The sequence below is a fragment of the Sus scrofa genome, chromosome 2 (assembly GCF_000003025.6).
Source record: "Sus scrofa isolate TJ Tabasco breed Duroc chromosome 2, Sscrofa11.1, whole genome shotgun sequence".
Taxonomy (NCBI): domain Eukaryota; kingdom Metazoa; phylum Chordata; class Mammalia; order Artiodactyla; family Suidae; genus Sus; species Sus scrofa.
This window is the reverse complement of record NC_010444.4, coordinates 75,688,921-75,760,694: the sequence shown is the minus strand read 5'-3', so window position 1 is coordinate 75,760,694 and position 71,774 is coordinate 75,688,921. Positions and strand designations below refer to the sequence as shown.

General features: G+C 42.9%; 2 protein-coding genes across 11 annotated transcripts in view; both read left to right on the top strand.

Moving 5' to 3' along the window:
* The window catches only part of LOC100516355 (zinc finger protein 77), a 25,188-nt gene extending 7,031 nt beyond the window's left edge, over window positions 1–18,157 (top strand). Inside the window, exons 2-4 of one of the 3 annotated variants that reach the window (XM_021084161.1) lie at window positions 9,702–9,828; window positions 11,184–11,361; window positions 11,768–18,157. In XM_021084161.1, the coding sequence (XP_020939820.1) occupies window positions 9,702–9,828; window positions 11,184–11,361; window positions 11,768–12,971 (1,509 nt within the window). In that variant the 3' untranslated portion in view covers window positions 12,972–18,157. Of the gene's footprint in view, window positions 1–9,654; window positions 9,829–11,183; window positions 11,362–11,767 lie in introns of those variants that run through there. The other 2 variants (XM_021084159.1, XM_021084160.1) reach the window with 2 other exon arrangements.
* LOC110259370 (zinc finger protein 77-like) lies at window positions 30,112–51,372 on the top strand. Of its 8 annotated transcripts, none has more exons than XM_021084165.1 (5): window positions 30,114–30,298; window positions 31,926–32,111; window positions 46,404–46,530; window positions 49,030–49,210; window positions 49,912–51,370. In XM_021084165.1, the coding sequence occupies exons 3-5, from the start codon at window positions 46,497–46,499 to the stop codon at window positions 51,017–51,019; spliced, it is 1,323 nt and encodes a 440-aa protein (XP_020939824.1). In that variant the 5' UTR covers window positions 30,114–30,298; window positions 31,926–32,111; window positions 46,404–46,496; the 3' UTR covers window positions 51,020–51,370. The 8 variants fall into 8 exon arrangements, with proteins under 8 accessions (XP_020939829.1, XP_020939828.1, XP_020939824.1 ...); XM_021084162.1 differs by having other exon boundaries at window positions 30,115–30,298; window positions 31,926–32,847; window positions 49,912–51,372; XM_021084170.1 differs by lacking the exon at window positions 49,030–49,210 and having other exon boundaries at window positions 30,112–30,298.

Genomic DNA, 71,774 nt, shown 5'->3' with positions numbered 1-71,774 from the left:
ATTTGTAACTATCTTCTCCCACTCGATAGGTTCCCTTTTTGTTTTATCAGTGGTTTCTTTCACTGGCAAAAACTTTTCAGTTTGATGTAGTCCCATTTGTTTATTGGCTTTTGTTTCCTTTGCTTGATGAGACATATGCAAAAAATTATTGCTAAGACAGATGTCCAAGAGCATACTGCCTGTGTTTTCTTCTAGGAATTTTATGGCTTCAGGTCTTACGTTTAAGACTTTAATCCATTTTGGAGTTCCCATCATAGCTCAGCGGAAATGAATCTGATTAGTATCCATGAGGACACAGGTTCCATCCCTGGCCTTGCTCAGTGGGTTAAGGAGCCAGCATTGCTGTGGCTGTGAAGTAGGCCAGCAGCTACTGCTCCAATTCAACTCCTAACCTGGGAACCTCCGTATGCCGAGGGTGGGGCCCTAAAAAAAAAAAGGTGTTGCCGTGATCTGTGATGTAGGTGGTAGACATGGCTTGGATGCCCCCGGTGCTGTGGCTGTGGCTGGCAGCTACAGCTCCGTTTTGACCCCTAGCCTGGGAACTTTCACATGCTGCAGTTGCAGCCCTAAAAAGCAAAAAAAAAAAAAAAAAGAAAGGAAAGAGAGAAATACAAATTGGAATGGAAGAAGTAAAACTGTCACTCTTTGCAGATGATATGATCCTATACAAAGAAAATCCTAAAGATGCCACCAAAAATCTATCAGAATAAATGAATTCAGTAAAGTTGAAGAATACAAAATGAGCATACAGGAGTTCCTGTTGTGGTGCAGCAGAAATGAATCCCACTAGGAACCATTAGGTTGTGGGTTCGATCCCTGGCCTCACTCAGTGGGTTAAGGATCCAGCATTGCCATGAGCTGTGGTGTAGGTCACAGACACAGCTCGGATACCGAGTTGCTGTGGTTCTGGCATAGGCCACCAGCTATAGCTCCAATTAGACCCCTAGCCTGGGAACCTCCATATGCCATGGGTGCAGCCCTAAAAAGACAAAACAAAAACAAAAACAAAAGCAAAAACACCAAAATGAGCATACAGAAATGTTGTTTCTAACAGCAAACTATCAGAAAGAGAAATTAAGAAAATAATTCGGAGTTCCCATCATGGCGCGGTGGTTAATGAATCCAACTAGGGACCATGAGGTTGTGGGTTCGTCCCTGCCCTTGCTTAGTGGGTTAAGGATCTGGCGTTGCCATGAGCTGTGGTGTAGGTTGCAGACGAGGCTTGGATCCTGTGTTGCTGTGGCTCTGGGGTAGGCTGGCAGCTACAGCTGCAATTAGACCCCTAGCCTGGGAACCTCCATGTGCTGCGGGAGCGGCCTAAGAAATAGCAAAAAGACAAAAAAAAAAGAAGAAAAGAAAAGAAAAGAATTCATTTACAACTGCATCAAAAAATAAAACACATAGGAGTAAATCTAACTAAGGAGGTAAAAGACCTGTACATGGAAAACTATTTAGACACTGATGAAACTGAAGACGACACAAACAAATGAAAAGATTTATGATTCTCATGTATTAAAAGAATTAATATTGTTAAAAAGACCATGCTACTGAAGGGAACCTGTAGATTCAATATGATCCCTAAATTACCAATGGCATTTTCCACAGAACTAGAACACACACTTCAAGAATTTGTACGGAAATACAAAAAACCTAAAATACTCAAAATAATTTTCCAAATGAAGAACAAAGCTGGAGGTAACATCCTCCCTGATTTCAAACTACACAACAAAACCACAGGAATCAAAACAGTATAGTACTGGCACAAAAACAGACTCATAGGTCAATGGAACAGAATAGAAAGCCCAGAAAAAAGGCTTTAGTCCATTTTGAGTTTATTTTTGTGTATGATGTAAGAAAGTAGTCCAGTTTTACTTTTTTTTTTTTTTTTGTCTTTTTGCCATTTCTTGGGCCACTCCCGCGGCATATGGAGATTCCCAGGCTAGGGGTCGAATTGGAGCTGTAGCCACCGGCCTATGCCAGAGCCACAGCAACGCCAGATCTGAGCCACGTCTGCAACCTACGCTACAGCTCACGGCAACACCGGATCATTAACCCACTGAGCAAGGCCAGGAATTGAACCCGCAACCTCATGGTTCTTAGTCGGATTCGTTAACCACTGTGCCACGACGGGAACTCCTACTTATTTTTTTGCATGTAGCTGTCCAGTTTTCCATTTATTGAAGAGGTTATCTTTTTCCCATTATATATTCTTGCCTCCTTTGTCATAGATTAATTGACCAAATAGTGTGATGTCTACCACCTACATCACAGCTCACGGCAACACCAGATCCTTAACCCTCTGAGTGAGGCCAGGGATCGAACCCACATCCTCATTGATACTAGTTGGGTTTGTTACCCACTGAGCCATGATGGGAACTCCCCAATTTGGATTTCTTAATTCCTTTTTCTTGTCTGATGGCTCTGGCTAGGACTTCCAATATATACTCTGTTGATTTAAAGTGGCAAGAGTGGACATCTTTTTCTTCTTCCTAATCTCATCATTGAGTATGATATTGGCTCTAGGTTTGTAGTATTGTATTTTGTTTGTTTGTTTGTTTTTGTTTTTTAGGGCTGCACCCGTGGCATATGGAGGTTCCCAGGCTAGGGGTCCAATCAGAGCTACAGCTGCTGGCCTGCACCACAGCCACAGCAACATCAGATCCAAGCCACATCTGCGACCTACACCACAGTTCATGGCAACGCCAGATCCTTAACCCACTGAATGAGGCCTGGGATCGAACCCACAACCTCATGGTTCCTAGTTGGATTTGTTTCCACTGCGCCATGACAGGAACTCCTGTCATGTTGTTTTTATCATATATGGATGCTGAATTTTGTCAAAAGCTTTTTCTGTGTCTGTTGAGATGATCATATGATTTTTATACTTCAGTTTGTTATGTGTTGTATCACATTGACTGTTTTACAGATGCACAACCATCCTTGTATCCCTGAGATAAATCATAGTGTGTGTATGATCCTTTTAATGTATTGTTGATTTAGATTTGCCACCGTTTTGTTGAGGATTTTTGCATCTGTGTTCATCAGTGATATTGGCGTGTGATTTTCTTTGTATATATGGTGTCATTGTCTGGTTTTGGTATCAGAGTGATGCTGGCCTCATCGAATGAACTAGGAAACATTCCTTCCTCCTCAATGTTTTGGAATAGTTTGGAAAAGATAGGCATTAACTCTTCTGTAAATGTTTGGTAGAATTATCTGTAAGGCTCTCTGGTCCTGGACTTTTGTTTGTTGAGAGTTTTCTTTTTGTTTTTTAGAATTACTGATACAATATCATTACTGGCAGCTGATTTGTTCATAATTTGTATTTCTTTCCTTTCTTTTCTTTTTTTTTCTTGGTATTTTTGTCTTTTTAGGGTTGCACTCACGGCATATAGAGGTTCCCAAGTTAGGGATCCAATCGGAGCTGTAGCCACCAGCCTATGCCACAGCCACAGCAACATGAGCTTAACCCACTGAGCAAGGCCAAGGATCAAACCCACATCCTCATGGATACTAGTCGGGTTCACTAACTGCTGAGCCACAATGGGAACTCCTGTATTTCTTTCTATTTTGCCCACACCTGTGACCTATGGAAGTTCCCAGGGCAGGGATCAAATCTGTAGCTTTGTAAGAGACTCTTATACTACCTTTATTTTTGACTTTACCGATAAGATTTTTCCAATTTATAAAAATATATAAAGTTAGGAGTTCTTATTATGGCTCAGTGGTAACGAACCTGACTGGTAACCATGAGGATGCAGGTTCAATCCTTAGCCTCGATCAGTGGGTTAAATATCCATCATTGCCATGAGCTGTGGTGTAGGTTACAGATACAGCTCGGATCCTGTGTTGTTGTGGTTATGGCATGGGCTGGCGACTACAGCTCTGATTAAACCCCTGCCTGGGAACATCCATATGCCACATGTGTGGCCCTAAAAAGCTATATATAGGAGTTCCTGTCGTGGCTCAATGGTTAACAAAATCCGACTAGTAACCATGAGGTTGTGGGTTCGATCCCTGGCCTTGCTCAGTGGGTTAAGAATCCGGCGTTGCCATGAACTGTGGTGTAGGTTACAGACGCTGCTCAGATCCCGTGTTGCTGTGGCTCTGGCGTAGGCCGGCAGCTACAGCTCCGATTTGACCCCTAGCCTGGGAACCTCCATATGCAGCGGGAGCGGCCCTAGAAATGGCAAAAAAAAAAAAAAAAAAAGCTATATATGTATATATATAATTTAATATTTATATTAAATTAATTATAATTAATAATGATGATTTTAATAATTATAATTACATTAATAGAAATTTCTAGTTATGGTTTTTTTTTCCCCCACTTAGAGAATTCCCTTTTACATGCTTTTTTTTTTTTTTTTTTTTTTTGGTCTTTTTAGGGCCACACTTGTGGCATATAGAGATTCTTAGGCTAAGGGTCCTCATGGATGCTAGTCAGATTTGTTTCTGCTGGTCTACAATGCGAACTTCCCCTTTAACATTTCTTACAAAGCCAGTTGAATGGTTTTGAACTATTTTAGATTTTGCTTATTCATAAAACTCTTTACTGTGCTTTCAAATCTGAATTATAGCCTTGCTAGATAGAGTATTCTTCATCGTGGGTTTTTCCCATTCAACACTCCCTTCTGGCCTGAAAAGTTTCTGATGAATGTTGTTGTTTTTAATATTTTGAATTGTCCCTTTCTGGGTTTTGTAATGCTGTGAAATTTCTTTCTAAGGTTTGGAATTGCTGATTTTTTTTATGGCCACACCCACAGCATATGGAATTTCCCAGGCCAGGGATCGAAGCCATGCCACAGCTGTGGCAACACCAGATCCTTAACCTACTTCACCAGGCCTGGGATCAAACCTTCACCACCACAGCGACAACAGCAGATCCTTAATCTACCATGCCATAGTGGAAACTTCTGGTATTTTAATATTTTGTACTTGGCCTGTGAACCATTTGAGATTTATATTTAGCATGTGGGAGCATTTGCATCTACTAATTTTGTTTCTTTTATAACCATGGACCCTCTCAGATGTTCTCTTTGCTTACATCATCTCAGATATGTTTAACAGGTTCTAAAAACCATCCCATTACATCTAATTAAAAAAACTTTTTCCGGAGTTCCCGTCGTGGCGCAGTGGTTAACGAATCCGACTAGGAACCATGAGGTTGCGGGTTCGGTCCCTGCCCTTGCTCAGTGGGTTAAGGATCTGGCGTTGCTGTGAGCTGTGGTGTAGGTTGCAGACGCAGCTCAGATCTGGTGTTGCTGTGGCTCTGGTGTAGGCCGGTGGCTACAGCTCCGATTAGATCCCTAGCCTGGGAACCTCCACATGCTGCGGGAGTGGCCCAAGAAATAGCAAAAAGACCAAAAAAAAAAAACTTTTTCCCGCAAGTGTTTTGTAATTTCTCCTAATTCCACTTAATCTCAGAAAAACCTGTAATTTTGTTCCTTTTCTACACTTTTTTTTATTTGCTGGAGTTCTGTTATTTTTTAATTAAATTGCCATTGTTTTAAGAAGAATATGTTTTGGAGTTCCTGCTGTGGCGCAGTGGGATCAGTGGTGTCTCTGGAGCACTGGGAAGCAGGTTTGATTGCTGGCCTGGCACAGTGGGTTAAAGGATCAAGTGTTGCCGCAGCTATTGGTGTAAGTCGCAACTGTAGCTCAGATCTGATCCCTGACCTGGGAGCTCCATGTTCTATGGGGCAGCCAAAAAAGGGGGGAAAAAAGGATATGTTTTTTTTCTAATTTATTTTTTTATTTTTTGCTTTTTAGGGCTGTACCCACAGCACATGGAGGTTTCCAAGGCAAGGTCGAATCAGAGCTGTAGCTGCCAGTCTACACCACAGCCACAGCAATGCCAGATCCAAGCCTGTCTGTGACCTACATCACAGCTCACAGCAATGTGAGGCCAGGGGTCAAACCCACAACCTCATGGGTACTAATTGGATTCGTTTCCATTGTGCCACAGTGGGATCTCCAAGAAGGGTATCTTTTTAGCTCATTTGAATTTATGCTTTAAACAGTTTTATTTGACCCATAATTTACATATCATAAAGTTTACCTTTTTAAAGTATAAAATTCAGTGGTATTTAGTATATTTATAGAATTGTGCAACCATCCCCATATTCTAATTTTAGAACATTTTGATCACCCCAGAGAGTACTATTTTGCATTCTGTTTGGCAGTGTTTGAGAGTTCCCACTGCCTCACATCCTCCCCAGCATTTGTTTATACCTCTTCTACCCATCGTAGTGGGTGTGAAGTATCAGCTTGTAGTTTTTTGGTTTTTTTTTTTTTTTTGTCTTTTTATGGCCACACTTGCAGCATATAGAAGGTCAAATGTGAGCTGGGCCAATATTCCACCCCAAGGCTAGGGGTTGAATCAAAGCTACAGCTGCAGGCCTATACCACAGCCACAGCAATGCCAGATCCGAGCCTCATCTGCGACCTATGCCACAGCTCATGGCAACACTGTATCTTTAACCCACTGATCAAGGCCAGGGATTGAACCTGCATCCTCATGGATCCTAGTCGTGTTCATTACCACTGAGCCATGATGGAAACGCCATCAGCTTGTGGTTTTGATTTGCATTTCCCTAATGACTAATGTCTAGCATCTTTTCGTGAGCTTATTGGCCATTTGTGTTTCTTTGGAGAAGGGTCTGTTCAGATGTTAGGTGTGAGCTTCTCTAGTTCCTTCTGTCACTAGTTTGCTGAATTGTTTTCTTTTTTGGCCTCCTCACAGCATATGGAGTTACTGGGCCAGGGATCAGATCTCAGCTACAGTCGTGACTCATGCTGTAGCGATCCCCCAATGCATTGTGCCAGGCTGGGGATTGAACCTATATGCTCAGGCACTGCAGAGACACTGCTGATCCCATTGTGCCATATCGGGAATTCCTGCTAAGTATTTTACCATGAAAAGATAATTGTGTTTGAACAGATGCTTTTTATGTGTCTATTGAGGTGATCAGGTGATTTGTACTTTGTTAATAAGGTATATAATAAAATGCTTTGTGGGTTTTTTGTTTTGGTTTTTTTTTTTTTTTTTTTTTGCCTTTAGGGGCCGCAGCCATGGCATCTGGAAGTTCCCAGACTAGGGGTCAAATTGGAGCCACAGCTGCCAGCCTACACCACAGCCACAGCAATGCCAGATCTGAGCCAAGTCTGTGACCTTCACCACAGCTCACAGCAACACTGGACCCCTGACCCACTGAGCAAGGACAGGGATTGAACCCACATCCTCATGGATACTAGTTGGATTAGTTTCCACTGTGTCACAATGGGAACTCCCAATGCTTTGTTTTTTTGAACCAGATTTTTAAATAAATCTCACTTGGTCATGGTGTTGAACCCTTTTTATGTTTCTCTGGATTTTTTGTGTGTGTGTGTCTTTTTAGAGCTCCACCGTGGCATATGGAAGTTCCCAGGCTAGAGGCCCAATCAGAGCTGCAGTTGCTGGCCTATACCACATCCACAGCAATGCCAGATCCAAGACTCATCTGCGACCTATACCACAGCTCATGGCAATGCCCGATCAATGCCACTGAGTGAGGCCAGGGATCAAACCTGCGTCCTTAAGGATACTAGTCGGATTTGTTACTGCTGAGCCATGACAGAAACACCTATTTCTCTGGATATTGATTGCTAATATTTGAGGAATATTTTTGTCTGTGTGTATCAAGGATACTGGTCTGTGGATTTCTTTACATGCCATGGGATGTCTTTTTCTGGTTTTGGTATCAGGATAATACTGGCCTCATAGAATGGGTTGGGAAGTGCATCCACAATTCAAGTCTGTATGTGGATCCCCAGTTACTAATGGTGTTCGTGATCTTTTCATGTGGTCATTGGCCATTTGTGTATCTTTGAAGAATTGTCTATTCACGTTTATTCCCCCATTATTTAATTATATTATTTGTCTTTAATTTTTTTATCTTTTATTTTTTATTGTTGTCCTATGAGTTTTTATTTTTATTTTTGTCTTTTTAGGGCCACACCCATGGCATATGGAGGTTCCCAGGCTAGGGATCAAATCAGAGCTATAGCTCCTGGCCTACACCACAGCCACAGCAAGGTGGGATCTGAGCTGCATGTGTGGCCTGGATCCTTAACCCACTGAGCAAGGCCAGGGATCAAACCTTCATACTCATGGATGCTAGTCAGATTCATTTCTGCTGAGACACAATGGGAACTCAGTCCTGTGAGTTTTTAAAATGTATTCCTAATACAGATCTCTCATCAGGTGTGTGATTAGCAAACCACATTTGAAGTAGCATTGGCCTCTTTGTAGATGATGATGTAGGGATTTTTTTTTTCTCCTGTTGGCTTTTGCAACCATATTTTTTGTTTAAAAATCTCTGATTTTGGAGTTTCTGCTGTGACACAATGGGATCAGCGGCATCTCTGCAGCACTGGGATGCAGGATTGATCCCCATCCCGTCACAATGGGTTGAGGATCCAGCATTGTTGCAACTGGAATGTAGGTCACAACTGCAGCTCAGATCTGATCCCTGGCCCAGGAACTCCATATGTTTTAGGGTAGCCAAAAAAGAAAAAAAAAATCTCTAATTTTTAATTTCATAGTTGTTTTCTTTTGATATCATTAGTGCAGTATGGTCCCATATTTCACTAAAGATAAAAATTAGGTGTTTTTTTCCTCCCCATTAAAGTCACCTTCATCTCTGTTACCATCAGAACCTTCTGTGACTCTGTGTAGCATCTTCCTTGATTTCTGGGCATGTGGTTATTCATTTGAGAGACTCTGGTGCTTGACACATTCCTCAGGAACCAGGCCTCCTCTTACCCCATAGCTGTGCTAGGCCCTGGGCCCTGGCCTGTTTGTATCCTTGCTGTCCACTTCATCATGACAGGGGGACATGTTTGTGCTTCTTTTGGATATGAGGGGACAAAACTGGCTCCCTGATGCCATTGCCTTCAAGTTATAAGTTGAAGTTGTAACTGAGTTGTACAGGAATTCCTGCTATGGCACAATGGAATCAGCAATGTCTCTGTAGCACCAGGATGTGGATTAAATCCCCGGCCTGGTATGGTGGGTTAAAGGATCTGGAATTGCCACAGCTATGGCTCAAACTTGATCCCTGGCCTGGGAACTCCATATACCGTAGGGCAGCCAAAAAAAAAGGGAAAAAAAGAATTGTTCAGATTCAGCAGCTCTAGAAAATCCATGTTCATTGCATCCTGACAATCTGCTCCTATTCTTGGACCTTCAAGGAAATAACTTATGAGCAAACCTGGGGCCCATTTCCATGTCATATGGGTGATAATTTGATTTTCTGTCTTTATGGTACCTCAGGATCTGCTCTCTCAGTTTTCCCCCCTTTTTGGCTACACCTTTGGCATGTGGAAGTTTGTGGGCCAGGGATTGAATCCGAGCCACAGCTGCAGCTATGCCAGATCTTTAACCCAATACACCGAAGTGGGAATTCCAAAAGCAATTCTTTTTAATCTTGTGTCTATAAATCTACTTCCATTGTTGTTGTCACACTTTTCTTGAATTTCTAGCACTTAACATCACTGAATAATTGGCACTTGATCTGCTTGTCTATTGTCATTTCTCATGAGACTATAAGCTCGAGAGTCCTAGGGATTGATCCAGTTCCCTGACCATTAGCCTCCTCTTCTTCCCACACAGGCAGGTGAAAAGGGACTTTGCTGAATAGAGTATGTGGCTGTTTCAGGAATCACTGGTCTTTGAAGACGTGGCCATAAACTTCACCCCAGAGGAGTGGGCTTTGCTGGACCCTGCTCAGAGGAGGCTCTACAGAGATGTGATGCTGGAGACCTTCAAGAACCTGGCCTTCGTGGGTGAGGATGGCTTCACTCCTGCACTTAGTCTTTAGGAAACAAATATTTCTTACAAATCTCCTTTCTTACTAGAACCAAAGAATGGGAATATGTTGAAAAAAAGACAGACACGGTCTAAGTTTTCATGAAACCTACCTAGGGTCAGAGAACTTTTCCATGAAAACAAATTTCATCTATTTATTTACTTTTTTTTTTTTTTAAATCTTTTTAGGGCCACAATCATGGCATATGGAGATTCCCAGGCTAGGGGTCAAATCGGAGGTATAGTTGCCAGCGTACAACACAGCCATAGCAACACAGGATCCAAGCTGTGTCTGTGACCTACACCACAGCTCACAGCAATGGTGAATCCTTAACCCAGTGAGCGAGGCCAGGGTTTATACCTGTGTCCTCATGGATGCTAGTCAGATTCAGTTCTGCTGAGCCATGACGGAAGCTCCTATTGATTTACTTTTTTTTTTTTTTTTTTTTTTGGCATAGCTGGCAGGATACGAACTATTGATTTACTTTTTATTACTCTTGATCATAAGCCCAAATTCCTAATTTTATAAATGTTAGCATGGTCTCCAGTGTCACCTTGGGCAGTAAGAACGGTGTGATGGGTTTCACCCTGTGAAAGTTACACAGTGGTCAGTTCACATTTGTTGTCATAACCTTGTTGCAGTTAAACCCACTCTTGCCTGTCATCAGTGACATAAGGACCAAAGAATCAGTCCATGTCATGGAGTGCTTTTGGTCCTCCTTCCTCCCTCATGATGAGCTTCCTCCATGAGCAGGACAGCAGCTCATACCACCCCACACCCCATCTCCCAGTGGCAGCTGGGTCAGTGGAGACAGGCTCCATCTAGGACCTCTGTGCCTGTGATCCCCAGGAGAGCACATCTCCCTGGATAAGGGGGAGGTATTTGGACACACCATTAGGAACATGACTTAATCTTTGTTTAAGAAGGTGATGTTTATCATTAACCTGGCTTCCCTGTTGGAGTTTTCATCCATCCTTGCCCACTTGGGAAGTCTTTCTGTAGCTCATCTTATAAAGTGAGCATTTGGGAATGTGCATGTTGCCCAGTTCCTTTCTGCTTTGCCTCTCTGGTAATATTGACTCAGTCTCTATTCTTTTTGAAGTATCTCTTACTGAACAAGCTGCCCTGTTGACTCATTTCCCCTGTGATGGCCAAAGTTCCAAATTTCTCGGAGGTCCTTGGAGTTTTTCTTTGTTCCCATGTCTGTTTTTCCTAAAAAATTTGATTACATTTTTGAATCAGTATATGGAGAGAAATATCTATGTTCTCTTTTGCTTTACTTATATCACCATTTTTTCCCCAAGCATTTAGTTACGCTACTGATTGTTGCAGGTTTTTGCCCTCGAGTTAAAACCACTGGATCAAGTCCTCAATGGAATATTTTGGAGAACAAACTATGCAGTGATGAGAAAATACTAAGATTCATAAGAAATGGTTCTTGGTCTGTTTTTGGAGCAAATTGGATGTTTCATAACATTGGAGATCACCAAACCCAGGAGAGAGATTTGAGGTGAGTGCCACTGCCTCAGGGGAAGGGGAATCTTGGCAGAGTGTTAGACTAACTTGAAACTAAACGAAAGGTATAAGCCCAGGTAAACAATTTTGTACTTGAAAAATTTTCACAAGAAAAAACTTTGGTAAATGTGATATAGGGTATCTTAAACGTAATTCAGTTGGACACAGTGACCAGGAAACCCTATCTCTAAGACAGGGTCTCTAAGTGTATTTGAGCCATAATTAAGCCAGAGCATTAAGCTTGTTGCCCTTTGTTGCAGTGTGGGGAGTGCCTGTAACATACCCATTCATTGAAAATGGCAAATACAGATTCAAAATAATGAAAAACCATCAATACATCATTAATGAAGAAATCACTTTAAATCATTAATCCCTAACACTGTGCTTCCCATTTTTAACAGAAATCATTTGGCAGAGTGTCATCAATGCAAAGGTAATGACAATCATCAATGTGGAGAAACCCTGAACCGGATTACAGATTTTACTGTCCAAAAGGGATATCTGAGATATCCGACTGCAGTTCAGCCCTCTAAATATACTAAGTGTGGAGAAGACTTCAGCGACCATTCTTTCCAGAAGCATCACCAAAGGTCTCACACTGGACATAAATCTTATCCATGTGAGGAATGTGGGCAGGTATGCAGCTCTGTCTCCCACCTAAGCCCTCCTGGAGGAACAGACATTGTAAAGAAACCCTATAACTGTCAGGATTCTGGGATAGCATCTAAGAGATTTGTGAAGAGTCATAGTAGTAAACAGTCTTTAGAGTGTAAGAAATGTGGACAAGTTTTCACTTGTCCCTCTTCCTTTCGAGAACATATGAGAAGCCACCATGGACAGAAAATCCACGTGTGTAGAGTATGTGGGAAATCCTTTATGTATTATTCCTACCTTTTAAGACATGTGAGAACTCACACTGGAGAGAAACCCTATGAATGTAAGGAATATGAGAAAGCCTTCCAATATCCCACATTCCTGGGAGGACATGTGACAATACATACTGGAGAGAAACCTTATGTTTGTGCAGAATGTGGGAAAGCCTTCAGTTGTCCCAAATATTTCAGAAGACACCTGAAAACCCACAGTGGAGTGAAACCCTATGAATGTACAGAATGTGGGAAAGCCTACAGTTGTTCCTCATCCCTTCGAGAACATGTGAGGACACACAGCGAAGAGAAACCCTATGAATGTCAGCACTGTGGCAAAGCCTTCAGGCATCAGCGATATTTTAAAAAGCATGTAAGAATGCACAGTGGAGTGAAACCCTATGAATGCACAGAATGTGGTAAAGCCTACAGCTGTTCCACATCCCTCCGAGAGCATGAGAGAATACACACTGGGGAGAGACCCTTCGAATGTCAGCACTGTGGGAAAGCCTTTACTCGTCACGCCTCTCTTCGAGGACACATGAGAACACACAGTGGGGAGAGAGCCTATGAATGTACCCAGTGTGGGAAAGCCTTCTGTTGGCCCTCATCTTTAAGAAAACATGTAAGAATGCACAGTGAGGAGAAACCCTATGGGTGTCAGCAGTGTGGAAAAGCCTTCTGGTATCCTGCCAATCTGCGAGGACACATGAGGACACACACTGGGGAGAAGCACTGACTGCAGGGACTGTAGGAGAGACCTCATTCTCTCTTGTGACTTATAATGTGAGCAACACACTGTAGAAAAGCCTTATGAATGGGAAAAATGTGGAAATGTCTTCAGCACTTCACTTATTTTGTACATGAAGACTCAGGGCATGACAGAAATCTTTCAATGGGTATAAATATGGTTTTTCCTTTGTAAGTGGCTTGGCTTTAATAGAATCCCAGTGTATTAATTTCTAGTTCATGTTGCTGATCTGAATGTTTATGATAATAGCTATCTTTCTATGTACTCTTCATCTGCACTACCTGCATTTTGTTATCTCAGACTTTGAATAATCATGCAGTCTTATAAAGCTTGTCTCATTTCCATTACAATGTCCTTGGAACCCAGGGTGTTAAGTGGTTTTCAGTTTTTGACATTTTTCATGTGCAACTTTTTTTTTTTTTTTTTTTTTTTTTGGTTTTTGTCTTTTTAGGGCTGCACCTGCAGCATGTGGAGGTTTCCAGGCTAGGGGTCTAATCGGAGGTACAGCTGTTGTCTTTCACCAGAGCCACAGCAATGCTGGATGCAAGCCTCGACTGTGACCTACACCACAGCTCACAGCAATGCTGGATCCTCAACCCACTGAGCAAAGCCAGGAATTAAACCCACAACCTCATGGTTCCTAGTCGGGTTCATTTCTGCTGCACCATGGCAGGAACTCCTTCATGTGCAACTTGGTCTAATTTTTAGATGAAAAGTGTTTTTTTTGTTTGTTTGGGGGGTTTTTTAGCTGTGCCCATGGCATATGAAAGTTCCTGGGTCAGGGATCAAACTTGTGCTACAGCAGCAACCCAAGCTGCTGCAATGACAATGCCAGATCCTTAAACCACTGTACCAAAAAAGAACTGGAGATGAAAAGTTTTTTTATTCCTACTTTGCATTATGTTCCCATTGTGATCATGATATGAGACCTGTGTTGTTGCAGTGTCTTTTCTGGTCATGTTATAGATAACTGGAATTTTCTGACTCAGTATTTACACTCCCCTTGATTCTATATTAGTGAAAGTTGTATCTTCCAAGTTGATCGTTGCTAGTGGGTACCATGTCTCTGTTCCTCACAGAAATCAGTAATTGCGGAAAGTCTTGGAAGATAATAGTCTTGTCTGATTAATGTTCATAATTTGGTCTCTTGCTCATTGTCCTTGGTTTTGGTCAGAAATTGGACACAATACATTGAGTTAAGGGTGACCTGGGAGTTCCCTGGTGGTCTAGTGGTTAGGACTCAATGCTTTCGCTGCTGCATCCCAGGTTCAATACCTGGTCTAGAAACTGAGATCCCATACCAAGCTGCAACATGCTACAGCCCCCCTGCCCCACCAAAGGAAGCGCAACCTGGTGGTGGCATGAAAGTGAAAGCTACTGTCCTGATGGTTCTGTTGAATTGTGTTGTCGGCTTGGAGAAGGTGGAAAACTATATATCCCTGAATACTTAATATTACTGGTTCTGAGTTAGCATTCATGGGAGGGAAAAGATGCATGAGGTCTAGAAAGCAGAAGCAAAGAAGCCATCATTCTCGGGTCTTCTGTACCATCAGGAGACAGATGTGTGGCAATTTAGTGGGCCCAAGTTCCAGCCCAGTTTTCTGACTCCTGGCTTTGTCCATGTGGAACAGCCCCAACCAGACACATGAGTGATTTTAGTTCCCTCTTGGTCAGAATCCACACTTCTCCCCAAGCTCCCTCAGGATGGATCCTCTTTGGTTTTCAGGTTCACACATGTCCTTGCATGTTCCTGTAGCCCTTCAGGGCCCATCAAGCCTCTTCAGACATTTGCACTTGGTGATCCTCTCCTATTGTGTGACCCCCTTCATGTCCAGCAATTTTCCTAATCACATGATTTATGTAGGAAGCATCTTATTCCTCTAACAGCATATTTCCTTCCTCCACCCGTGGTAGATTTAATATGACAGCTACAGATGCAGGAAACCTACTGCCCTGGTTGCATGGTCGAAAGTCTGCACTAACCCTGCATTTGTTTCTTGATGTTTCTATGATTAAATACTGGCGAATGTATCTGGCAGTGTATTTCATTTTCTCTTACAGCTGACTGCTCTCTAAATGATAAGCCCAGTATGTTTAATTACTTTCCATTTTTATATGTGATTACCCAGTGTTTTTTACAGGTAACCACCTAGTATGTGGTCTTAAAATGGTGTGCATTTTTCAATCAAATTCAGGTTTCTGCATTATTTCTTAGAGCTCTTATTGCCTAGGTTTTCAAATCTTTGTGTACTCACAAGTGTTGCCGTGCTTTACGTGCATTAGCTGAAAGGATAGGTTGAAAATATCCCATTTTGGAGGATTAACTCATTCTTGTAGTTGGGTCAGTTTTTCTACAAACATTCCGGGCAATATTACTAAATACATAGACCTTTTGACATTCTTCTTTCAGGTGGTGTTTTCTGTTAATTTCTATGCAGCTACCATCTTTTTTCATTAAATGACTTATTCATTCCTAATATCAGAAATCTAAATACCGCTTCCAGCTTCCAGCCAGAGATGACCAGGAGTCAGGCTTCTACAAGTCAACAGTGTGGGAGGGAGAATCAAACATATGTCTTCCCAAGTTGTCTTTGCACAAATGATACTCTTGGTGCGGTGAGCACTTCAGGTGTGGTGGGGATTAAGTTAGGAGATATTGCTCTAGTTTATAGGCATAACCTCACTGAATAAACTGCTCATCTTGGGAGATCCTGCTTCTAATGTTTGTTTTCCAAATAGCTCTTTGAAGTTTAATGGAAAATCAATACTGAAATGGAAACATCTCTCTGTCTTACTTTTTCTTGCTAGTAATTTTGTGCCATATCCACAGGGTTTTTCTTTTCTTTTTTAAAGCATAGTTGATTTATGGGAACCTCCATATGCTGAGGGCATGGCCCTAAAAAGACAACCCCCCCCAAAACATAAAATAAGGTATAGTTGATTTATGATGTTGTGACAATTTCTGCTGTACAGCCAAGTGACCCAGTCATACATTTATATATATTCCTTTTCTTTATACTATCTTCCAACATGGTCTGTCCCAGGAGATAGATATGGTTCCCTGTGTTGTACAGTAGAACCCCATTCCATATCCATTCTAAATGTAATAGCTTGCACCTACTAACCCCAAACTCCCAGTCGCTCCTACTCCCTCCCTCTCTCCCTTGCCATCCACAAGTCTCTTCTCTATGTCTCCACAGGATTTTTCTTCCTGTGGTGGCTGGATATTTGACTGACGGACTACTTACTTCCCAGTGGGTTCCCTTGTATTTTTCTGATGGATGACAAATGGCTCCTGCTCATTTCTCTTTTAATCAGACCTCTCATGTAAAAGCACGGGAGGTGTGGCTATAAACACACAGCGAATTTCACCACTAGCAGAAAGAGAGTTCACACTCAATATTCCAACCTAGGGGGATGTGTGGATCAACCCATGATGTCATTTAAGCTACAACCCAAGTCTTTGAAGAACTGAGAGAAACTTGTCCTTATCTGACATATCTTTGCAACCAAAGCCCTATATTTCATTGTAAGGAAGGGGATGTAAAAGAAATAAAGAAATGTAAAGAGAAGGAGGGTGGAGTTTCCTGGTAGCACAGTGGGTTAAGGATCTGGCATTATCACTGCTGTAGCTCAGGTTACTTGTGTGGCGTGGGTTCATTCCTTGGCCTGGGAACTACTGCATGCTGTGGGTGTGGCCAGAAAAAAACCATGCCTGTGTTTCTTGTCTCTAAATACTGTTGGAAAGTCCTTTGATCCCACTGCTGCCCCCAAATCTGTCAAACAACAAAAATTTTACTGAGTAAATTTAAAAATCAAATTGGGGAGTTCCCATTGTGGCTCAGCAGTTAATGAACTTGACGAATATCCATGAGGCTTCGGGTTCAATCCCTGGCCTTGGTCAGTGGATTAAGGATCTGGCATTGCTGCAAGCTGAGGTGTAGGTCACAGACGCAGCTCAGATCCCATGTTGATGTGGCTGTGGGTGGCAGCTACAGCTCCAGTTCGACCCCTAGCCTGGGAACCTCCATGTGCCACGGGTGCAGCCCTAAAAAGAAAAGACAAAAATAGGAGTTCCCGCCGTGGCGCAGTGGTTAACGAATCAGACTAGGAACCATGAGGTTGCGGGTTCGGTCACTGCCCTTTCTCAGTGGGTCAACGATCCGGCGTTGCCGTGAGCTGTGGTGTAGGTTGCAGACGCGGCTCGGATCCTGCGTTGCTGTGGCTCTGGCGTAGGCCAGTGGCTACAGCTCTGATTTGACCCATAGCCTGCGGTAGCGGCCCAAGAAATAGCAAAAAAAAAAAAAAACAAACAAAAAACAAAAAAAAAAGAAAAGACAAAAAAACTAAATGAAATAATCAAATTAGCATATTAAACAATTTATGAATGAGGCAGCACCACATCTAGCAAGTAGAGAGAAGCACCATTGAGCTGCAGAGAAGGAAAGATTCTTAAATATGGAAAGGAAATTATTAGCAAAGAATGCATTGTTTCAGGCAAGGCCACCCTCCTAAAGGGAATGGAAGTGGCCTATCAAGAAGATTATCTCATGAGTGCTGAGCAGGAAAATCCATATTGACTGCAGGTCACATTCCTGGGGAAGACTGAAACCATAATTTGGCTAGGTATTAAGTTTTGGTTTGCTGATGGGATTTAGCACAACTGACTATACATTTTGGGCCTGATAGCTCTTTTTTTAAAACACATGATATCAAGGAGTTTCTGCTGTGGCACAGTGGGTTAATAATCTGACTGCAGCAGCTCCATTTAATGCAGAGGCTTGGGTTCCATCCCTGGCCCAGTACAGTGGGTTAAAGGAGCCAGTGTTGCTGCAGCTGGGCTTGAATTCCTGGCCTGGGAACTTCCGTATGCTGCGGGTGCAGCCATAAAAAAAAAAAAAAAAACAAAATAAAACATGATATCATGATTCATATAAGACAGAGGTGTTGCTGTTATACCCGCCACATCCCACTTGGGATTATGTCCTATCAGAAGCCCATCTTGCCCTCTTGCAGTTACCAACATCCTAAACTTTTAAAAGATAGTTTCCATTCATTTCTTTTTGGTTTCTTCATCTGTGTATGCAATAATTTTTCCTATTTTACATTGCATGTAAATAGGTATGTACCATTTTATATGAAGTATCTTTTATTAAAAAATGTTTAGCTTTCCATAGCTTAGTACTTTATGCACTTTTATTAACCTGTTTTCACCCTTGTAGGACTATACCTTTTTTTTTTTTTCAATCTTTTTATGGCTGCACCCATGGCATATGGAAGTTCCCAGTCTAAGGGGTCAAATCAGAGTTGTAGCTACCAGCCAATGCCACAGCCACATGAACACCAGATCTAAGCCACATCTGCAGTCTATGCTGCAGCTCATAGCAACACTGGATTCGTAACCCACTGGGTGAGGCCAGGGATCTAACCTGAGTCCTCGTGGATAGTAGTCATGTTCTCATTCTCTCTCTCTCTCTCGGTTTTTGTTTTTTTTTTTTAGGGCCTCACTCTCAGCTTACGGAAGTTTCCAGGCTAGGAGTCAAATCTGAGCTGTATCTGCTGGCCTATACCACAGCTCACAGCAATGCTGAACCTTTAACTGAATGAGGCCAGGGACTGAACCCCCATCCTCATGGATACTAGGTATATTTGTTACCACTGAGCCACAACAGAAATGCCAAAATGAAAGTATTTTTATTTATTTTTTGTCTTTTGTTGTTGTTGTTGCTATTTCTTGGGCCGCTCCCGCAGCATATGGAGGTTCCCAGGCTAGGGGTCCAATCGGAGCTGTAGCCACCAGCCTACACCAGAGCCACAGCAATGCGGGATCCAAGCCGAGTCTGCAACCTACACCACAGCTCACGGCAACGCCGGATCATTAACCCACTGAGCAAGGGCAGGGACCAAACCCGCAACCTCATGGTTCCTAGTCGGATTCGTTAACCATTGCGCCACGACTGGAACTCCCAGTATTTTTATTTTAAAGTGAAGAATGGGAAAAGAAAACACAGAACAAAATTTGAAGGCAAAAAAGTTGTAGAGAGTTCCCGGGTGGCTCAGTGGGTTAAAGATCCAGCATTGCTAGTTCTGTGGCAAGGATTTCATTCCTCTCCCAGAAACTTCTGCATGCCACAGGCGTGGCCAAAAAAAAAAAAAAAAGTTAACTGTAAATTTACCACATGACCTATCAATGCTACTCTTAGCTATCTTCCCAAGAGAAATGAAAACACATATCCACACAAAAGTTTGTGTATTGTGTAGCAAAATCTATAATAATAGCCAAATATTGACAGAAACATAAATGTTCATCAACCAGTGAATGGATAAATAAAATGTGGTATATTCACATGAGGAAATACTATTCAACAATTAAAAGAAACAGACTACTGATCCATAATATGATATGGGTTAAACGGAAAAAAAATCACGTTACAATAAAGAAACCAGATATGAGAGTACACGTTCATTTTATATGAAATTTCCAGAAACTGCAAATCTACAAAGACTGAAAGCACTTCAGACTGTGTGGGGTGGGTAGTGAAGAAAATTAAAACTAAATAGGCATCAGCGGTCTTACTAAGGTAATAGAGATATTTTAAAATTGACTTATCATAGTGGTTGCACACCTTGACACATTTCTTTTTAAAAATCATTGAAAAGTAACACTTGAGAAGTTCCCGTCGTGGCTCAGTGGTTAATGAATCCAACTAGAAACCATGAGGTTGTAGGTTTGATCCCTGACCTCGCTCAGTGGGTTAAGGTTCTGGTGTCGCTGTGAGCTGTGGTGTAAGTCGCGATGAGGCTTGGATCCCTAGCCTGGGAACCTCCGTATGCCGCAGGTGGGGCCCTAGAAGAGACAAAATAAGAAAAAAAAAGAAAAGTAACACTTGAAATAGATGATTTACATGATATACGAAATTTGGCTCAATTGGTTGCAACAATTAATTCTAGAATGATAAAATTGAAAAAAGAACTTATGGAGTTCCCATTGTGGCTTAACAGGTTAAGGACCTGTCATTGCCTCTGTGAGGATGTGGGTTCAATTTCTGGCCTTGCTTAGTGGGTTAAGGATTCAGAACTGCTGCAAGCTGTGGTGTAGGCTGCAGATGTGGCTTGGATCTGGTGTTGCTGTGGCTGTGACATAGGCCTGCAGCTGCAGCTCCAATTCAGCCCCTAGCCTGGAAACTTTATTATGCTGCAAGTGCAGCCATAAAAAGAAAGAAGAAATGAACTTATATGGTCAATTGCTATTATTGGACTTACGTAAATAATCAGGTGAAGTTTGATGTGAACAAATTACTTTTACTATTGTTATATTTGGTTAAAAATGGAGGTAATTGTAGAGAGACAAATTTTGTTTGCACCTTTGTAAATATTAGATTCTATTCCTGGAGTTCCCCATCGTGGCCCAGCAGTTAACTAATCCGACTAGCATCCATGAGGACTTGGGTTTGATCCCTGACCTCTCTCAGTGGGTTGAGGATCTGGCATTGTCGTGAGCTGTGGTGTAGGTTGAACACGTGGCTCGGATCTTGAGTTACTGTGGTTGTGGCAGAGGCTGGCAGCTGCATCTCTGATTTGACTCCTAGCCTGGGAACCTCCATATGCCATGGAGGTTTTTTTTAAAAAAACAAAAAAGACCAAAAAAAAAAAATCAGATTCTATTCCTGTTAATTGTCTTTGAGGTTTTGTTTGTTTGTTTTGCTTTTTAGGGCTGCACCCAAGGCATACGGAAGTTCCCAGGCTAGGGGCCGAATTGGAGCTATAGCTGCTTGCCTACGCCACAGCCACAGCAATGCAGGATCCGAGAAAGAGGGTCTTACTCTGGTATTGGCCTTTAATGATGATGCCATCATCTGTATCTCTCAGACTTTTGCTAAAAGGAGTGACTTCTGGAATTTATTTACTTGTCCTGTGAAATGTCCTGGGCCAGGCATTGAATCCCAGCTGCAGGTGTGACCTATGCTACAGCTGCAGCAACTCCAGATCCTTAACCCACCGTGCCACAGCAGGAACCCCACTTCTGGAATTTTTTGGGGGGGGGCTGCAAATAGCTTTATCCTTTTGGCTGGCAAAGGGGGCCACAGCAGGCTAACGCCCTAAAGATTGTGCTCTCCCTTGGGAGAGAATATGAAATGGTTTTATAGTTTGGGAGTGGAAAATAGGGCCACAGATAAGTTATCAGGGTAGATTTAAGCTTCCATTCTTCTTCAGAGTTGGTGTTTAGTGGCCCCAGGACTGGTTCTGGTGGTCCTCCTCTCTGGCTTTCATTGTGGGGGATTTAGTTCTACAGAAGAACTCAAAGATACGTATATTCCTTGAGGAGAAACCAGGAGTCTCTCCCAAGGCTGCACTGTTTTTTCTTTCTTTTTTTCCTTTTTTTGTCTTTTGTCCTTTTAGGGCCACACCGGCAGCATATGGAGGTTCCCAGGCCAGGGGTCTAATCAGAGCTGTAGCCGCCGGCGTACACCACAGCCACGCAATGCCAGATCTGCAACCTACACTGCAGCTCATGGCAAGGCCGGATCTTTAACCCACTGAGCAAGGCGAGGGATCGAATCCGAAACCTCATAGTTCCTAGTCGGATTCGTTTCTGCTGCGCCACATTGGGAACTCCCTGCACTGTTGTTTCTTGACTGTTTCTCCTTCTCTCTGAATCCCCTTCCTTTCTTTGATTAGCAACTGTTTAAACCTGCCCTTTGGACCTAAGGGAAGGTCATGGAGGCTCACTTCTGCAGTTTAGAACAACTTACTTCAGGTAGGAAAAAACCTGATTTGAAAGGGCAAATGTAACAGTCATTGCAAATGAATCCATTCACGGTGCTGCCTTAGTGGAAGTGCCTTTGTGGAAGTGCCTGTGCACAACAAAATTTGTCTTTGTCTCTGCTGGTGATCATTCTCCTCAGGCTTATAAATGCCTAGATGGCTGCCTCTTAAGTCATCTAACTCTGCCCCTAACTTTTTACATAGTACAAGACACCTCATTGGTCAACTCCCTTAAAATTTTGCATTGCCAAGTTAGAAAGGACCTACCAGGAGGTGACTGTGATTCAAATGTAGCTTCCTCAGATAGATCACTGCTCCCCTGGCCTCCCTGGTACAAGAGAAAGTCCAAATGAGGCTATGATCAGAAAGCTCTCTTTTCCTCTTGAAGTTCAGAATCTGCTGCTAAAGCAATGCTGCCCAACAAAGATTCTTAGACTCTCTGGAATTCCCGTCGTGGCCTCGCTCAGAGGGTAAGGATCTGGTGTTGCCCTGAGCTGCGATGTAGGTTGCAGACGTGGCTAGGATCCTGCGTTGCTATGGCTGTGGCGTAGGCCAGCAGCTGTAGCTCTTATTAGACCCCTAGCCTGGGAACCTCCATATGCTGCAAGTGTGGCCCTAAAAAGCAAAAAAAAAAAAAGATTCTTAGACTCTCTGACTAATGTTCCTGATAAAAGGATAGCCCTTAGTTTTCTTTTTTTCTTTTTAGGGTAGCACCTGAGGCATATGGAGGTTCCCAGGCTATGGGTTGAATCAGAGCTGCAGCAGCTGGCCTGCACCACAGCCACAGCAATGCCAGATTCGAGCCGCATCGGTAGCCTATGCTGAAGCTCATGGGAGCACCAGATCCCTAACCTACTGAGTGATGAATATCTTCATTTAGGATGAACTAGTCAGGTTCTTAACCCGATGAGCCACAGTGGGAGCTCCACCCTTGGTTATCTTTTAGGTGAGCAAGAAGATGTCTGTGCTGTGGCCAACACCACCTGCTGCACCTAAATTAACACTTCTGGGCAAACTGAAACTCAGGTAAGGTCACTAAGCAAGCCACTTGGCTCAAAAGAGTGACTTCTTTGGAGTCAAGGATCAGAGCGTCAAGGATCTGGCGTTGTCACTGCTGTGGCTCTGGTTACTGCTGTGGCACAGGTTCGAACTCCCACATGCTTCAGGTGAGGCAAAAACAAAACAAAGCAAAACAAACCACAAACCCACCAAAATGGGAGAGTTCATGGATTATCCTTAGGAGAAATCTTATCAGAGTGATCAATTACCTCCAGAAGTCAATAGTACATAGTACATAGTACTTCCTCCTCATAGTACAGCAGGAAGAGATACAAAGCATAAGCAGTATTAAAACAGAACAAATTAGAACAATGATTAGTACTACTAGTGGCAACTCAGATGACAGTAAGGCACCAGAAATGAGCCAGCTAAAGATGATACCGGAATCCGGGTTCTTGTTCATGGCAGTCGAAGGAAGAACTCCACGAACACACAGGCGGGAAGCAAGCAAAGTCTTTATTAAGAAAAGCAACTAGCTTCCAGGGCTCCCGGGAAGGGGGAGAAGAGCCCCCTTCTTTATTGTCCTATAGGGGCTTTTATTCCTTAAAGATGGGGGTACCAACATGGGGTCCAAAAAGATGCGGTTTTCTCCCATTGGCCTTGCTCAGTTACCTCTATCAGTCCTTGTCCAATAGGGTTTTAGGGCTGGAAATGTCCCCATAGGTTTGATGACTTCTTTGTCCTTCTCTTCCCTTGGACCAGGTTACCATTCCTCTCATTCCTTTTCTATCAGTTGAAGAGTGGGTTAGAGATTATGGTCTATGTTGGGGAAGGCACATTTTCTATAGTAAACAAGGCCTGTGAGGAATTACTCTCTGGGGCCCCTAAACCATAAATATTCGTCAACAGCCATATCAAAGAATGCATCGAAGCCCATGCTCCTACACTGACTACCTGAGTTAATATTCTGCCTCAAAACATCTTTTGCAGTTTGAAATGTCTTTGATGAGGTCATCAAGTATTTAGGTAAACTTTCTGAGTGGTTCATATGGCAACAGGCACAAAAATGTTCTATTCAGAACTGTTAGGATGATTTCTCTAAAATCATTATCTCAAGTTTTCCAATTTTTAGCTTGCCTGGCTTTGGGAAGAGAGCAGTTTGGTTCTCAATGATTCCAAGTCAAAAGGATGGAAGAAAAAGTAGACATGTTAGTTTGGAGAGTCATAGCCATATGTTGGAGGAAATGAAAAGAATTCAGGATTTAGTCTAATTTACAGGTCAATGCCAAAGATGATTAACATTCCTAGGACCTAATATCCAAATGGTATATTACAGAAACATAATTTTTCTCTCTAAAATCACCTCTACCACATTGAATAATTAATTTGCAAAATAAGTCTGGTTTCAATAAACTTGGCGGGATTATTTACATAAATGTAACAAGAATAACAATTGGTCATGTGCTGAGACCAGCTCAGCAGGTGAGGGCTGAAGAACGGTTGCTGTGAAACTTAAGAAAAGGTTAGTATAGGGAGTTCCCATCATGGCTCAGTGGTTAAAGAATCTGACTAGGAACCATGAGGTTTCGGGTTTGATCCCTGGTCTTGCTCAGTGGGTTACAGATCCGGTGTTGCTGTAAGCTGTGGTGTAGGCCGGTGGCTACAGCTCCGATTAGACCCCTAGCCTGGGAACCGCCATATGCTGCGGGTTCAGCCCTAGAAAAGGCAAAAAGACAAAAAAAAAAAAAAAAAAAAAAAAAAAAGAAAACGTTAACATAAAACAAGACACAGAGACATTTGTCTTAATCAAATGTGGGAACCAGGGGACTCAAGATCTCAGGACCCAAGAGCGCTGCCTCAAAAAACCACACTGTTTTTATTGTGCTCTTTAGGATTTTGTCAAGTGAGGTGGGGGTTGTAGGTGCAGGATATGGTTCTTTTATTATCTTTTATTATTTTAAAAGTTACATAGCTGGTAGTTGGTTAAGCTTTTACTCTGAAATTTAGGCATTTAACGGTCATTAGCACTGAGGAAGCCTGGCGTCAGCTGTCTATGCATAGTTGTCTAAGCATAGCCTCTAGAGAATCATCGTTGTTCTTCCGCAGATGACAGGGTGACTATCTGTGACAACCCTGCGTGCCTAAGTTTGCACCTCCTCCTCCCTGCTGATGCATATCCCACTAACTACCCCTCATAAACCCCCTGGGGCCTTGAGGCTCCTCTTCCTCTTATTCTAACAGGACATATCATGCTGTGCAAAGGGCATGCCTATCTGCACAGGTCCGGCATGCCTAGATCAATGCATTATGTCCTTATTCAGCTGACCACACGAATAACCTATGCCTTTTGGTCTTTGGTCTTAAGCTTAAGTTATTTACCAGCACTGCGACTGTTTTTCAAGCAGGAATTTAGAGTAAACATAAAGCAGGACAAGATAGAGTTTTCAGCATAGAAAATATAAGCAGAGAGGATAAGAAATGATTGTAGAAACATATCTCCCGACAGTCATGTAGGCCCTTTTAAATCTGCTTTGCTGGAACTTTTCACAAGGACGAACTTAAAGTCCTCTTGAGGAGTTCCCATCGTGGCTCAGTGGAAATGAACTGGACTAGTATCCATGAGGATTCCTGGCCTGGCTCAGTGGGTTAAGAATCCTGTGCTGCCACAAGCTGCGGCATAGGTCAAGGATGCGACTTGGATCTGGTGTGGCTGTGGTGTAGACCAGCAGTTGCAGCTCTGATTTGACCCCTAGCCTGGGAACTTCCATATATCAGAGGTGGAGCCCTAAAAAAGAAAAAGAAGTCCTCTTGAGCCCAGGACAGCCAACCCAAGGACTTGCTATTAGACTTTTTCTGCAGTACCTATAGATTGGTGTGAATTCCTATCTTACTGAGTTTACTAAATATCTTGAGGTTCCTGCACCTGCCAGGAAATGACCTTCCTTACTTACCTAGTAAGGCTGCTGCAAAGCCCTAAAAGCAAGGTATCAACCTGTTTTTCCAAGGATCTTTATTAATTCCATAAATTCAACCTTCATTACTTAAAGCTCTCTGGTCACATCTGAGTCTATACATGTCTCTTTCAAATATGACATTCCAGTCAAAGACTTTGTAATGTAACTGATGTTTCCAATTATGCCCTGTTATACAGGGCATAATTGGAACAGATTCTCATTGAACTCATCCAAATAACTATACTGCCATGAAAATAGGACTCACTAAGAGTTTCTGAGTTCTAGAGGGATCAAGTAGGGAAAAAAATATAAATGTTTCATCATTTGTTTACAGTGGTGTACATTATCAAATTGTTGTCAATCATAGATAGCTTGAGTTGTTTCTTTAAATCTGGAAAAGCAAAATGTAAAAGAACCAGAAATATTTAAAATAAAGAGTAATAAAAATTGTAATTATCCTCATGAGTTTATTCAGTTCCTTGGAATTAATTCTTTTTTAAAATTAAGGTGTAGTTGATTTACAATGTTGTGCCAGTTTCTGGTGTACAGCAAAGTGACCCAGTCGTGTGTGTGTGTGTGTGTGTGTGTGTGTGTGTGTGGGTGTGTGTATTCTTTTTCTTATACTTTTTTCCACCATGTTCTATCCCAAGAGATTAGATATAGTTTCCTATGCTATAAGTAGGACCTCATTGCTTATCCATTCTAACATAATAGTTTGCATCTACTAACTCCAAACTCCCAGTCCATCCCACTGCCTCCTCCTTCCCCCTTGGCAACCACAAGTCTGTTCTCTATGTCTGTGAGTCTCTTTCTGTTCTGTAGGCAGGTTCATTTGTGCCATATTTTAGATTCCACACATAAGTGATATCGTATGGTATTTGTCTTTATCTTTCTGAATTACTTCACTTAATATGAGGAATTAATTTTTTTTTTGGCAAGAAATAGATTTCTTAAGATAGGACGCTTGTGAGAGATGCAAGCAGGCAGCAACGGAAGCTCTGCCCCTGTGGAATTAATTCTTGATCCTGATTTTTTTTTGTTTTTGTTTTTGTGCCTTTTCTAGGGCCGCTCCCGTGGCATATGGAGGTTCCCAGGCTAGGGGTCTAGTTGGAGCTGTAGCCACCAGCCTACACCAGAGCCACAGCAACAGGGGATCCGAGCCACGTCTGCAACCTACACCACAGCTCATGGCAATGCTGGATCCTCAACCCACTGAGCAAGGCCAGGGCTCGAACCTGCAACCTCATGGTTCCTAGTCGGATTCGTTAACCACTGTGCCATGAGAGGAACTCCCTGATATTTTGTTAATAGTTTATGAAGCCATGCATTTCATTGTCAGAGTTCTATAAACTCTTACCCAGTTCAATGGTGTGCTCTGAAAGTTTTTATCAGAAACTTGTACTTTAGAGTAAGGGTCAGAGTGGTTTCTGTGAATCTCTGTGAAGATGACATATATGTGTAAGATCATCAAAATAAAAAGATAACTCTTTGTGAATGACAAAAGACTTTAAATGGCATGGATAAATATCTAATTACAATGAGTTGACAAGGAAATTAGATTATTTCTTTGACATACATTTTGAGATAATAACTAGAATTCTGATCAATAGCATTATACCAGAACATATCAGTTTCCAGAAATTTCACATAGTTTCTGAAACAAGTAGAACATATACAGACTCAACATAAAGAAGGCTTAGTAGGAGTTCCCACTGCATCCCAGTGGGTTAAGGACCTGACTGCAGCAGCTTAGGTCGCTGCAAAGGCACAGATTCATTCCCCCACCTGGTGCAGTGGGTTCAAGGATCCAGCCTTGCTGGATGTCACAGCTGTGCCTTGAGTCAGTCCCTGGCCCAGGAACTTCCATATACCTCAGGTGTGGCAAAAAAAAAAAAAAAAAAAGGCTTAGTATTAATTCTTTGACAAGGTTTCCCATGTGACTTTATATATATATATATATATATATATATATATATGTATTTTTTTTTTGTCTTTTGTCCACTTTTAGGGCCGCACCTGCGGCATATGGAAGTTCTCAGGCTAGGGGTCCTATCTGAGCTGTAGCTATCAGCCTACACCAAAGCCACAGCAACACCTGATCCAAGCCGTGTCTGTGACCTACACCACAGCTCATGGCAACGCCGGATCCTTAACCCACTGAGCAAGGCCAGAGGTTGAACCTGTAACCTCATGGTTCCTAGTCCGATTCGTTTCCACTGCACCACGACGGAAACTCCCCACAATATGTTTTTAATAGGCCAAAATATCTTTAGTTTTCTATAAGACAAAAGTAGATAGACCTGTTTAGTATTTAACCTTTCAGTATTTTATCTTATTTGGAAATGATATATACTTTCAATGAATTACCATCATTTAATTTAACTTAGCAACCTCTAAGGGTTTAAAGTACCAGAAAAAAATTGGGGACTTATTCTAAATATATATAAAATGATTATCACTTAAAAGTTCATGGAGTTCCTGTTGTGGCACAGTGGTTAATGAATCTGACTAGGAACCATGAGGTTGCGGGTTCAGTCCCTGGCCTTGCTCAGTGGGTTAAGGATCGGGTGTTGCTGTGAGCTGTGGTGTAGGCTGCAGACGCCATTGGGATCCCGCGTTGCTGTTGCTGTGGCTCTGGCATAGGCCAGCAGCTACAGCTCCGATTAGACCCCTAGCCTGGGAACCTCCATATGCCACAGGAGCGGCCCTAGAAAAGGCAAAAAAAGACAAAAAAAAAAAAAAGTTCACATAAAACCTCTTCTCTCACTTAAGTTTATTCAGTTTTTTGTTTTTTTGTTTGTTTGTTTGTCTTTTTAGGGCCACACCCTCAGCATATGGAAGTTCCCAGGCTAGGGGTTGAATTGTAGTTGCCGGCCTATGTCACGGATCACAGCCATGTCTATAACCTACACCACAGCTCATGGCAACACCAGATCCTTGACCCACTGAGCAAGTTTAGGAATTGAACCCGAATCCTCATGGACACTAGTCAGATTCGTTACCGCTGAGCCACAATGGGAACTCCCTATGTTAAGTCTTTTAAGAAACCTCCATAGAGCTGCACCCATTTGCATTCTTACCAACAGTGTAGGAAGTTTTCCTTTTCTCTACACCCTCTCCAGCATATTGTTTGTAGACCTTTTGATGGTGACCGTTCTGTGTGGTTTGAGGTGATACCTCATTGTAGTTTGGATCTGCATTTCTCTAGTAATTAGTAACATTGAGCATCTTTTCATGAGTTTTTTGGCCATCCATAATGATTTCTTTTTCTTTCTAAGTTAGGGCCTCACCCACATCATTATGGAAGTTCCCAGGCTAGCTGTCAAACCACAGCTGCAGCTGCCGGCCCACACCACAGTCATGGCAATGAGGGATCCGAGCCGCATATGTGACCCATAACTCAGCTTATGCCAAGGCCGGATCCTTTAACCCAATGAGCAAGGCCAGGGATCAAACATTGTCCTTATGGATACCAGTCCAGATGGTTACTGCTGAGCCACAATGGGAACTCCTAAATTTGTTAATCGTATATATGGTAAGGTTTATTATCCAGAACACATTTAAAAGCCTTACATGTCAATCACAAAATGCATACAACCCAGTGTAAAAAGTGGACAAAGCACTTGAATAAACATTTCTCCCAGGGTTATAAATAAATGGCCAATAGGAAGTTCCTGTGTGGCATAGTGGGTTAAGCATCTGGCTTTGCTACAACTGTGGTACAAGCCTCAACTGTGGTTCAGTCCCTGGCCAGGGGGAAGTTCCACATGACCGCGGGAGCACTCCAAGGAAGGAAAAAAAAAAAAAGATTAGATGCTTCCCTTCCTGGGACACCAATGCTGGTACTTCTTCAGACACCAAGGTACTAAGGTACCAAGGCCATACTGACTCCCTGTACATGATTGGTTTGCTCTTGAAACCTTGAAGGAATGTATCCCTCATTTGTTTAATGTTCGTCACATGATATAAAACTGTTCTGAATACCACGTTCCTCCTGAGCAGTTCCTCAAGAGTTATCTAAGAGGCTGTCAGTTTGACTCAAATAAAGGTCATTTCTATCTCCTATTATAGATTATTTATTTTTTACTTCCATCAACAAAGCCCTATGACTCAACTTTTCTAGTCCACACTGAGATATGGAGAAATCGGAAGGGAAACCGAGTCTGCACCTCCAGATGCCACCGGGTCCACAAAGCCGGGGGCCCCAATCCCAGATGCCAGGATGTGTCGAGAGTTTCGAGGGTCTTTTTGGTCTGTCACTCAGGAGCTGGGGCGAGGTCTTGTTGAACTGTCCAATCAGCGGAGACCGGGCGGAGTCCGAATTATCCTGCAAGGAGGGTAGGGAGGGACCAGGAGGATGGTCCACGGGGGGGTGGGGCGGGGCGGGGCGGGGCGGGGGCGGGGCAAGGATTACGGTCCAATCAGGACCGGCGGCGGGCGCCTTCCCAGCTGGTGGATGTTGCTTTCAGGGGCCGCGGAGTCCCGTGAGAACTTGTCCCGCGAGGCCTCAAGGGTCCCATTCCCATCGCTCTCACCTGCCCTGGTTGCAGAGCCACGAGGAGGAAGTCTTGGAGAACCCGGAAGGAGGCGGAGATGGTGAGTAAGCGGCCTGGGATCGAATAGGGAAAAGGCTGATAACAGCTAACCCGAACCTGACGAAAGCGGCCACGGGTCAGGGTCTCCCCGTGCCCCATCCACTCCAGGGTCCGGACCGGATTCTACCCCTCGGCCAAGTGGTCATGACCCGGTGTGTTGTCTGGTCACTGCGCGGGGTCCGGGGCGTCCGGACCGAGTCTTTGGCCCCGTGGAGTGGCAGGGAGGACGCGAAAACTCCCTACCCGGACGGTTAGGCGCCGGAGGAAGGGATCTGCCCTGGACCTGACAGATAAAGTCCAGCCCGGACTTGTCAAGGAGTCTGAATTGCAAATGCCGTTGCGATAGGACCGAGGCTCGGATTTCTGAGATGTGCCAGCGTCTCCAATCGCACAGAAAAGGACTTTTCTGGGTGAGGCTGAGCAGAAGGGCAGTTGGGCGAGTGAGGGCAGTTCGCTGACTGCGGACTAGAGTTTCTGGAAAGGACAGGCCTCCCTGGGTCTGCCTGTTCTCAGGAGAAGCTAATCAGGGGAATGTTATTCAGACGTGGCGGCGATCCAATGTTCAGAGGCCTGCAGGGAGGGAGCCTGATGGTGTGGGTTAAGAAATGGGACACAGAGAATTTGGTTAAGCCCAAATGTGGGGGCAGGACAGGAGAGTGGGCCTTCCTGGTGTCAAAGGTAAAACGTCAAACTGGGGCTGGCTCCTGCCTTACATGCAGGGAGGGTCACGGAGCATTAAATAGAGGGAACAAATGCACAAGGTCCTTGCTGAAGAGCTGACTCAGAACTTGGGAGGTCCCCAGGCCCCTCCTCATATAGAAGAATAAAGTATTGAGGCTGAAGAGAAGAAAGAGCTTTACTGGGGGGGTGCTTCTTAAGAATTGCAATTTGTGGGACACATATTTGAGTTGATGGAATACAATTTATATTTTTGAGGCATGATAAGAAAATTTAAGCATAACATACTCCTTGTCCTTATTGGACCCTCCCTAATGTACATTGTGTATCTGCATTATACATTAACCAGACCTTTTCAAAGGCATAAATGTCTGCTCCACCAGAAAGAATAGAAAATGTTTTAAATTCTTCTTCTGCCACTACTTAGAAGATAACATTCCTTTCCTAAGCCTATAAGGGCTTTGGTGATCTGCAAATCTAGACTACATATCTTTTTTTTTTTTTTTTTTTGGTATGTCTTTTTAGGGCCGCACCCATAGCATATGGAGGTTCCCAGGCTAGGGGTCCAGTCGGAGCTGTAGCTGCCAGCCTACGCCAGAACCACTGCAACACTGGATCCAAGCTGCATCTGCCACCTACACCACAAATCACGGCAACGCTAGATCCTTAACCCACTGCACCAGGCCAGGGATTGAATGTGTGTCCTCATGGATGCCAGTCAGGTTCGTTAACCACTGAGCCACGACGGGAACTCCTAGACTACATATTTTTGGTGAACTTTATGTGCAATGTCATTATGTCATTTGGAGTATTTTCCTTTGTCTCAAAAATGTATATAAATGCCTTAGACTTCTAGCAAGCAGAACAGCCCTCAGAGTTTTATGAGAATCTGTCTCCCAGGTTATATTCCTCAGATTGGCTCAAATAAAATTCTCTCTTTTCTTTTTTAGGTTGACTATTCATTAATTTTTCATCAACTGTGTAAAACTGAGTCTTCTAGGGAGGAGAAAGCTTAAGAGGTTTATAAAAGGAAAAGCCACAGGTTGTTAAAGCTGTCCGGCATGAATTATGATCAACTCTGACACAGGGAGTGAAATATTTGTCCTTGAGAACTAGGCTGTAACGGCTTATTGAGGGTAAGGGTCGGATAATCATCTTGACATTCTGGACCATTGAGCAGATGTTCTGGATGCCTGCATTAAGACACTAAGTGGTGAAAAAGTTCAGACCTGCATAAGCCCCACTTCCTCAATGACCTGGCTCCATTTTAGAGCGTTCTCTTGGCAATACCGAGTCCATTTTAATTTTCCTTGCACACCTGTCCCCCTCCTGCCCTGGCTCTTGGGCTGGAGGCAGCCCTGGACAGGAGGTACCGAAGGGAAGTGAGTCGCACTTTTGCCTTCAGGAGAAGGGGACTGCAAGCTGCTGTTTGCTGCTGTCTCTTTGGCCAGGAGTAGATTCGGCTTGGAGCCCACCAGGGCGGCAAGGTTCTGGTGCCCCAGAGAGGTCAGGCGGTGAAGGGCTGAAGCTGAAATCCCGCACTTCCGCCCTGCATGGTCACGTGACCTTCAGCCAGCCCTTCGCTCAGAATCCAGGCCTACAACGTTATCAATCAAAGCCGCGTGTGTTTGTGCGCCCAGAGGCCTGTCCAATCAGGGCGTGAGGGGTCGGACACCCCCCCTCCCATCCAATCAGGAACGGGGGCCGGCTCATTCGCTTGTGAGGTGACGTAGTTCGCTGCCGCCCGAGCGTACGGGCGCATCTACCTCATGGGGCGTGTGGTGTCTTGTGGCTGTCGCTCTAACCGGCTTGAGTCGTTGGGATCGGGGCTGCGGAGAGGAAGACCTGAGAGCGCGGAGAGGGGCAGTAATGGTGAGTGCGCGGGGCTGGCGACCAACGCCCTGGGGCTGGTTCGAGCTTGCAGGAAGCGACTGCCAGACGGGGTTCCCCGCTCCCGGTTTGGACCCTAGTTTCCCTCAACAGCGTTGCTCGGTCCCGGTACCCTGTCCTGTCCTCCCTTGGGGTCCTGGGTCCCAGCTCGACCTCAGCCCTTGACCTCAACGTGGGGTCCCGTGAATTCCAACTCAGTCTTTGAACCGGTGGGTGTCTAAGCAAGGACGTGACGACCCCCGGTGCGAACTGTCGGGCTCTGAGGTCCCACCCTGGACCTGACGAATAAGTTAAGTCTAGAGTTGGTCAGGGAGACGCTATTGCAAATACTCTTGTACTAGGGCCGAAGCTTGGGTCTCAGACAGTGCCAGCGTCTCCAACCGCAGAGAAACGGGCTTTTCTCTTCTCTGAGAGGGTGAGAGGAAGGAGGCTTGGCAGAATCAAAGGGCCCGTGATCAGAGGATTCTTGGCCCAGGTCAGAGCGGACCTGTTCTGCATCTCAGTGTTTCTCAATTTAGGAGGTGTGGAGTGGAGTGACTCAGAGTTAGGGGCCTGTGGGTAGAGAAACCTGAGTAAAGTTTGGGTAAGAAATGGATGTTGATCCTAAAAAGAAACAGTTACTTACCAGCAAAACTGGATTTATTTGGGAACAGCAAAAAATTGCAATTCAGGGCAAACTGGGTATATAGCAAAGAGGTACAAGGCAAGTCCAACAAACTTACTTATTGGAGAAAAAGAGAGTTGGGATGGGTTGTATTTAATAAAGTCCATGGAGAAAATGGAGAGTTCGTGGTGATGCTGCTTTGTCATCGGCTAGTTGCTGGAGCAGCCAGTTTCTTGTAGAATGCAGTGTGTGTACATCTTTTCTTATTGTGGCCTGTGACTGGTGATTCTTGTGTTTCTGTTGGGATCTGTAATTGGCATATCTTCCTGTAACTAATGTCAAATGGGACTTGATGAAACTTTCCCTTCTGCCCTGGCCCCGACTTCTTTTTTTTTTTCTTTTTTAGGGCCACACTCTTGGCATATGGATGTTCCCAGGCTAGGAGTTGAATCTAAGCTGTAGCTGTTGGCCTTTGCCACAGCCACAGCCATGCCAGATCCAATCTGCACCTGCAACCTACCCCACTGCTCATGGCAACAATGGATCCTTAACCCACTGAGCAAGGCCGGGGATCAAACCTGCATCCTCATAGATACTAGTTGGGTTCATTAACTGCTGAGCCAGGGCGGGTACTCCCCCACTTCTTTATAGTGTTTTCTCTTGCTTAATTTTCACATGGGCAGTTGAGAACGCTTGGTCAAGCCAGTGTCAAATGAAAAATAAAAACTTTTTAAGGGTGGACTTCCATTCAGACGAGTTATTGCAAGGGAGAAGGTCTGTTGTACCAGGCACTGGGGGCCATGCAATAGGGAGAACATGACCTTGAGATCTGCAAGCATCTCAGGAGTTGGGCAAAGAGGTTTTTTTTTTTTAGGGCTGCACCTGTGGCATATGGAAGTTCACAGGCTAGGAGTCGAATGGTAGCTGTAGCTGCTGTCCTAAGTCACAGCCACAGCAATGCCAGATCCTAGGTCTCATCTGTGACCTTCACCACAGCTCACCAAATGCCAGATCCTTAACCCACTGAGTGAGGCCAGGGATTAAACCTGCATCCTCATGGATACTAGTTGGGTTTGTTACTGCTGAGCGAAAATGAGAATTCGCTAGAGGTTTTTTTTGTTTTGTTTTGTTTTGTTTTCTCCTTCATTCAGAGGAGTAAACAGAACTAGGAAGAACCAGATGTGATGCTCAGATGGCAGAACCCTGAGGCCAGCCTGTCCTTAGGGGGCTGTCTGCTGGCTGGGGTTGAGGCCAATCAGGGGTCAAGGGTCAGGAGAGGAGCTAAAACCAAGTCTGACCTACAAGCATTTGTTCTGCTTGGGCAGCGGGGACCAGCAGTTCAGCCAGTCACTGATGAGGCGGAGGTGGGGATTTAAGGCTGTGTCTGGCCTCATCCTGGCTACCTGGCCTCAGTGGGAGTCTTCTCTAAGTCAGGTGTGGATGGGCAGGTGACAGCGCTCAATGCAGCCTGCTGTTTTCCTTGAAGACCAGAGGGTGGGGGTCCTCTCACCCTCCATGGAAGTTTCCAGGAGCACAGGGCTCAGGGAGCATTGAGCATTGTCACCTGACACCTGTGAGCAGCCTCCTCTGGGTCCAGCTCAGCACTCAGAGCTGCCCTTAATCCAGCTTCAGGTTTTGGCAGGTGTGAAATACTGAGTTCTTTGTGCCTGGTTTCTTCTCCTTAATGACGGTGGGAAGCATCTCAGGTCTTTGCCGTTTTCTGCAGACTCGTGAGCGTCTGGGCCTTTGGGGCTTAACCAGAGGTGCCTCTGAGGATAAGTGTCAGTACAGAGACTGTTCTCTCTGCCATTATAATTTTAGGAAACGCAGGCAGTTCCCCACATTCATGTGAAATGAGTGGAGATATGCCAACCCTAGCTCAGCTAAGGATGGGCGCTGCCAAGCTTAAGAAATGTTAAACAGTGACAAAGACATATAGACAAAGTTTAAAGATGGGACCTGGGGACTTAAGGCCTCATGGGTCAAGAGCCGATGCCTCATCATCTTTATTGTGTTCTCAGGAATGTAAATAATGTAGAAAATAGAAATCCCAAGGCCCTCTGCCTCCAGTCACGTTGTATTTTAACTCTGACCGTTATTCTGACTGGCATCGCTAGGGCTGGTGTCAGCTATCTATGCATAGCATCTTGAGAAACAATCAGTGTCTTCTCAAGCAGTTTTCTGACTTGAGCTGACCCAGTTTTCCATAGTCGACACCTTGTCCTCTCAGTTAATGCCTTACTTGCTGAGCCAGTCCCCTCTAGCCCCTTACTTATAGTTTCCTTAGGGTTTAGAAAATACTTTAGGAAGATTTCTCCCCACAGAGATAGGAGTTAAAAAGATTCATAGAAAGAGTAGTGACTGACTGGATCAGAACTTGGAGTGAGAATTGGGGGCATTTCTATACTGAGGGGGAGCGCAAATGTGTGGAGCTCCAGGCTGTGTCCCTCCCCTACCTTGGGACACCCACCCAGGCTGTGTGTCAGCAGGGGGAGTACAGACCCCAGCTCCAGCAGCCTTTGACCTCTGACCTGGGGTTCCCCTGGGCACTGTGGGCAGTTGCTGCTGATCTGCGCCAGCTCACACTCTGCCGCTCTTCCCTCTTGTTTCCCTCATAGGATCTTGTGCCATGTGATTCCCATGTGTGAGTGCTGAATTTGTTTGTTCCCTTACCTGAAGGTGTAGGGTTTTTTGGTTTTGGTTTTATTCTTTGTGTTTTTTTATTTTTTATTTTTTTTGTCTTTTTGCCATTTCTTGGGCCGCTCCCGCGGCATATGGAGGTTCCCAGGCTAGGGGTCGAGTCGGAGCTGTAGCCACCGGCCTCCACCAGAGCCGCAGCAACGCGGGATCCGAGCCGGGTCTGCGACCTACACCACAGCTCACGGCAACGCCGGATCCTTAACCCACTGAGCAAGGCCAGGGACTGAACCCGCAACCTCATGGTTCCTAGTCGGATTCGTTAACCACTGTGCCACGACGGGAACTCCTCTTTGTGTTTTTTTAAATGAGGATGTTCATTTAATAGTTTTCCCCTCCACTTCCCCAGCCTCCCACCCCCTCCCAAACAAGTCTTTTCAACAATAATCGCGTGTTCATTTTTTTGAGAATAAGGTAAACCTCAGGTTAGAGAACCAAGGCCAAAATAACCAAGGCACAATTAGAGTGTGTTCAAGAAACCAGTCACAATTCGACTGGATTAGATTTCAACACGGAGATGATTGTGTTCTTCCAAATCATCTTCAACTTAGGAAGCTCACACTGCTCCAGTATGTGGAGAGACAATACACTTCCTTCTGCTCTCAGTCGCTGAGGAAGAAGTCTTCTTTCCTGATGGACCAGCATTATTTCTTTTTTTTTTGCTTTTTTCCCTTCTCCTTTCCTTGGTTTCCCCTTTCCACGAAGCTTTTTTAGACGCACCTGCTCATCCCTAAAGTGCTGAGGCTCATCTCTAGATGTGTCCTTCCTCTACCATGTGCCCCTTTTTTGGTTTGGTTTTAGATTTCACCAATTTTATATGTACTTACTTGTGTGTGTACAATTTTATCATGGGTAGACATGTATAGCCATCACCACGATCAAGATAACAGAACTTTTCTATCACTACTAAGATATTCATGCTGTCCCTTTATAGTCACACCAGCCCCACTTTCTGCCCCTCCTCATCCCTGATCTCTGGCGACCACTAATCTCATCTCTGTAATTTTCCTAGTAATTTTCTATTGCCTACTGTTTTCCTCTCTTTCTGGGACTCCAGTAATACTAATGTAATATCTTTTGTCTTTGTCCCACAGGTCTTTGAGGCTTTTGTCATTTATCTTTGGTCTATTTTTTCTCTTTGGTTCAGATGGGTAAATTCTGTTGTTCTGCCTTCAAGCCAACTGATTCCTTCCTCTGTCATATCCATCCTGTTTTGAAACCATCCCCTTTTTTAGTTTAGTTATTGTATTTTTCACTTCTCAAGTTTCCATTTGGTTCTTCTTTATATTTTGTATTTCTTTGATGAGACTCAAAATTTTTATTTGTTTCAAGTGCTTTTTAATTGCTTATTGAAGTATTTTTCAGTAGCTTCAAAGTCCTTATCAGATAATTCTTTGTATGATCTTGGTGTTCTCGTCTGTTGACTGTCTTTTAGGTTTAAGTTTTGTTTTTGTTTTTTTTCTCTTCAGCGCCACACTTATGTGTATGGAAGTTCTCAGGCTAGGCGTCTAATCGTTGTTGCAGCTGCCAACCTACACCACAGTAATCCTAGATCCTAGGTGCATCTGCAATGTACACTGCAGCTCATGGCAACTCCAGATCCTTAACCCAGCAAGAGAGGCCGGGGATGGAACTCACATCCTCATGGATACTAGTTGAGTTCTTTTTTTTTTTTTTTTTTGTCTTTTTGCCATTTCTTGGGCCGCTCCTGTGGCATATGGCTAGGGGTCCAATTGGAGTCATAGCTGCTGGCCTACACCAGAGCCACAGCATCATGGGATCCGAGCTGCATCAGCAACCTACACCACAGCTCACGGCAACACCAGATCCTTAAGCCACTGAGCAAGGCCAGGGATGGAACCTGCAACCTCATGGTTCCTAGTCAGATTCGTTAACCGCTAAGCCACTATGGGAACTCCCTAGTTGAGTTCTTAACCTACTAAACCACAACGGGGACTCTCTAAGGTTTAGATTTTTATTCCCTTGGTTGGTTGGTAGCACCTCTCAGTTGGGCGGCCCCCAGGTTGCCCACCCTCCTGGTCTCTTTGTTATTCTTTGAAGCTTTACATCTGTCTTTCGTCACCAAGCAGCATCTTGTTTGATTTTGCGTTTAGGTGAATATGACCTGTACTGCACCAGTAACAGCTTCCAGAATGCTTCTCTGTGGTTCTTACCCCTTGTGTGTTTCACACGTCCTGGTGTCAGTGGTCACCCGGTTCCCTCCTCTATCCAGTCCTGTGGGGCTCAGGGTATCTCAGGTTTAGGTTTGATTTGTCAGCAGGCTGTTATATTCCTGCTGCTTTTTGTCTCCAAAGTGCAAATACAATATAAATTTTTTACATGTTGGAGGAAACTTAAAGGGTTGTAGATTATGGGTATTTTCAAAATACTAAGAAGTGTGTATAGAGGGCTGGAGTTGAGTATTTATTCTACATCATTTCTAGTGCAGGGAGAATCCAGCTTAATTTTGTCCCTTTTGAGTGTATCACGTGGGAGCTGCTTGTGGACTGTATATTGGTTCTGTGTTATGTGGTCAGTATGTTGGTTTTTTACTGATAACCATTGGGCTTGAGCATTTCTCATAAGCGGTGGTTCATCTTCTGTGAAATAGTTTTCAGTCATTTTCTCACCTTTAACTTATTTGTATGTTTACTGATTTCTTATGTTTTCTTTACATATTCTAGACTTTCATCCTTTTTCATATTTAGGTGTTGCAAACATGTTCTCCCAGATCGTGACCTATCTTATTGTTTCTTTTTATTCTATACTTTTATAGACAATTTTTAACTTTAATAGACTTGAATTCAATTTCTCTCATCTCTTCCTTTGTAGCTTACTTCTTTTTCTTTTCTTTTTTTGTCTTTTTCTAGGGCGGCACCTGCAAAAAATATGGAGGTTCCCAGGCTAGGGGTCTAATCGGAGCTGTAGCCACTGGCCTACACCAGAGCCACAGCAACGCTGGAAGTGAGCTGTGTCTGCGACCTACACCACAGCTCACGGCAATGCCAGATCCTTAACCCACTGAGTGAAGCCAGGGATCAAACCATCAACCTCATGGTTCCTAGTTGGATTCGTTAACCACTGAGCCATGACGGGAACTCCACTTATTTTTCTTATACGAGAAAATTTCCCAACTCTCAAGTCATAATGCTTTTTGCCTGTAACTTCTTAATGTGTCCTACTACCTTCACAGTTAAGTCCACAGTAAATGGGTTATTGTATATGCAGTTGATAAGGAGAAAAAGATTTCTTATTCTTCTGTCACCCGCTGGTCACTGCCCCATGTATGAAAAAGTGTCATCATTTCAGCCCTGCCTGGCAGCATGTGCTCTGAAATAGACCCAGTTGCCAAAAACATGTGGGCCCATTTCAGTGAGCTGTGATTTTTTTTTTTTTCCAGCCATGTATTTTCCATCCCTCTGTTAACACCATCCTGTCCTAATCCCTGCAGTTTATTGACATTTCAGTGTGAGTTCCCACTGTGGCACAGGGTTAAGAATCCGACTGCAGAGAGTTCCCGTCATGGCTCAGCAGAAACAAATCTGACTAGTATCCATGAGGACACAGGTTTGGCCCTTGGCCTTGCTCAATGGGTTAAGAATCTGGTGTTGCTGTGAGCTGTAGTGTAGGTTGCAGACTTGGTTTAGATCTGGCGTTGCTGTGGCTGTGGCATAGGTCACAGCTGTGGCTCAGATTCAACTCCTGGCCCGGGAACTTCATGTGCCACATGCACACCCCCTGACTGGCACCACCACACAACACATAGGAACTTTCAGACTCACACCCAGCAGTCCAGGTTTTAGAGCTTCCATTCAGGCAGGCAAGCACCAGCATGTCCCCAATCCCTGCCCTCTCAGCAGAGTTTGTTTTGGGCAAAGGAGAAAAAAAAAATAGCTTTTTGCTTTGCCAAGCAAAGAAGGCCACAGCAGGCTAATGCCTTAAATACTGTGCCCTTCAGCAATAACTGTTTTTTTTTTTTCCCAGAAATTAGTTTTTAAAGTCTGTGTTTAAAAAGTCTATTTAAGCATTTACTTTTCAACTGCTTATTTCTAGTGATCAAAATACACTAAGCTTTATTTTTTGTGTTTGCATTCTACAAACTTACTACTGATTTTGTGATTACCTTCATATTCTTTTTGGGTGTATCATAGTTATTTGAGCTATGAATAAAGGGAGATGTTTTTGCTGTTACAGCGCAGGAATGTCTCCTTTTTTTGCACTTCATTTTATTATACTTTGCAGGTAGTGTGCTGTTTACAAATTGATTATGTTATGTAACCCTGCATCTGAGCAAGTCTTATCAGTTTCTTCTTCCTTCCTTCCTTCCTTCCTTCCTTCCTTCCTTCCTTCCTTCCTTCCTTCCTTCCTTCCTTCCTTCCTTCCTTCCTTCCTTTCTTTCTTTCTCTTTTCTAGGGCTGCACCCTTGGCATATGGAGGTTCCCAGGCTAGGGGTCGAATTGGACCTGTAGCCTCCAGCCTAAGCCACAGCCACAGCAAAAACTCAGGATCCGAGCCGCATCTGCGACCTACACCACAGCTCAGAGCAACGTCGGATCCTTAACGCACTGAGCAATGCCAGGGATCAAACCGGAGTCCTCATGGTTCCTAGTCGGGTTTGTTAACCACTAAGCCGCAACGGAAACTCCAGTTTCGTTTTTCAAAGAGCATCTGCTCACTGGTGGGTTACATTTTTTAGCACTAGTGTTCCTTAATGTATATACAGAGTTTTCTAGACATAATTCTGTTGAACACTTAATAGGCTACAGTACTGTAAACATGACTTTTCTGTACTGGGAAACCACAAACAATTTGTGTTACTTACATTATTGAGATATTTGCTTTATTGCAGTATTCTGGAATTAAACCCACAGTGTCTCTGAGGTCTGCATGTATGTTTTCCTGGTAAAATGAGGCCATTAGTTTCCTCTATTAATGATTTTAAAAATCAAGCATGTACTACAGTACAGGTCAGCATTAGAAAGATTTTTATGTCTATTACTACCAAGAGCTCAGGGTGAGAAATACATTTGGATTTTTGAAAAGACTGAGTAGAAACAAGTCTTGAAATGGGGTTTTATGATAAACCATTTAGAAGACCTCAGTCCTTCAATATTAGAAACAGAACAGAAGATAAATAGGAACTTACTAAGCTCATTGTTTCCAGCAATATAAACCTGACATGTTAAGGCATCTCTTGCTCCCACCCTGGTATAGACCTCCAACAGAGACAGGTTTTACACAGGAACCAGCACTTCTGCATTGGGCACATGTATATATATATATTTTTATTCTCCAATTCCACACACCCCGAAAGCTCTCATAATCAAGCACATCTTGACCCAGACTAGTACAGCAGTAAACACAGATATCTATTTACTGAAGAGGAGCAGTTCCCCATCGAACAATTGTAAGGAAATACAACACAGATCATGTATAAAGTTCCAGATTCTCAAGTAACATATGCTTTAGCCATGAGGAGGTATATTATGGACCACAGTTCTTGTGGGTTTTTTGTTTTTTTTCCTTTTTTGGCTGCCCTGAGGCATATGGAGTTCTTTGGCCAGGAATCAGATATGAGCTGCAGTGCTGCAGCTGTGGCAACACTGGAACCTGATCCGCTGTGCTGGGCTGGGATTGAATCTGCATCCCAGTGCTCCAGAGACGCCGAAGATCCTGTTGCACCACAGCGGGAACTCCTTTTGGACTCTTTAATCAATAGAAATTGATAAGAGGCCAGACAAGAAATTCAGGGAAGGCTTTATTGGGACTCATGCAGGAGGGAGTGAAAACAAGTAACAAGTTCGGTTGCTCTTGTTCACTCTTGGGGGAGTTGGAGGACATGGCAAGCTGGTCCTGTAAATGGGGCAGGTCTAGGGTTTGGGCCAGAGAGATAGCTTAGGTGGTCTGCCCACCTCATTGGTGGTCCTGTGTGCAGGGTGCATGCAGAGTACCCTGCTCTTGCTCTCTATACCTCCGAAGTGGCATTTGGGGAGTTCTTGGTGGCACAGCAGATTTAGGATCCAGCGTTGTCACAGCAGTGGTTTGGGTCCCCACTGTGTCAGAGTTTAGATCCCTGGCCCAGGAACTTCCATATGCCATGCGTGTGGCCAAAAAAAGTGGTAGTTGAGGTTTTGAACATTTTGTTTCTTCTTGTTCATAATTTGCCCCTACTGCACATAGACAGTTATTTTTAGTCCTTTCTAGTTTCTTTGTATTTTGTTGCTGGAAGTGATGTTCCTCCAGGTACAAGGATTGCAATAAAGGGTCCCAGGTCCCAGCTTGTCCTGGATAGATGCAGTGAAGGCTTGACTGAAGATGAAATTCCCTTAATTTCACCCAATATTTTGCTCCATTGGGATGACAGTTTGAGAAGCACTTTATACACCTTTAACAAATCACATCTACTAGAATAACATCATTTAACTTAATACTGATTATGTATTTCCCATATTTACTCATTTTCAAAGCTCAACAGGCTCCATAAAGTGTGCTGAAGAGTGACCTGTTCACCCAATATTAGGGCAGGTGTGTGAAAATAATGGACTACAACCACATCTTTCTTGAACTGTCGGCCTACAGCTTTTTTTTTTTTCCTGAGCAGGGTATTAAAAATTTTATTTTATGAAAATATCCCTCCAGACCAGGAAAGAATATGGAAGATTTTAAACTTGGATCCATCTCTGAGCCTTGTGGGCATGTGTCCTTAATATCTGGTTTGTAACATCTCCTCAACCTATGGAATCTTTGAAACATCTGTAATTGTGTTCCATGTACAACTCACATTGTCTTTTTTTCTTTTTCTTTTTTGCCCAAGGTCTATTATTATTTTTTAATAAAATTGCCATTAGAGTAAAAAGAACATATTTTTAACTAGTCCGAGTCTGTTTTTTCAATAGCTTTAATGGAGGTATAATTTATATACTGTAAGGCTTCCTGGTTTAAACTGTAAAAAGCAAATTTGTATCTGCTGGCAGTCACTCTTCATTCCAGGCCTCCAACCTCCTTTACTCTAGGGAGTTTATTAACCTAATTTCTATCTCTCTAGATTTGTGCGTTCTGTACATTTCATATAGGTTATAATGATACTGTCTGTGGACTTTGGTGAATTCTCTTAAGGTTTTTAAAGTTCACTGATTTTGTGCCACGTATCAATACCTCATTCCTCCTGTTGCCAGTGATATTCTGTTGTGAACTTATACCGAGTTTGCTTATGCAAATGAGTTGACAACCTTTTGTTAGCGCAGGTCCTTGCGCCTGAGGCACAGTGAGGCCAAGCCAACCAAAACGTCAAGAGTTTGGAGCACAGAAAGGTTTATTGCATGGCCATGCAAGAAGACTGGTGGCTTGTGTCCCCAGGATATCCCAAACTCCCTGAACCAAAATTACAAAACATTTTTTTTTGTCTTTTTTATGGGGGTACTGCACCCATGGCATAATGAAGTTCCCAGGCTAGGGGTCAAATCGGAGCTACAGCTGCCAGCCTGCTACACAGCCATGGCAACTCAGGATCTGAGCTGCATCTATGACCCGCACCACAGCTCATGGCAGTGCCAACTCCTTAACCCCCTGAGTGATAGGATCAAACCCTCGTCCTCTTGGATACCATTTGGGTTCAGTACTGCTGAGCCAAACAGGAACTCTGTAAAGCATTTTTAAAGGCAGAATGAGGGAAGGGTGTGGTTGATTGTTGCAAATGTCTTGGTGAAGAAACCCTTTTTTCTTATAGCTGTCCACAGAGGGCAGGTCATGATGTTCCTGTAAACCTCTAGCATGATACATGTTATACTTCAGAGGGGAGCTAAAGCAGAGGGTAGCCCTCAGAAGACCCCAAAGGGTCCTGCTCGGTTACACTTTTGAGTTGTTTGCACTTTTTGGCTGTCATGAATCATGCTGCTGTGAATGTCTGTGTGTTAGTTTTTGTGTTGGTGTTTCCTCTCACTTCTGGAGAGATGAAATTGCTGTGTTTTATGGTGACTCTGCTCATCCGTTTGAGTATTTGCCAGACTGTCTTCCAAAGTGGCTCCACCATCTTACCTTCCCACCAGCAGTGTATGAGTTTCCAGCTTCCTCACGTCCTCACCAGTGCTTGTCTGTCTGTCTTATAGACATCCTAGTGGGTGTGAAGAGGTACCTCCTTGTAGTTTTGATTGGCATTTCCCTGATGACTGGTGTCCCATATTTTCATGAGCTTATTGGCTATTCGTAGTTCTTTGGAGAAATGTTTGCTCACATTTTTTGCCTATGATTTAATTGTATTGTCTAGTATTCTCCTTTACTTTAGTTATTGGCCTGAGTTTTTTTAAAGTGTTTTTAGAATTCAGGTATCTTATCAGATGTGTGATTGGCAAACCCCAGATCAGCCTTGCCTTTTTTGGAGGTGATGTGGTGGGAATTATTTTTTTCAGCTATGCCTGCAGCATACAGAAGTTCCTGGGCCAGGGATCCAACCTGCATCTCAGCAGTGACCCAAGCCCCAGCAGTGGCAACACTGGATCCCTAACTGCTAGGTCACCAGGGAACTCCTAGTGAAGATTTTTTTTTTTTTTTTTTTTGGTCTTTTTAGGGCAGTACCCGTGGCATATAGAAGTTCCCAGGCTAGGGGTCAAATCAGAGCTATAGCTGCCAGCCTATGCCACAGCCACCACACGTGGGATCCAAGTTGTATCTGTGACCTACACCACAGCTCACGGCAACGCTGGATCCTTAACCCACCGAGTAAGGCCAGGGATCAAACCTGCGTCCTCATGGATGCTAGTTAGGTTACTATTATTACTGCTGAGCCACTACAGGAACTTGGGGTTTTTTTTGTTTGTTTGTTTGTTTTGTTTTGTTTTGTTTTGTTTTAATTTAGATTTTCTTTCTTGCTTTCTTGATTTATTTCCATTCTTCCTTCCTATGTTCATTCATTCGTTCCTTCTTTCTTTTTTTCTTTTTAGGACTGTACTTACAGCATATAGAAGTTACCAGGCTAGGGGTTGAATAGGAGCTGCAGCCACCAGCATACACCACAGCCACAGCAATGCCAGATCCAAGCCACATTTGCAACCTACTTCGCTGCAACTTTTGGCAGTACCAGATCCTTAACCCACTGAGCAAGGCCAGGATCAAACCTGCATCCTCATGGATACTGGCTGGATTCTTAACCTGCTGAGCTTCAATGGGAACTCCTAATTTAGATTTTTAAAACACATTTTTTTTTTATTAAAATTCACGTTCTTAAAAATAATTGTTTGGGAGTTCCCGTCGTGGCGCAGTGGTTAACCAATCCGACTAGGAACCATGAGGTGGCGGGTTTGGTCCCTGCCCTTGCTCAGTGGGTTAATGATCCGGCGTTGCCATGAGCTGTGGTGTAGATTGCAGACGCGGCTCGGATCCCGAGTTGCTGTGGCTCTGGCCTAGGCTGGCAGCTACAGCTCCGATTAGACCCCTAGCCTGGGAACCTCCATATGCCACGGGAGTGGCTCACGTAAAGGCAAAAAGACAAAAAATAATAATAATAATAATAATTGTTTGATTTTTACTTTATGAGTGTGATGTCTTCCCATATTAATTAATTAGGTATTTTTCTCTCTGTGAAAGACACCTTTGACTTTATTACATCAGATTCTTCCACACTTCTTGTTTGTGCGGCATCTTTCTTGAATTCTGTGCACTTGGTTATTCATTTGAGAGGTGCTGCTGGCTTGACAGATTCCTCAGGAACCAGGCTTCCTCTTACCCAACAGCTGTGTCAGATCCTAGGCCCTGGCCTGTGTCTGTACCCTCAGTGTCCACCTCGTCTTGACAGGGGGTTGTGTCTCTGCCTCTGTTGAATATGAGGGGACTAGCCCAGGCTCCTTGATGCCATTACCTTCAAGTTAAGAGTTGTTCTGATTCAGCAGCCCTGGAAATCTGTGTTCATAGCATCCTGACAATCTGCTCCTGTTCTTGGAGCTTCAAGGAAATAACTTATGAGCAAGCTGGGTGTCCATTTCTGTATCATCTGAATAATTATTTCATTTTCAGTCTTTACCTCGGGAAGTACTTTCTAATTAAAAGCAATTCTTTTTAATCATTTGTCTATAAATCTACATCTATCATTGTTGCTGTATTTTGCTTCAGTTTCCAGCACTTACCATCACTGAGTAAACTGCATTTGATTTGCTTGAGTTCAGTTCCCTGACTGACGGCCTCCCCTTACTCCCACACAAGTGGGTGAAGAGGGACTTGGCTGAAATAGAATACGTGGCTGTTATAGGACTTGCTGATCTTTGAAGATGTGGCCGTGAATTTCACCCCGGAGGAATGGGCTTTGCTGGACCCTGCTCAGAGGAAGCTCTACAGAGACGTGATGTTGGAGACCTTCAGGAACCTGGCCTTTGTGGGTGAGGATGATTTCACCCCATTACTTTTTTAGGGAACAATTTTTTCTTATAACTCTGCTTTCTTACTAGAACCAAGGAATGAGACTATGTTGGGGGGAAAAAAAAAGACACAATCCAAGCTTTCATGAAACCCACCTAGGGTCAGAGAGCTTTTCCATGAAAATAGTTTCATGTATTGATTGACTTTTTATTACTCTTGATCAGAATCATGAGACTAATTTTATAAATGTGAGCATGATCTCCAGTGTCACCTTGGGCAATGAGAACAGTGTTATGCCCTGTGCAGGTTACACAGTGATCAATTCACATTTGATGTCATAACCTTGCTGCAGTTAAATCTATGCTAACCTGTCATCAGTGACATGAGAACCAGAGAATCAGCCCATCTCATGGAGTGCTTAACCTCCCCACTTCCTCATGATGAGCTTCTTCCATGAATGGGACAGCAGCACATACCACTCAATCTCCCAGTGGTAGCCAAGTCATTGGAGACAGGCTCCATCTAGGACCTCTGTGCCTGTGATCCCCAGGAGAACACACCTCCCTGGATAAGGGGACGGTATTTGGACACACCATTAGGAACATGACTTAGTCTTTGTTTGAGAAGGTGATGTTTATCATTAATCTGGCTTCCCTGTTGGAGTTTTCATCCATCCTTGCCCACTTGGGAAGTCCTTCTGTAGCTGCTTTTATAAAAGGAGCATTTGGGAATGTGCATTTTGCCCAGTTCCTTCCTACCTTGCTTCTCTGAAGTTATCTCTTTTGAAGTTTTTTAGTGAATAGGCTGCATCTTGACTCATTTTCCCTATGATAGCCCAAGTTCCAAATAGCCAAGGTCTTCATAGTTTTTCTTTGCTTTTGTGTTAAATTAGGTTTGGGCCCAATTCTAGACACCCTAAACCAATACTCAGTTATTGGACACCATTGCGACATTAACTCAATTCTGACACCATGCAATCAGTGGCAGTTTCCACAGCTTAAGGGTTCATTCCTGTAAGATTCACTCCATGTTCTCTCACTTCAGGTGCCAGCCTTTTTTTTTTTTTTTTTTTTTGTCTTTTGTCTTTTATTAGGGCTGCACCCATGGCATATGGAGGTTTGCAGGCCAGGGGCTGAATCGGAGCTGTAGCTGCTGGCCTACACCACAGTCACTGCAATGTGGGACACAAGCTGCATCTGCAACCTACACCACAGCTCATGGCAACGCCGGATCCTTAACCCACTGAGTGGTGCCAGGGATCAAACCCAAGTCCTCATGGATGCTAGTCAGGTTCGTTAACCATTAAGCCACAATGAGAACTTCCAGATGCCAATCTTAAGCCCACATGTTTACCTATCCTCCTGACCAACTGACTATAAATCAGAGATTTCCATGATCCCCTTCTGAGGTTCAGTTAATTTATTAGTGTAGCTCACAGAACTCAGGGAAACATATGACTTACTAGGTCTAGGTTCATTATAAAAGGATTATAATTCAAGAACAGCCAGATGGAAGAGATGCATAGGGAGTGATTTTACAAAGATGTTTCCATGCCTTTCTGTGTGCTGGTTTCTGTACATTTGCCTGTGTTTATCAACTCAGAAGCTCTCTGGACTTTTAACAAAAATTTTCTGTGGAGGTTTCACTACAAAGGCATGATTGATTAAATAATTGGCCCCTTAGCAGTTGATTGGATCTCTAGTCCCTCCTCCATCCCCAGGGGGGTTGTTGGGGCTAGGGTTGGGTGGGACTGAAAGTTCTAACCCTTCAATCACATGGTTGTCTGTGTTGGCTGCCAGTCCCCATACTTAGTTTCTTTCTAGCAATTTCCTTTATTAATATAAACATATTTGTGATAGAAAGGGCTTGTTATGAGTAATAAGACACCTGTTTCACATTTTTGATCCTGAAGCATTTTCAAAAACTGAGCACAGAGAGCAGATATTACCCCATTGCTTTTATCACACTGGAAATTGGTTTTGGGGAGCCATCATCAGGGAAATGTGGGTGAAGACCCAGTTTATCTCATGAATATATGTTAGTCATCTGAATAACCAAATATGTATATTTCTTTTCTTTTTTTCTTTTTTTCTTTTTTTTTTTTTTTTTGTTGCCTTTTTAGGGCCACACCTGCAGCATATGGAGATTCCCAGGCTAGGGGTTGAATTGGAGCTATAGCTGCTGGCCTATGTCACAGCCCCAGCAACACCAGATCTGAACTGAGTCTGTGACCTACACCACAGCTCATGGCAATGCCTGATTCTTAACCCACTGATGGAGGCCAGGAATCAAACCTGCATACTCATGGATCCTAGTTGGGTTCATTAACCACTGAGCCATAAAGGGAACTCCACAAATATGTATATTTCTTACTACACTATTGCATGCGACTGTCTTTTCTTATGAAATTTCTTTTATATTTTTCAATCAGTATATGGAAAAAAAATCAATATAAGGTCTCTTCTTTCCTTTATTCCATTTCTTCCCCAAGGATTTAGTTATGCTACCAATTATTGCAGGTTCTTGCCTTCACGTTAAAACCAGTGGTTCAAGTGCCCAGCGGGATATTTTGGAGAATGTACTATGCAGTGAAGAGAAAATAGTAAGATTCAAAAGAAATGATTCCAAGTCTGTTTTGGGAGAAAACTGGGCCTTTCCCAACATGGGACATCAACATCCACCTCATCAGAAGTATTTGAGGTAAGTGGCCCTCCTACAGGAGAAGGGGGTGCCCGCAAAATGGTAGACTCACTTGAAATTAAAGATATAAACCTAGCTAAATAAGTGTGTACTCACAGATTTTTTTTTTTTTTGTAACAACAGTGTGCTATAAATGTGATGTAGATATTGGGAGTCTGATATAGAATTCAGTAGGAAACAACAATTAGGAAAGCCCACATGTAAAAAACACTGAAAGTTATAGCTCTGTTTTAGCCCTCAGCCAGAGCATTAAACTTGTTGCACTTTGTAACAATTCAGAGAGTGCCAAAACACCCATTCTTTGAAAATGGCAAATACGTAGTGGAAATAATAGTAATCATCAACAAATCATTAATTAAGAAATCACATAGGAGTTCCCGTCATGGCGCAGTTGTTAATGAATCCAATTAGGAACCATGTGGTTGCGGGTTCAGTCCCTGGCCTTGTTCAGTGGGTTAAGGATCCAGCGTTGCCCTGAGCTGTAGTGTAGGTTGCAGATGTGGCTAGGTTCCTATGTTGCTGTGGCTCTGGCGTAGGCCGGTGGCTACAGCTCGGATTAGACCCCTAGCCTGGGAACCTCCATATGCCAAGGGAGCGGCTCAAGAAAAGGCAAAAAGGCAAAAAGACAAAAAAAAAAAAAAAAAAAAAAGAAATCACATAAAGTCATTAGTCTCTAATACTCTGCTTCTTATTTTGAACAGAAATAACTTGGTGGAGAGTCTCTGTGAAGGTAAAAAAGGTCATCAGTGTCTAGGAACCCTGAACCAGATTACAAATCTTGCTGTATATAAGGATTGTCAGACTGGAATTCAGCCCCATACATGCACTAAGTGTGGAAAAGCTTTCAGGGATCATTCTTTCCAGAAGAATCAGCAAAGATCTCACACTGGACATAAAGCTTATTCATGCGAACAGTGTGGGCAAGCCTGCAGCTGTGTCTTGTGCCTAAGCATTAGTAGGGAAACAGACATGGTAGAGAAACCCTGTAAATGTCAGGATGCTGGGAGAGCATCTAAGAGATTTGTTAAGAGTCTCATTAATAAACAGTCTTTAGAGTGTAAGAGATCTGGAAAAGCTGTCAATTGTTCCTCATCCTTTAAGGGACACGAGAGAGGTCACTATGGACAGAAAATCCACGTGTGTGAAGTATGTGGGAAATCCTTCAGTTATTCTTGCCAGCTTGCAAGGCATGTGAGAACTCACACTGGAGAGAAACCCTATGAATGTCAAGAATGTGGGAAAGCTTTCACTAGCATCTCACACTTCCGAGAACATGTGAGAATGCACACTGGAGAGAAACCCTATGAATGTAAACAGTGTGGCAAAGCTTTCAGTTGGTGCACTTACCTTCGAGAGCACATGAGAACACACAGTGGAGAAAAACCCTACGAATGTAAGCAGTGTGGCAAAGCCTTCCCATATCTCAAATCCCTGCAAGGACATGTGAGGATACACACTGGAGAGAAACCTTATGTGTGTAAGGAATGTGGGAAATCCTACAGTTGTCCCAAATACTTCAGAAAACATGAAAAAACACATAGTGGAGTAAAACCCTATGAATGTACAGAATGTGGGAAAGCCTTCATTACTTCCTCATCCCTTCGAGAACATATGAAAACACACAGTGAAGAGAAGCCCTATCAGTGCCAGCAGTGTGGGAAAGCCTTCAGGTACCCGAGATCCCTGCAAGGGCACATGATAACACACAGTGAAGAGAAACCGTATGAATGTCTGCAATGTGAAAAGGCCTACAGGTGTCTCATATCCCTGCAGAGACATATGAAGATACACAGTGGTGAAAAATTCTGAATACAAAGACTGTGGGAAAGCCTTTATTCTCCCGTAAAAGCTTATAAATGTGAGCAGTCCCAGGAGGAAAAGCATGGAAAGAATGTGGGGAAATGTTCAGCACTTCACCTCTTTTATACTTGAAAACTCAGGGTAGGACAGAAATCTTTTTGTAAGTGCCTTATCCTGAATAAAGATCCCAGTGTATTAATTTCTAGTTCATCTTGCTGATCTGAGCACTTAAGATAATAACTATCCATCTATGTTTCCGTCATCTTTAATTACCACTTATGTTTTAATATTTCGGGCTTTAAATGATTATATGGTCATATAATACTTGTTGCATTTCCATTACAGTATTTTTTGAGCCCAGAGTTAAGTCTTTTGTTTATTTTCTTATGTGTGATGTGGTTTGAGTTCAGATGAAAATATTTTTGATTCTTACTTTACCTTATGTTCCTAGTATGTGATCATGGTATGAAATCTCTATTGTTGAAATGTCTTTTCTGGCCCATGAACAGATAATGGAATATTCAGACTCAATGTTTATCCTTCTCTGAGTCTATGTAACTGAAAAGTGTGTCTTCCACATTTATTTACTTATATTTTTGTTTAGTGCAATACCTGCAGCGTATGGAAATTCCCAGGCTAGGGGTCAAATAGGAGCTACAATCACCAGCCTATGCTACAGCCACAGCAGTGTGGGATCTGCTCACAGCAGTGCTGGATCCTTAACCCACTGAGTGAGGCCAGGGATCAAACCCATGTCTTCATGGATACTAGTTGGGTTTGTTACTGCTAAGCCATGATGAACTCTGACACATCTGTTACTAGTTCATACCATATCTGTGTTCCTCAGAGAAATTAGTAATTGTGGAATGTTTTGGAAGACCATCTGTCTCATCCGATTCTGTTAGTAATTTGGCCTCTTTTCATGGTCCATGATCTTGGTTGGAAATTGAACACAATACATTGAATTAAGAAGAATGACTTATTGGCATGAAGTTGAAAGCTACTGTCCAGATGGTTCTACTGAATAGTGTTGTCAGCTTGGGAAAGGTGGGAAACTATATCCCAGAATACTTATTGTACTGGTTCTGAGTTAATAGAAGAGGAGGATTCATGTGGTCTGGAAGCAGAAGTGAGGAAACCATGATTTATGGGTCTTTTGTACCATTAGGAGACAGATGTGTGGAAACTTAGTGGGCCTGAGTTCCAGCCCAGTTTTCTGACTCCTGGCTCTGCCTATATGGAACAGCTCCAACTTTCCCTCTTGGGCAGCAGATTCCACTCTTTTTTTACAAGCTCCTTCAGGATACTCTACGGCTTTCAGGTTCACACAGATCTTTGCATATTCCTGTAGCTCTTTGGGGTCCATCAGGCTATTTCCTAAGCCTTCTGAAGATCACTTAGTGATTTTCCTGTACCCTGTAGTCCTCTTCATGTCCAGTGGTTCTCCTAGTCACCTCATTTCTGTCGGAAGCATTTTGTTCCTCTAACAGAGGATGTTTCCTTCCTCTACTTGTGGCAGGTTTAATATGACAGACATAAATGCAGGAAACTTACTTCCCTGGTTGCATTGTTGAAAGTCTACGCCAACCCTGCATTTGTTGTTTCTGGATATTTCCATGATTGCAATAAGCACTTGTATATATATTTGGCTTTTTGTGAGCATTTTCTCTTATAGCTGACTGCTATGTAAATGGTAAACCTACTACTAGGTTTAATGACTTTGCATTTTATATGTGATTACCTAGTGTTTGTTTTTTTGTTTGTTTGTTTTTGCTGCACCCTGGCATGTGAAAGTTCTTGGGCCAGAGATTGAACCTGTGCTGTGGTTGTAGCCTGTACCATAGCTGTGACAATGCCAGAACCTCAACTCTCTGTGCCACAAGGAAACTTCTTTCACTTTAAAAATTATTACCTTTTCTTTTTTGGCCACCCTTCAGCATATGGAGTTCTGGGGTGGAGGATCAAATCTGAGCTGTAGTTGCACCCTATGTGACAGTGTACACCAGATCCTTTAACCTACTGTAGCAGGCCGGGGATTGAACCTTTGTCCCAGCGCTCCAAAGATCCCACTGATCCCATTGCACCACAGCAGGGAATCCCCTTAATTTTTTTAAACATATTTTTTTGGGGTTCATACTTGATGGACTAAAGTGGTCAGTGATTATACAATAGTAAGAAAAACAAGCTGCAAACCAGTGTCCAACAATCCCCTATGCATTGATCCGTCCGTATGGTGGCCTTTAGTATTGAGAGGAATGGCTTCTTTACCTGGACCTTCCAAGTCTCATTCAATTAGGCTATTGGTGACTTATAATCTGAAATTATAAAGATGAGGATTCTGGGATACATCCTAGCCTTTCCCACAATGAAATAACACAGTTCAGCTGAACCATATCTACCTGTAGATTTCATTGACTTTTCACAAATGGCACAGAAAAGTGTAGCACTTGCTGAGAGGGATATTGATATTGGGGAATATATATATATTTATCCTGAAAATAGTGTAAGCGCAATAGTAAAATAAGTATTTCTTTTCTTTTTTGCTTTTTTTGCTTTTTTTTTTTTTTTTTTTTTTTTGAGTGCCACACTCAAGGCACAAGGAGGTTCCCAGGCTAGGGGTCAAATCAGAGCTGCAGCCACTGGCTTATACCACAGTCACAGCAACATCAGATCTGAGCCGCGTCTGTGACCTTCACCACAGCTCACAGCAATGCCAGATTCTTAACCCACTTATCAACGCCAGGGATCGAATGCGCAACCTCATGGTTCCTAGTCAGATTCATTTCTGCTGTGCCACAACAGGACCTCCAAGTATTTCTGATAATCCTGGAACTTGATACTTACATAGATTGAATATATGTACAGATACAGGGTTCAGCTTTGTCTCCCCCAACCCACTGCCCCCAGATTTCATATCCTCCTGGAATCTCAGAATATGACATTTTTTGGAAATAATATCTGTTTAATAGGAGATAACAGGTCCAAAATGGAGTCACTTGAGTTAGGCAGCCAACCAAGAGTTAATAAAAATTTAGAGCTTCAGCATTCCCAGGATGTGGCCCCTACCAGTCAACCTGGCATTTCCTAGTCTACGTGGAAGGGATTCTGTTATTAGACACCTGCCCGCCCCCCTTCCCCTCACAAAATAGAAATGATGCATTCTTTGCCTGAAACAGTACACTCTTGGGTAATAATTTTCTATCCCTTCTCTTTCAAAACCCATCCTTTTTGTTCCTCTTGGTGCTCCTTTCTACTTACTAGATGTATTGCTGCCCAACACACAAATCTTTTATTTATTTATTTATTTATTTATTTATTTATTTATTTATGTTGGTCTTTCTAGGGCCAAACCCATGGCATATGGAAGTTCCCAGGCTAGGGGTCCAATCATAGCTTCAGCTGCTGGCCTATGCCACAGTCACAGCAACATGGGATCCGAGCCATGTCTGTGACATGCCACAGCTCACAACAATGCCGGATTCTTAACCCACTCAGTGAGGCTAGGGATCAAACCTTCGTCCTCATGGTTACTAGTCAGTTTCATTACCACTGAGCCACAATGGGAACTCCACAAATCTTTTAATGAGACCTATTAGATCTTTAAAAGTTACTCACTAGGAGTGCCTGCCGTGGCTCAGCGATTAACGAATCAGACTAGGAACCATGAGGTTGCAGGTTTGATCCCTGCCCTTGCTCAGTGGGTTGAGGATCCAGCGTTGCTGTGAGCTGTGGTGTAGATCACAGACACAGCTTGGATCTGGCATTGCTGTGGCTCTGGCATAGGTCAGCAGGAACAGCTCCGATTCGACCCCTAGCCTGGGAACCTCCGTATGCCCCCAGTACGGCCCTAAAAAGACAAAAAACAAAAAAAAGAAAACAAAGTTACTAGGAGTTCTCTGATGGCTCAGTGGGTTAAGGATCTGGCATTGTCACTGCTGTTGTGCAGATTCTTTCCTGGGCCCAGGAACTGCTACATGCTGTGAGCACAGCCAAAATAAATCAAAGTTACTCAATTGGATTTTTGTTATTTAGTAGATGTGGTGGCAGTAATGGCATCTGAGGCGGACTTCTGATAGCATTTGAGGACAAGGAGCAACATAGGTGTGGTTCAGGGAACCCTTTGAGTCACTTTCTCATTGTCTCCAAGGGCTTGTAGGTCAGCTCCTGTTCTTTCCCATCTCTGCTCTTTTTTGCATTGAGCTTCCACTCTAGTTGGCTTTTCGGTTTTCAGTTTGCAGGTGCTTGGAAAATCCTGGCCCTCTTTTTTTGTCCTAAGATCCATCTGGGAACTGTTGTAGTGGCAGCATGCAATTCCCCATGTGGGGCCCAGAGCCCACAGTCCCTATATGTTGAGGTCTGCTGGATCAGCCCTTTGCCCAGTTCACGGTTTCACAGGAATTGCTGATAGTGCACCCAGGATCTTCTATTTGGAAGTCTGCCATAATTTCTAAGCCCCAGCCCTTGGTTCTGTCCCCCGTTTCTGTGCTGGGATATGCTGGTGAGTTAATCTGCAGTTCCCTATGTGTTTGGAGTCCCTTCCCCAAATTCCACTTTGAGGGCTGCTGAGGGCCGCTGCAGTTCTCCATTTGCTAGAAGTGAGTCCACAGTGTCCATTCTGTGAGGTCTGTTTGATCCTGTCCCCAGTCCTTAATTCTTCGGTTACCACTGGTGTCTCCTGCTCCATTTCCTTGGTTACTATTTATGCTGTTAATGTGCACATGAGCTAAAGGCTATTACTATATGGGAATCTCAGAGGCCAAAAGCCACAAAAATTTGACGGTAGGGGAAGCGAACTTACATGCTATTAGAGCACTTGTCATGTACCCCAAACTCCCGTGTTAGAGTAAATTGGTTACAAAATGGATTAGGTTGACACCAGGTCACCCTCCAACCTGGAGAAAATTCATCTCGATGCCATGAGGTACGATGAAACATCATATAACATTCAACCCAGTGTTACATCCCTTTTAGGAATTAGATTCCCTCTGGAGATGCAAAGTCCTAGCTAAAAAATACAGTGGGATCCTTAAAGTCTAAAGAGTCAAGGATGCCACCTTCTGGCAACACCTGCATATTTTACATCTAAGAAGTATAACCCCGGAAGGTGTAGATATTTATAATAATGTCAAAATCTTAACCAAGCTCATTTTGTTTCTTGAGAACTTACCTTGGTAACCCTTCTTCTTTCAGGGCCCCCAAACATGGCCAGACTGAATGTGGGTTATACCTAATTTACAGCAGGGATCCTACAAAACTACTCCCTGCCCCAGGAGAATTGTAATTTCCATCAGAAGGAATTCTCTAATGGGATAAGATTATTTCGGAGGTGCACTTGAGAGTCCCCAAATGAAACAAACAGAATGGGTTACTTATTTTAATTGGCATACAGAAGCTCCTAAAAGGCTCAAATTCCAAAAATACCTTCATTGAAAGTTTCCTTGCAAAAAACTGATGAAAAATTAATGATATAAATGGTAACATAAAAGTCTTAACAAGTTAACAGCCTCATAAACTCTTTCATATTTACCTTGAAAGGAGAACCCCTTCCAGAGTGGAGACTCAGATATTTTCTGATAAACTGCTACATTATTCTCTAGGAGCATATAGAGGTTCCCAGGCTAGGGGTCTAACGGGAGCTGTTGCCGCTGGCCTATGCCACAGCCACAGAAATGCCAGATCTGAGCCACGTCTGTGACCTACATGACAGCTCATGACAACACCAGATCCTTAACCCACTGAGCAAGGCCAGGGATAGAACCCGCAACCTCATGGTTCCTAGTCGGATTTGTTTCCACTGTGCCATGATGGGAATTCCCCAGGAATGTGATCTTTAATCAGACAACCTGGCATTACCTGGTCAACTGTAAGAGGTACTCCACTGATAGACCCCTCTGGTTCCCCTTAGGAGGGAAAGTTTGCCTGAAACAATGCATTTTTTTATGATAATTTTTTTTCTGCCCCTTCTTTTTTTCTTTTCCTGTAGCTCTTTGGAACGCCTTTGTATTGCTAGATAGGATCTGTCCAATTCATTCGCTTAATAAAGACAATTAAATTGTAAAATTTGATCAGTTGAATTTTTGCTTAATGGCCTGTCAACATGAATTCATAACAGATTGGTGTAGGTCCTAATCCAGTGTTTGGTGTTTCTTTTATTTCTATTTTTTAATTTTAATTTTAATTTTGCTTTTTAAGGCCATACATGCAGCAGGAAGTTCTCAGGCTAGGGGTCCAATCAGAGCTACAGCTGCCAGCCTATACCAGAGCCACAGCAACGTGGGATCTGAGCTGTGTCTTTGACCTATTACTGTGGCTCATGCAACACTGGATCCTTAACCCACTGAGCAAGTCCAGAGATTTAATCCATATCCTCATGGATGCTAGTTGGGTTCATTCCCACTAAGCCACAATGGGAACAAGGTGGTTCTTTTAGAAAGAAGAGACCTGCACAGAAGATAGACATGTCCTCACCATGTGCACTAACAGCAATTGGCATGATCTGTCCACAAACCAAGGAATGCAAAGGATTGTCATCAACTAGATTTCAGAATATCAGCTTCAGCTGTGACAAAATCAATTTCTGTTGTTTAAGCCATCCAGATAGAATTTCACATTCCCTTTGACTTTAGCAAGTCCCAACTTGGAGCCATTGGAATAAAAATCATTAAAAAAAGAAACAACCTGGCACAGTAAACCACTGAATCAAAAGGAAACTTAGGGCCACCTTCACTGAGGACTGAAAAATAGCTCCTCCCTCAAAGAAATAGTCAACATCAATGAACCGAATATTGTACTTTCCGCATATGGTTTAATGTTAAAATTTCAGGAGATTCCTTGGTGGCACAGCAGGTTAAGGAACCAGTGTTGCCACTGTGGTGGCTTGGGTTGCAGCTGTGGCTCAGTTTCAATCCCTGCCCCCAGAACTTCCACATGCTGCAGATGCGGCCAAAAAAAAAAAAAAAAAAAAAAAAGATAAAAACATTTCAATATCGTTTCTTCTGAAATTAGGAGCAAAATGAGTTTTAGAAAAATGAAATTTCAGTTGATTTTGGTAAATACAAAGATTTGTTTAATGAAAGGAATAGAGAGGGGGGAATTATGTTTTGTGTTGGGGAAACAAGTAAAGCTTAAGCTGTGTTGGCTCAGTAGAATGAGTTGTATCCCCTGATATTCATATGTTGATGTCTTAACTCTCTGTACCTTGGTGTGACTATTTAGAGGTAAAGTCTTTAAAGACATGATTAAATTAAAGTGAGATCCTTGGTATCTGCCCTAATCAAATGAACATGGTGTACTAATAAAAGGAGAAAAATTGGCCACAGATAGTTACAGAGGGAAAACTGTGCCATCTAGACGAAAAAGAGGGAGGATTCAGAACTTAGTTATCAGTTACCAACACTGATAACTCCTTGATTTCAGACTTTGTGCCTCTTAAACTTTGAGAAAATAAATTTCTTTCAATCACCAAGATTTTAGTGCTTTTGTTAGGGAAGCCTATGTAGACCAATACAGTTCCTATGACACAAGTGGGCCTTGGATGTTTGAAGGACAGCCAGAAGCCAGTGTACCTGGAACAGAGTGAGATGGTCAAAGAATAGCAGAGATGAAAAGAGAGTGATGAGGGTGAATAGGCGCATCGTGTCCTGATGCACTGGATTGCCGTGGTGCACTGACTATTGGCCGTGAATGACATGAAGCCTAAAAGTGGCCAGGTGAAGCAGTTTCACAAGATCCTTCTGTTTCCTTGAGAGTAGACATTAGGATGATTTTGTCACTCAAGGTGCTGGATCAGACTGGGGCAGTAGCAGTGGCAGAGTTAGGTGCAGTGAGAGCCTAAACATAGCTTGAAGTTAGAGCCATTTAGAACTTCCTGATGGCAGGAAAGTTGGTTGAGAGGAAAAGACTCAAATTTCCTCCATTATTTTGTGCAGAAAAAAACCCAGCATGATTGAGTTGCCGTAACTGAGATGTAGGTTGTCGCTCATGGAGACTAGTGCTTTTTTTTTTTTTTTTTGTCTTTTTGCCTTTTCTGGAGCTGCTCCAGCAGCGGCATGTGGAGGTTCCCAGGCGAGAGGTCTAATCAGAGCTGTAGCCGCCGGCCTATGCCAGAGCCACAGCAATGCGGAATCCGAGCCTCGTCTGTGACCTACACCACAGCTCACAACAACACCAGATCCTTAACCCACTGAGCAAGGCCAGGGATCGAACCTGCAACCTCATGGGTCCTAGTTGGATTCTTTAACCACTGAGCCACGACGGGAACTCCTGGAGACTAGTGCCTGAACGTGATTAGTTCAACTATGAATGTGTTAAGATGGAGATGAGAGCAGAACAAACAAAAGCAGAACACAAACAAGAGTTACTAGATTTACTACAATTTAATTTTTTTTCAAAAATATTATTAGAAACATTGGTCCAAAGAGTAAAAATGTGGAGCTGCCAAAGTAATTGCTAGTAGTTAAATCAGTACATGAAAATGGTATTGTCTTGCAAAAGTTAAAAAAAAAAAAAAAGATTTAAAAAGTGAGTCAGGAAGTTCCCATTGTGCCTCAGCTGTAACAGACCCGAATAGTACCCATGAGGATGCAAGTTCGATTCCCGGCCTCACTCAGTGGGTTAAAGGATCTGGCATTGCCAAAAGCTGTTGTGTAGGTCCCAGGCTTGGATACTGCATTCAAGCTGTGGCATAGGCTGGCAGCTACAGCTCTGATTAGATAGCTAGCCTGGAAACTTCCATATGTCACAGGTGTGGCCCTTAAATATAAATAAATAAATACATACATACATAATAAATAAATAAATAAAAAGCGAGTCAAGTGCTAAGCTATGGATGACTAACCATTTTTGAACAATAGATATTTGATATAAAATTGTATATACCCTTTATCTTTTCAAAAAAACAGCTCTGAATTTCATTGGTGTTTCCTATTTTTTTAGTCTCTATTTCTCTCTGATTTTTATGATTTCTTTCCTTCTGCTAACTTTGGGTTCTGTTTGTTCTTCTTTTTTTTTAGGGCCGCATCTGTGGCATGTGCAAGTTCCCAGGGGTCTAATTGGAGCTACAGCAGCAGGCCACAGCCACTGCCATAGCAATGCAAGATCCAAGCTGCATCAGCTACCTACACCATAGCTCATGGCAATGCCAGATCTCCAACCCACTGAGCGAGGCCAAGGATCAAACCTGCATCCTTGCAGATCCTAGTCGGGTTCATTACCACTGAAGCACGACAGGAAAGCCTGTTTGTTCTTTAATCTAGTTCCTTTAGGTTTAAATTTAGAGTGTGTAATTGAGATTTTTCTTGTTTCCTTAAGTAGGCTTTTGTTATAACCTTTGTTCTTAGAACTGCTTTTGTTATATCACGTGGATTTTGAAAGTTGTGTTTCAATTTTCATTTGTCTCCAGGTATTTTTTTTTATTCCCCCCCCTTTTTTTTTGCCATTTCTTGGGCCGCTGCCACGGCATATGGGGGTTCCCAGGCTAGGGGTCTAATAGGAGCTGTAGCCACCAGCCTACGCCAGAGCCACAGCAACGCGGGATCCGAGCCACATCTGCAACCTACACCACAGCTCATGGCAACGCCGGATCCTTAACCCACTGAGCAAGGGCAGGGATCCAACCTGCAACCTCATGGTTCCTAGTTGGATTCGTTAAACACTGCACCACAACGGGAACTCCTTATTTCCTTTTTGATTTATTCAGTCACTCATTTGTTGTTCAGTAGCGTATTATTCAGCCATTGTGTATTTATGCTTTCTGCAATTTTTTCCCCTTGTAGTTAATTTCTAGTCACATACTTTTGAGGTGAGGAGTGATACTTGATAAGATTTCAGTCTCCTTTGAGTTCCTGTCATAGCTCAGTGGTTAACGAATCCAGCTAGGAACCATGAGGTTGCAGGTTCGATCCCTGGCCTTGCTCAGTGGGTTAAGGATCCGGTATTGCTGTGAGCTGTAGTGTAGACCGAAGAAGCACCTTGGATCCTGCCTTGCTATGGCTGTGGCATAGGCAGGCGGCTACAGCTCCAATTAGACCCCTAGCCTGGGAATCTCCATGTGCTGTGGGAGCAGCCCTAGAAAAGGCAAGAAAAGAGAGAGAGAGGAAAAAAAAAAAAAGATTTCAGGAGTTCCCATCGTGACTCAGTGGTTAATGAATCCAACTAGGAACCATGAGGTTGTGGGTTCTATCCCTGGCCTTGCTCAGTGGGTTAAGGATCCAGTGTTGCCATGAGCTGTGGTGTAGATTGCAGATCCTGCGTTGCTGTGGCTCTGGCGTAGGCCAGTGGCTACAGCTCTGATTAGACCCCTAGCCTGGGAACCTCCATATGCTGCGGGAGCGGCCCTAGAAAAGGCAAAAAAAGACAAAAAAAAAAAAAAAAAAAAGATTTCAGTCTCCTTAAATGTATCGAGACTTGTTTTGTTACCTAGCATGTGACCTATGAATGTTCTGTGTGCCCTCAAAAAGAATGTGTATTCTGCTGCTTTTTGATAGAATGTTCTAAGCAAGCACAACAATTATTTGAAGTTGCTATCTTAAGTGCACATGCTTTCTAAAAACCTTGAATTTTTACCATCACCTTCAATATTTAATGTTTTTACATCATATTTTGCATCTTTCTGCTTTGTATATTCTTTAACTTCTTATTGTGGAGATAGGTGATCTTACTACTTTTTTCTTTTAAACTTCTTGCTACCTTTTTAAGTGTTGATCTACTATCTTTATATGTTGCCTTTACCAGTGACTATCCCTATGCTATTTTTTGTATTTCTAGTTGTGATAGTTTCTTTTCCATTTAGAAAAGTCCCTTCCCTCTGGTGAAGCTGATTTAGTAGTGCTTTACTCTTTTAAATTTACATGTCTATAAAACTCTATCCTTCAAATCTGAATAATAGCTTGCTGGGTAGAGTATTCTTGGCTTTTTTTTTCCCCACTTTTCATCAATTTGAACATATCATGCCACTTACTTCTGTTTTGCAAAATTTCTGCTAAAAAATCAGCTGACAGTCTTACTGGAGTTCCCTTGTATGTATCTAGTTGCTTTTCTCTTGCTGCTTTAATGGCTCTTTCTCTTTAATTTTTGCCATGTCAAGTGTAACTTTTCTTGGTGTGTACCTCTTTGGGTTCATGTTTTTTTGAGATTCTCTGTGCTTCCTGGACCAGGATGTCTATTTACTTTCCCAGGTTAGGGAAGTTTTTCAGCTATTTGTTCATCAATAACTTTTCTTCCTTTTCTCTCTCTCTTCTCCTCTGAAACCCCTATCATGAGAATGCATGTACACTTGTGGTGTTAGAGGTCTCCTAAAATATCCTCATTTTAAAAAAATTAGTTTTTCATATTTCTGTTTAGCTTGAATAATGTCCACTACTCTGACTTTCAGATCACTGATCCATTCCACTGTATCATCTACTGCTGATTCCTGCTAGTGTACTTTTAAATTATGGTTGATTTACAATGTTTCTTCAATTTTTGTTGTGCAGCAAAGTGACTCTATCACACACAGTTCCCTGTACTGTACAATATGGCCTCATTGCCCATCCAGTCCCAGTTTAACAGTTTGCATTCCAAAAACCCCAGACTGCCGGTCCATCTCACTCCCTTCCCCCTCCCCCTGGGAACTACAAGTCTGCACTCCTTGGCCATAATCTGTTTATGTTTTATAGATAGGGTCATCTGTGCTATATTTTAGATTCCACAAATAAGTAATATCATATGGTAGTCATCTTTTTTTTTCTGGCTTACTTCACTTAGTATGAGAATCTCTTGTTCCATCCATGTTGCTGCAAAAGGTATTAGCTTATCTTTTTCATGGCTGAGTACTATTCCATTGTACATATGTTCCACATCTTCTTAATCATTCATCTGTCAGTTGACATTTAGATTGTTTCCATGTCTTGGCTATTGTGAATAATGATGCAATGAACATAGGGGTGCATCTGTCTTTTTAGTTTTATTTATTTATTTTGCATGAATCTTTTTAAATGAAAGTTTTGTCTAGATATATGCCCAGGAGTGGGATTGCTGGATCATATGGTAGTTCTATATTTAGTTTTCTGAAGTACCTCCATACTGTTTTCCATAGTGGTCATACCAATTTTCTTTCCCACCAATAGTGAAGGAAGGTACCCTTTTCTCCACACCCTCTCCAGCATTTGTTATTTGTTGACTTGTTAATGATGGCCATTCTGACTGGTGTGAGGTGGTATCTCATTGTAGTTTTGATGTGCATTTCTCTAATAATTAGTGATGTTGAGCATTTTTTTCATGTGCTGGCTGGCTATCCATATGTCTTATTGGAGAAGTGTCTATTTAGGTCTTCTGCCTATTTTTCAATTGGGTTGTTTGTTTTCTTGTTGTTTAGTTTTCTTGTTGTCTAGTTGTTGTTTAGTAGGCCCTTGTCTGTGCCTACTAGTATATTTTTTAATTAAAGTTATTGTATTTTTCAGCTATGTTTGGTTATTTTTATATTTTATAACTCTTTAAATTTTGGCTACACCCATGGTACACAGAAGTTCCCTGACCAGTGATCAAACTCAAGCCACAGCAATGATAATGCAAAATCCTTAACCACTAAGATATCAGGGAACTCCAGTATATTTTTTAACTTTTGATTAAAAATCCTTGCTATGGAGTTCCCGTCGTGGCGCAGTGGTTAACGAATCCGACTAGGAACCATGAGGTTGCGGGTTCGGTCCCTGCCCTTGCTCAGTGGGTTAACCATCCGGCGTTACGTTGCCGTGAGCTGTGGTGTAGGTTGCAGACGCGGCTCGGATCCTGCGTTGCTGTGGCTCTGGCGTAGGCCAGTGGCTACAGCTCCGATTCGACCCCTAGCCTGGGAACCTCCATATGCAGCGGGAGCGGCCCAAGAAATAGCAACAACAACAACAACAAAAGACAAAAAGACAAAAAGACAAAAAAAAAAAAATCCTTGCTATGTTCATCATTCTTCTCACAAATTTGTTGAACATCTTTATGATCACTACCATCAGTTCTTTATCAGGTAGTGTTTATCTCCATTTCAGTTAATTTTTGTTCTGGGCTTTTGTCTTGTTCCTTCATTTGAGATATATTCCTGTCTCCCCATTTTGCCTAATTTTCTTCTCTGTGTTTATTTCTTTTCTCTCTCTCTCTTTCTTTCTTTCTTTTTTTTTTTTTTTTTTTGGCTATACCCATGGCATATGGAAGTTTCCAGCCAGGGATTGAACTTGAACCACAGCTGCAGCAACTCTGGATCCTTTAACCCACTGCCACCGGCCAGGGATTGAACCTGCACCTCTGTAGCAACCCAAGTAGATGCAGTTGGATTCTTAACCCATTGGGTCATGGCAGGAACTCCTCTGTGTTTATTTCTGTGTATTAGGGGGTCAGTTAACATTTCCCAGTTGTGTAGCTGTGACTTTAGGTAGGAGACAACCTGTGTTCCCATAAGCACACTCCCTTCCAGACATCTGTGCTATATGCCCTGGGCTTGATCCCTACATGGGCTGCCTGTGTCTTTCTCTTGTAGTGGATCTGACCACTGGGTGAGCACTGATAGGGGGACTGTGTCCTGGCCTGTGTGGCTGCCAGGGAACTCCGGTATATTTTCTAACTCTTGATTAAAATCCTTGGCTGCCAGAGAACTCCAGTATATTTTCTAACCTTATGCAGTGGCTGCTGGCCCACTGGTGGGTGGAGTTGAGTCCTGGGGTGTCTGGGTCCTCGGCTCAGGGGGCATCCAGGACATATGATGGCCTGCTAGTATGCTGGTAAGTCCCCCAGTGTTAGATGGAGGACTCCAAAATTGTGCTTGTCCTATGGTAAAACAATCTCCTGAAAATGGCTGCTGTCAGCATCTGTGTCCTCAAAGGGAGTCCATCCCAGTGGCCTCCAGCCTCTCTGGGATGTTCTCTAAGATCAGCAAGTGGGACTGAACCAGGTTCCTTTTATTTATTTATTTATTTAAAAATTTTTTTGCCATGCCCACAGCATGTGGAAAGATCAACAATGGATTCTTAACTTGCTGAGCCACCAGGGAACTCCTGATTCCTTATTTATGTCAGTTGTGGAAAATCTTTTCTGCTAGTCTTTATGTCATTCTTAGAGATAGTTGCAATATAATAGCTGTGATTTTTGCCATGCCCATGGGAGGAGGTGAACTTGGTTTCTTCCCATTCTTCCATTTTCCAGAAATTTTTAAAGATAATTTCCTTTTGTTTCTTTATAATTTTATCACCTGTTTTCTCAATAATTTCCCCTGTTTTATATTTCATGTAAAGAAAATCAGGAGTTCCCATTGTGGCTCAGTGGGTTAAGAACCTGACATAGTATCTGTTAGGATGTGGGTTTAATCGCTGGTCTCACTCAGTGGATTAAGGATACAGCATTGCCACAAAGTGCTGCATAGGTCACAGATGTGGCTCAGATATTACGTTGCTGTGGTTGTGGCGTATGCCAGAAGCTGCAGCTCGTTTGAACCTTAGCCCGGGAACTTCCATATGATGCAGGTGCAACTGTAAAAAGAAAAAAAAAAACGTTATTACCATTTCATAGCAAATATCCCTTGTTCAAAAGTATTTAAAATCTTCCTGTAGTTAGCACTTCGTTTGCTTTATTAACCTATTTTTTCCGTTGCAGAACTATACTATTTTCATATATTTATTCAACTTCCAGCAGCTGTTTTAGTGATTGACAAACCTTCCAATTTGTAAAAAATACAAAAATGAGTTTCCTGGTGGCCTTGCAGTTAAGGACTCCACATCGTCATTGCTATGGCTCCGGTTACTGCTGTAGCTTGGGTTCGGGCCCTGGCCCAGGAACTTCCACATGCCTCAGGCATGGCCAAAACAACAAATGGCAAGATTACATTCTTTTTTAAGACTGAGTAATACTGCTTCGTATATAAATACCACATCTTTATCTAGTCATCTATAAGGGACACTTAGTTTGCCTCCATATCTTTGGTCTTGTAAATGTTGCAGTGAACATTCAGGTACATATACATTTTCAAATTAGTGGAACTTCTGGATTGTATGGTAATTCTAATTGTAATTTTTTGATTAGCCACCATACTGTTTTCTACAATGGCTTCTTCCAGTTTACGTTTCCACCAGCAGTGTAGGAGGGCTCACTTTTTTTTTTTCCAAATCCTGCCCAGCACTTGTTATTTGTTGTGTTTATTTTTATTTTTATTTTTTTATTTTTTGTCTTTTTGCTATTTCTTGGGCCGCTCCCGCGGTATATGGAGGTTCCCAGGCTAGGGGTCGAATCGGAGCTGTAGCCAGCAGCCTATGCCAGAGCCACAGCAACTCAGGATCCGAGCCGCGTCTGCAACCTACACCACAGCTCAGGCAACGCCGGATCCTTAACCCACTGAGCAAGGGCAGGGACCGAACCCGCAACCTCATGGTTCCTAGTCGGATTCGTTAACCACTGCACCACGACAGGAACTCCTCCTTTTCATTTCTGTAGATGGTTTTCATCTCTCTGCAAAAGCTTTTTAATTTGATGTAGTCTCATGTTTTCATTTGTTTCCCTTCCCTGAAGATACATATCCAATTTTTTTTTTTTTTTTTTACTAATGCCAGTGTCAAATAATGTATTGCCTGTGTTAAGTTCTGGGAATTTTATGGTTTCAGGTGTTATATATGTCTTTAATCCATGTTAAGTTTATTTTCCTAGATGGTTGAGAAAGTAGTCCAGTTTGATGCTTTTGCAGATAGCTATCCATTTTTCCCAACAACATTTACTGAGGCACCTGTCTTTTCCCCATTGTATATTCTAGTCTCTTTTGTCATAGATTAATTGCTCATACAGGTCTAGGTTTATTTCTGGGCTCTCTGTTCTCTTCCATTGATCAATATACCTGTTTTTTTGTGTCAGTGCCATACTGTTTTGATTCCTATAGCTTTGTCGCAGTTTCAAGTTATTTACCTTTGTTCTTCTTTTGCAAGATTGTTTTGGCTATTTTGGGTCTTTTGTGTTTCCATATGTATTTTAGAGAAATTTGTTCTTGTTCTCTGAAAGATGCCATTGGTATTTAAGTAGGGAGTGTGTTGAATCTGTACATTGCCTTGGGTAGTATGGTCATTTTAACAATGTTAATTTTGCACACTGTGGAGAAGGTATATCTTTTCACTGTTTCATCTTCATTTTTTAATTCGTCAGTGTCTCACAGTTTTCTAAGTACAGGTCTTTTACCTCCTTGGTTAGCTTTATTCCTAGGCATTTTATCTTTTTGATGCAGTTGTAATTGGGGTTGCTTTTTTGTTCTTTTTTTTTTTACAGGTACACCTGCAGCATATGGAAGTTCCTAGGCTAGGGGTTGAATCACAGCCATGGCTGCCAGACTATGCCACAGCTGCAGCAATGCAGGATCTGAGCTATATCTGTGACCTACCACAGCTCATGGCAATGCCAGATCCTTAACTCACAGAGTGAGCCCAGAGATTGAACCTGCATCTTCATGGATCCTAGTTGGGTTTGTTAGCACTGAGCCATGATGGGAACTCCCTGGGATTGCTTTCTTCAATTCTCCTTCTGCTAGTTGGCTGTTAGCATAAGAATGTAGTGTAGAAATGCAACAGACTTTTGTTGGAATCCTGAAACTTTACTGAAGTCATTTATTAATTCTAATACTTTTTGTTGGCATCCTTAGGATTTTCTATATATATACTGTCATCTGCAAAGTAGTAGTTTCACTTCTGCCTTTCTAATTTGGATTCCTTTTATTACTTTTCCCTATCTGATTCCTTTGACTAAGACTTCATACCATGCTGAATAAAAGTGGTGAGAGCAGGCATCCTTGTCTTCTTTCTGATCTTTTCATCACTGTGTATGGTGTCGGCCATAGGTTTGTCATATACAGCCTTTACTATGTCGAGGTTGTATTCCCTCTGTACTCACTTTGTTCAGAGTTTTTCTCATAAATGGTGAAATTTTTCAAAAGTTTTTTCTGAAACTATTGAGATGATCATGTGATTTTTTTCTTCAGTTGTTTTTTTTTTTTTTTTGGCTTTGCCATTTCTTGGGCCGCTCCCACGGCATATGGAGGTTCCCAGGCTAGGGGTCGAATCGGAGCTGTAGCCACCGGCCTACGCCAGAGCCACAGCAACGCAGGATCCGAGCCGCGTCTGCAACCTACACCACAGCTCACGGCAACGCCGGATGGTTAACCCACTGAGCAAGGGCAGGGACCGAACCCGCAACCTCATGGTTCCTAGTCGGATTCGTTAACCACTGCGCCACGACGGGAACTCCTCTAATTGAAATTTTAAAAAGTACTTAATTTAAAAAATAATATCTCAAGGAGTTCTCATTGCGGTGCAGCAGAAACGAATCCAACTAGGATCCATGAGGTTGCAGGTTCGATCCCTGGCCTCGCTTTGGCAAAGATCTGGCGTTGCCTTGACCTGTGGTGTAGGTTGCAGACATGGCTCAGATCTAGCATTGCTGTGCTGTGGTGTAGTCTGGCAGCTGTAGTTCCAATTAGACCCTCCATATGCCTCCGGTGTAGCCCTAAAAAGCAAAAAATAAATAAATTTAAAAAATTAAAAATAATATGTCCAGGAGTTTCTGCTGTGGCATAGTGGGTTAAGGATCAGGCATTGCTGCAACTGTGGTGTAGGTTGAAACTGTGGCTCTGATTCGATCCCTGGCCCAGAAACTTCCATATGCTGCAAGTGCAGCCAAAAAAGAAAAAAATGTCCAAAGTAAAAATGAAGTTATTCAAGTATCAAAATGAGACTAATCAATGAAACATAAAGAGAACCATACATTAAAAAAAATTTTTTTTCTCTTTAGGGCTGCACTCACTGCATATGGAAGTTCCCAGGCTAGGGGTCGAATCAGAGCTACAGCTGCCGGCCTACACCACAGCTCACTGCAATGCTGGATTCCCGACCCACTGAGTGAGGTCAGGGATTGAACCTGCATCCTTGTGGATACTAGTTGGATTTGTTTCCACTGAGCCACGACGGGAACTCCCTAAAATTTTTAAATTATATTGAATGACATCAAATCAAACTAAAATAAATGGAAAGATGGAGTGTGTCTAAGAAAGGACAGAGCCATGTGAATACTTCGCAAATAGCTGTAGGATTTTTGTTTCTTTTTGTTTGTTTGTTTTTGTTTTTAGTTTTTTTGGCCTCACTCACAGCATGTGGAAGTTCCCAGGCCAGGAAGCGAAACTGCACCACAGCAGTGACCTGAACACAGCAGTAACAATGATGGATCCTTAACCCACTGAGCCACCAGGGAATTCCAATAGATATATGGTTTTAATGAAAATTTCATCAATACTGCAACCCAGTTCTACTTGGAACTTCACAACCCCTGCTTCTAAATTTTATAAGATCAATGTTTAGTAATAGCTGTGCTTTCCTAAATAATGTAATTGAGAGGTTTAGAGTAATATGATCAAGCATTAAAAACTTGTTTTGGGGAGTTACCATTGTGGCTCAGTGGAAATGTACCTGACTGGTATCCATGAGAATGTGGGTTCGATTCCTGGCCTCGATCAATGGGTAAACAACCCAGCGTTGCCGTGAGCTGCAGTGTAGGTCTCAGATGCAACTTGGATTTGGCATTGCTGTGGCTGTTGCGTAAGCCAGAAGCTTCAGCTCCAGTTCGACCCCTATCCTGGGAACTTCCATATGCTACAGGTGCAACCCTAAATTAAAAAAAAAACCTTATTTTGTAGCTTAATTATGAAAGTATAATAGAACAATGTTACCATAGGAATGGGCCATTATCACATAAAATGGAAATTTCATTAAACTTCATGGACTTTCACAATACAAACTAATTTAGGGACACCTGCTTTATCAAGAGGTTCTTCCCAGTTTCAGGATCTAAAAGTGGCTGTCTAAGATCCCCACCGGGGGTCTCTTCTGGGTAATTCAGTGAGTGAAGAAAATAGGGAAAAATCTTCATGAAATTGGATTTCATAATGGTTTCATTTTTTATCTTTTCACCTTTTAAGGCCACACCCATGGCATATGGAAGTTCCCAGGATAGGGGTTGAATCAGAACTACAGTTGCCAGCCTACACTACAGCCACAGCAACTTGGGATCCGAAACACATCTTCAACCTACACCACAGCTCATGGCAACTCCAGATCCCCCACCTACTGAGCGAAGCCAGGGATTGAACATAGGTCCTCATGGATACTACTAGCCAGATTCGTTTCTGTTGTGTCACAATGGGAACTTCATAATGTTTTATTAAAATGACACCAAAAGTATAAGCAACACAAGAGAAAACAAATTGGACTACCTAAAAATTAAAAAATATATATATTTTTGGCAGCACCTGCATCATTTGGAAGTTCCAGGGCCAGGAACTGAACCTGAGGTACAGCAGTGACCCAAGCTGCTGCAGTGCAACGCCAGATCCTTAACTCACTAGGACACCAAGGAATTCCAATACTTTCAGTTTTCTAAGAAACCTCCAGGCTGTTTGCCATAGTGGTTGCACCAATTTACATTCCCACTAACTGTGCATGAAGATTTCCTTCTGTTTTTTTTTTTTTTTTTCTTCTTCTTCTTTTTGTTTTGGCCATGCCTGTGGAAGTTCTCAGGCCAGGCAGTGACCCAAAACAAAGAAGCAACCCAAGCCACTACAGTGACAATGCCAGATCCCCAACCTGCTGGACCATGAGAGAACTGGAGGATTCCCTTTTGAAAAGAGAATGTTTTGGACAGATTGTTGTATTAAATAAAATATACAGTTGACCCTTCAACAGAGCATGGATTCGGGGTACCAATTCTCTGCACAGTCAAAACTTTAAGTATGTTTTAGTCCACTCTCCATCCCAGAGTTCCCTCAGTATCTGCTGTCCCATGTCCAGAGACTCAACCAACTTTGATCATGTAGTTCTGTAGTATTTACTACTGGGGGAGAAAAATCCATATAAGTATGTTTCAAACACATCTGTACTATTAAAATTAATTTTTTTCCACGTGGTGTCAAGTGTGGGGGCTTTTCTCCTTTTCAGGCTGAGTGATATTCCTGTGTGTGGAGGGACCACATTTTGTTTCTCCATCATCCGCTGATGGACACTTGCACTGTTCATTATAGTTTGCAGTTGCCTCTTTTCTTTCCTTAGCATGTATTCTCAGCACAGCAGCCAGAAGAATCCTTTAAATGCTAAGTTAGGCCCTGTGCCCCCACACACTTCCAGGCATCTCCCTCACCCAGAACCAAAGCCCAGTTCTTCAGGTAGCCCCACAGGGTCTTTACCCCCCTCGGATTACTCTCTGATTCCAGTACCTTTCCTCCAGCTGCATGGGCCTCCCTGCTGTTCCTTGAACACTACTCCAGGGCCTTTGCACAGGCCGATGCTTGCCTAAAACCTTCTTTGTGAGGACAGCTGAAAAATCATCATTTGACACCTGGAGCACTCCCCCACCATTTGCCCATGAGCCCTTGGTTTTAGTCCTTGTAATAGTTTTAATGGTTCCATCATCCCAGATTGGGCTGTAGGAGCCCCTTCCACCCAGCTCCTGTGCTCTTTGGACAAGCCTTCGTCATTTTGTGAATGCTGCCTGGTTTTCTGGAGTAACTAGATGTTTCAGCTCCTTGTCCAGATAGGGTCCCAGCCCCGGATCATCTTTGTCAACATGCAGATTTCTGAACTTGTGCCAGGAGCATCTGGTTCAGTAGGTGGAGACATGGAATTTAGAGGACGTCTAGGAGAATGAATGTCCTAAAAAAAACAAAAAAACAAAAAACAAAAAAAAAACCTCCTCGTCAGTGCAGTGGCTTGAGTCGCTGCTGTGGTTTGGGTTTGAT

What these genes read in the sequence shown, in the direction of transcription:
- LOC110259370 (XM_021084162.1), top strand. An exon ending in CAGGAACCTGGCCTTTGTGG is followed by an intron (nt 46,531 to 49,029) that starts GTGAGGATGATT and finishes CAATTATTGCAG; the next exon opens with GTTCTTGCCTTCACGTTAAA. An exon ending in CCTCATCAGAAGTATTTGAG is followed by an intron (nt 49,211 to 49,911) that starts GTAAGTGGCCCT and finishes TATTTTGAACAG; the next exon opens with AAATAACTTGGTGGAGAGTC.